General features: G+C 43.0%; 1 protein-coding gene across 1 annotated transcript; it reads right to left on the bottom strand.

Annotated features, from left to right (window-relative positions):
- Positions 1–27,787: 27,787 nt before the first annotated feature.
- Positions 27,788–71,204, bottom strand: RPIA (ribose 5-phosphate isomerase A). The gene is made up of 9 exons (XM_004612044.2): positions 70,879–71,204; positions 60,220–60,280; positions 59,097–59,152; positions 37,594–37,653; positions 35,050–35,114; positions 33,823–33,891; positions 33,001–33,142; positions 32,008–32,107; positions 27,788–28,699 (listed from the first exon to the last, which is right to left on the bottom strand). Exons 1-9 carry the CDS (start codon positions 71,161–71,163, stop codon positions 28,602–28,604), a joined length of 936 nt encoding a protein of 311 aa, XP_004612101.1. The 5' UTR covers positions 71,164–71,204; the 3' UTR covers positions 27,788–28,601.
- Between the last annotated feature and the right edge of the window lie 885 nt (positions 71,205–72,089).

The following is a 72,089-nucleotide window of genomic DNA, read 5'->3' as shown; positions in this document are numbered from 1 at the left end:
AAGGTGCACAGACAAAAAAGAAAGCACAGAGTCTCTTCAGTGACCAAAGAAAAGCTCAAATATGTTCTTGGATCTGAATAAAAAGAAAGAACCTCCTAACATACCTCAAGACAGTAAAGGCCATCAACAACAAACTCACAGCTAATATCATCATCAATGATAAAATCTTGACAAAATTTCCCCTAAAATAGAGCATAAGGCAAGGATACATTCTTTTACCACTCTCACTCAACATAGTTTTGGAAGTCCTAACCAGAGCAATTGGATAGAAAAAGGTATCAAAGGGATCCAAACTGGAAAAGAATAAGCCAAACTATTATTATTTGCAGACAATATGATAATATACATTTAAAACCCTAAAGATGCCACATAAAATACTGTGAGAAATAAATTAATGCATAAAGTATCAGGATACAAAATTAATAATACACAAAATTGTGGCATTTTTGTGTGGAAATAATGAACTAGAAAAAAAGAAATTAAAAAGGCATTCTTTTCAAAATAATGCCCCCAACACCTAGGAATCAATTTAGCAAAGGAGGTGAAAGAGTTGTACAATGGAAATTATACATCACTGCTAAAAGAAATAGAAAAGGACACCGGGAAATGGAAATACATTCCCTGTTCATAGACTGGAAGAACCAGTATTGTCAAAATGACCTTCCTACCCAAAGCAGTATATAGATTAAATGCAATACCCATTAAAATTCCAGTGATGTTCTTCAATGACTTCGAACAAACCATACTAAAATTTGTACAGAACCGCAAAACTACATACATAGCCATAAGAAATTTTAGAGGAAAAAAAACAAGATACAAGGTACTGCATTTTCCAACTTTAAACTGTACAACAAAGCTTTCCCGAGGGTCTGTGCTATGGGTTTCTGAAATGACTTGTTCTATGAGGCATTGATCAGATCAAATAATCTGCCATTCAGTATTCCAGGAGTAGATGACTATGCCATTGTTAGAAGATGAAATTTCAAAGAGCATCCTCTAACTGTATGAGCCAGAGCAGCCCAGATGAAGACAGGAAGATTTTCTCAAATTGTAGCCAAAGGTTGGATGGGTATGAGGCTTCATGCCCTTGTGTAGCTTGTCTTTTCCTCCCTTCCTCCTTCCTCCTACCATGCTTAAGATGGTAAATGCATGAAGATGTAGACAGTGTTCCCTAAGTAGATAATTTTTTTTAAAAAGCCAAGTTCATGTAAAGCAGACAGTATCAAATGATGACAAACAGTCCTGAATTATAAAACATATTACCAAGTAGTAGGGGGAAGGTGGGAATGAAAAGGTGAACTGGAAGTAACAGAGCACATTGATGGAGGCACTTTGACACTGAATGGTAGTGAAGTGTTGGAACTGTAATCAAAACCTTGAAAGTTGACACTATTGTAAACTTGTTGCCTAAGCTAATATAATAATTTTTAAATCAAAGTCTTTGAAACAGAAATCAAATACACATGTGTCAAAATGACACAATAGAACTCTCATGACCTCAACATAACACACACACACACACACACACACACACACACACACACACGCTTCTGTCCTGAGTTTCTGACTTCTCATATGGACTCTCAACCCTCCACTTCAACTTATTTTACTTATTTATTTTTCAATTGGGGGGCCAAACCCTGCAGTGCTCAGTAATTACTCCTGCATTTAGGAATCACCATATGGGATGCAGGGATTGAACTTGGGTCAGCTTTGTGCATGGCAAGCACCTGCTGAAAATCACTCTTATTTCTATGCTTTAGTTTATGACTTGCCAGGCTCTGCTGTGTGGGTGGGATACTCTCGGTAGCTTGCCAGGCTCTCCAAGAGGGACAGAGGAATCAAACCCGGGTCTACTTTGTGCAAGGCTAACGCCCTACCCCCTGTGCTATTGCTCCAGTCCCAAATCAACAATAACAACAATATTATTCACATAGTGAATGTGATGGAATTTATATTCAAGTGCCTTGTTCCTGTACTATTTCACTGGCCAGATGCTATCCTAAAGCTCCCATTTCTAGTTTTTTCAGTGACCCTGACAGGTTGTTATCACACCCTCCCTTTACAGTTATGGAAGATGGGTTACCTGGCCCAAGAGCCTGGCAAGCTACTCGTGGCATATTCGATTTGCCAAAACCAGTAACAACAAGTCTCACAATGGAGATGTTACTGGTGCCTGCTCAAGCAAATCGATGAACAACAGGACAACAGTGCTACAGTGCAGTGCAGTTTATGATTTATCTATCATTTAATGAGGACATGTGCTAGAAATTTTGTACCTTTACCTTTAAAAATGTTAAACTTACTGCAGTGTTTAGCACAAAGCACAATACCAAGTGTATACAAGCACTTGCCAAATAAACAATAAAAAATAATGAATGCATAACAAATTGTTGATGATTGATATGTTTTAGAACTATAATAGGAGTTGTTTTTCTGTGCTTGTGGTTATGCTTGTTATTTGGATACATTAACTCACAGAGTGTGACATTATTAGCCCAGTTTAAAGATGAAAAAAGCAGAACCAGAAAAATCTAGAGACTTGCCCAAGTGGAAACGTCATCTCTTAGATGAATGTCCTCTAATTTCATGTCCCTTTTCTCCTTTTGTCCTACACAATCATATTTCTGAAATGCAACCATTGGATCTGGTGATCCAGTTCTTCCTAAAGAATCATAATGCATCTATAATCTTTTCCAACTGCTATCCTTAGGACTAGTCTTATTCCTTGGCTGTCCTTGTACAGTATGTATGTTCTATGTTCCTCAGATTCCAATATTCCGTGTAAGGATGAGAGACTTTATCTTCTCTTATCCTAACCAGTTATATATGAAATGTCATTTCTCATGACTTCAGAAAACCTAATTCAACTGCATTAACACCATCTTTGCAGGTCCCTGGCCACTTTTCCTACCTCTGGGCACACGTAAAAGGCACTTCTGCCAAGAGTGCAAAGTGAAACTTTGGGTAGAGGTTTAAACCGAGGCATATAGTCATTAACAAGAAAAAAGAGTTTATTTGTAATAAATGACATAATTATTGTCCTCACACAAGCTAAAAAGGTTTTGTGTATGTGTTTCTCTTCATATGTATCAATCTCATTGAGTAGAATAAATCTCTTTAAAAATTTTTTTTGTAAAACTATTTCCAACATTTATTCTAAAAATTTATATTGGGTATTTTTTAAAGTTTCAGGATTTATTTAAAATTTTGAGGGGTCAAAGGAATAGTACAGCTGGTAGGGCACTTAACTTGCATATGGCTGACCCAGGTTTGAACCCCACATGTGGTTCAAACCAGGTTTGAACCCCAGTACCCCATATGATCCCCCAAGCACTTCCAGTAGTGATACCTGAGCACAGAGCCAGGTGTAAGCCCTGAGCACTGACAAGTGTGGCCCCAAACCCAAAAACTAAACAAAAAAAATTTTTACAATCTCTTACTCTTGAGTCATAATCATTTCATAGACCCAAGAAATATGCTTTAAAGATGGTTCTAATCTCAACAATGTTGTTTAGACAATGGTCTTAAGGTCTTAAGAGTTCAGCTCACCTGAGAAGCTATAAGAATATTGATGTCAGAGCCCTCTGTGACATGAGAATGTATATAAAAGGCATGTAATCCTTGACCCCCCTATCAGAACAATTGGTACAAACAAGGGAAATTTAGAGTAGTGCCCAAATGGAAACTAATGTTCTGAGAAGAGTCAAGTAAAAGTAACAGAATAATCAAAATTTTACTTGAATAGATCAAATAGCTTGGATTAGAAGGTGGTTAAGAATGTAGCTCAGGAGCAGAGCACTTGTCTTGCACGTGTGGGGCCCTGGGTTCAATTTCCAGCATGTGGTAGGGAGGAAAGAAGGAAGGAAGGAAGGAAGGAAGGAAGGAAGGAAGGAAGGAAGGAAGGAAGGAAGGAAGGAAGGAAGGAAGGAAGGAAGGAAGGAAGGAAGGAAGGAAGGAAGGAAGGAAGAGAGGGAGGAGGGAGGGAGGGAGGAAGGGGAGGGGGAGGGAGGGGGAGAGGGGAGGGAGAAAGAAAGAAAGAAAGAAAGAAAGAAAGAAAGAAAGAAAGAAAGAAAGAAAGAAAGAAAGAAAGAAAGAAAGAAAGAAAGAAAGAAAGAAAGAAAAGAAAGAAAGAAAGAAAGAAAGAAAGAAAGAAAGAAAGAAAGAAAGAAAGAAAGAAAGAAAGAAAGAAAGAAAGAAAGAAAGAAAGAAAAAAAGAAAGAAAGAAAGAGAAAAAATAATAAATAATATCTGGGCCCTAATCAGAAACATGGACAGACACAATGTCAAACTTGAGAAAGATTCTTGGAGTTACCAAGAAGACCTGGGTTTTACAAGAGGAGAAATTAAAGAGTTAGGTGAAAAATTCATGATCCTCTAGAAGTCAGGAAAATGTCACAATGAGGGAACACATCATCATCTAATTCATCTGAACAACAGGTGTAGAACAGGGGGTTTTCCTCAGTGCCACGTCACATGGAACAGACTTCTATTTTAAGTGTCCATCCTGCACCTGCTCTATCCAGATGGCCTTGGCAAAGGAAGAAATGAGAATTGGCTTTTCTCACTACAAGGCTGACCTAAGGGCCCAGGTCACATGTTGCTTAAGGCACAATGTTGGCTATGTGTTGTGGTTACCTTACCTCCTAAGATCCTAAATTTTCAGTGTTTCAAGTTTTTCTCCATAGTATCAAGGTGGAAATTATGCCAGAACAAGGAAATTTTGGTGGAGTTAGCCACATCAGGGAACTATGCCAGAGATTGAACTGGAGTCAGCCACATACCATGAAGACAGCCTTAACCACTGTACTATCTTTCCAGTCCAGCAAAAGGACTTGAAATCATCTGGGTCATGTCTATGAACATAAACTATGTACCAGTTAAGAAAAACGGAAAGTGAGAGAAGGCCCAGCTCTAAGTTGGAGGAGAGTCTACCCTCCCTGCCGTAAAGGATTGCATTTGATCTTGGAATAAATGGCAAAGAAAAGCAAAAACCCATTCAATTAGTTTCTTTAGAATAATATGAAAGCACAGTGGAAAGATTTGGAATCAAGCAGATCTGATTTTGGAATCTGCCACAATCTGGTTGACTGGCTTTGAACAAGTTACCAATCCTCAGTTTCCTCATCCATGATTTTAAGGTAATATCAAAGCATGTCTTTGAAGACTATTGTAAGGACAGTGGCAGCATAAAAGCACTTCATGTAGGACCTAATAAAGAGCTATTCTTGGTATTTTATTGACCTACAAGCAAACATTGTTTTTAGAGTTCTCAAAGTCTAGATGGTTGCTTCACTGTTCTGGTTCTTCATTTCAGAGATGTGTTAAGTTCTACCCTCAGAGCCCCTCCAGTGAGGCAAAAGCTATTTTTGGGCAGCCAACTCTTTCCAAACACAAACGGTTCTAAAAATTTTAGCTTAAATCACGTCAGTAGGTCTTGCTCTACTAAAACGCAATGACTTGAGGCTGGAGTGATAGTACAACACATAGGGCATTTGCCTTGCCTGTGGTTGACCTGAGTTCAATCCCTGGCATCCCATGTGGTCCCCCAAGCACTGCCAGAAATAATTCCTGAATGCAGAGCCAAGATTAATCCCTAAGCATAGTCAGGTGTGACCCCAAAATCCAAAAACAAAACAAATAAAACCTAATGGTTTAAATCTGTTGTACTGTCATCAAAATGCACAAATATTATTTCTTTATCAAAAAAATGAGCTAAAAACATCTGATGATGTAGCTCTATGGAAATTGTCTAATTTTTTCAGGGTCTGGCTACATCCGGTGATGCTCTGGAGTTACTCCTGGCTCTGCACTCAGGAATCACTCCTAGAGGTGCTCAGGGATGCCAAGAATCAAATCCAGGTCAGTCACATGCAAGATAAGTGACTTACCCAATTTACTCCAGCCTCTGTCTAAGTTTTTTAAAATAAGCTCATAAATTTCCCTGTTAACTACCTTACCTAAGGGATATGTTATACCAGACAAAACAAAAAATAGATTTTAGGGGCCACAGAGATAGTACAATGGGTAGAGCACTTGTTTTGTATACACCTAACACAGATTCAATCCCCAGCACCACATACGTTTCCACCAGCCCAGCCAGGAGTGATCTTTGAGCTCAGAGTAAGCCCTGAGCACTGCTGGGTGTGCCTCCCCCACCATACAAAACTTCCAACCTGAAAAAGAAAAAAAGAATTTGTTTTTAATTGTGATTGAAGTGAAATAAAGGGAATGAAGTGAAGGATCTGTTTTTTTTCTTCAATAATGTTCTTTCTTTCCTGACTAATGTTCTTTGATAATTCAGAAATCACTTCAGAATCTCACAGTAAGTTACTATAGTACTATACAGGAATTAATATATTAGAAAGCTAATCATCTCTTTTATAAAATATACAATATATTCCATCTTATATATTTATACTGGGGAGTCTCCCAAACAGTGCTCAAGAGCCCCAGGAGCCCCTCCCAGAGAGTCAGACAAATAGGTCAACTTTGTAGGGATTGAATTGGGGTTGACTGCATGTAAGAGAGGAGGGGGTGAGGACTCCCAATGGTACTCCAGGGACCTGCAGTGCTGGAGATAGAAGCCCCTGCATGTAAAGCACATGTTCCAGCCTTTAAGCCATCTCCCCATCCCAGACTATGAAGAATTTTCAAGTTCCTTATTTGAACATGACTTGCTATTTACAACGTAGGATAATAGCTTACAGAGTGAATAAGGTTTGGCAGCATCCCTTTTAGCTTTGTTGTTTTTTGTGGCATTTTAAAAAGCAAAGTAGCTTTATTTAGGAAACAAGAGAGGGGAACATCTATAAAGTAAAAGAAAGGGGATCATACATCCCAACTTTGGGTGAGGGTAATCCCCCAAATGGATTGCACCTTGGTAGTATTTCTTTTAGAAGTAATTCCTTTCATTTCATCAAGAAAGAAAAAGGTTGAGCCAGAGCAATAGTACAGGTGGGGAGAGTGTTTGCCTTGTATGTGGCCAACACAGGTTTGATCCCCAGCACCCCCAGCATATGGCCTCCTGTGCACAGTCAGAAAGTAATTCCTGAGTGTAAAGTCAGGAGTAACCCCTGAGTACCACTGGTGTGGCCCAAAAACCAAAAGTAAAAGGCTTATGAAGAGGTACTGCTCTAAGGGAAACAGCTGCTATGCTAGAGAACAACAGAACCCACCCTGCAGATTAATCAGTGACGTCCCTAATATGGGCTTTGTACCAGGACCCTGCAGGTCAGTGGGACCACCTATGCATGTGCCACACAGATGCTAAGAATGTTATCTGCAAGAAAGAGAGAGACAGACATAGAAAGATTGCACTCATCTGTGGAATATAGAATAATAGACTATAAGACTAACGCCCAAGAATAGTAGAAATAAGTACCAGGAGATTGTTTCCATGGCTTGGAGGCTGGTCTCTCATTCTGGGTAACTCAGGGAAGGGACCACCAAGTAAAATGTGGTTGGAGGTCATGTGGGGGAAGGGTGAGGCAGGTGGAATACAGACTAGAGACTGAACACAATGGCCACTCAACACCTCTATTGCAAACCACAACACCTAATCAGAGAGAGAGAACAAAAGGGAATTCCCTGCCATAGTGGCAGGGTGGGGTTGGGGGAGACGGGTCTGGGGAGGGGGGGAGGGATGTTGGGTTTACGGGTGGTGGAGAATGGGCACTGGTGAAGGGATGGGTTATTGAACTTTGTATGGGGGAAGCATGAGCACAAAGATGTATGGATCTGTAACTGTACCCTCACGATGACTCTCTAATTAAAAATAAACTAATTAAAAAAATAAAAAAATAAAAAAAAGAATGTTATCTGCAAGGTTTTAAAGTGAGAGTGTGAGACAAAACAGATCATTTAAACAATCTAGTCAGACAGAAACAAATTAAATCTAGAAATCCCCAAATTTCTTGATTTGAGTGTCAACAATGAATAAAATTACCATGGCAACTAATCTAGTTTTTTTCTTCTTCTCTGCTAAAAATGTTAATCAAAATTTTTTTACCCATTGGTGCCAGAGCATTAGCACAGTGGGAAAGATGCTTATCATGTGAGTGGCTGTCCCTGGGTTTAATTCCAAGCATCCCATAGGGTCCCCTGAGTCCCACCAAGAGTGATCCCTGAATGAAGAGCCAAGGCCTGAGTAAATCCTGAGTATTGTTGGGTGTGTCCCCCAAAAAGAAAAGAAATAAATATATGTATATATATATACACACTAATGGTATGTTTTTAAATAATTCAGTGATCTCAGGTGTAAATAAAATCTAGTAAAACAATATTGGATTTGAAATCAGACTTTAAATTCTGGTTCTGTTCCTCTATGAGGTTAAGTCACTCAGTTCATTTAAAATAAACCACATTTTGATACCACTTCTTGGTATCTATCCCCCAAACACAAAACATTAATTTGAAAGGATATATGCACACCTATGTTCATCACTGCTCTTGATATGATAGCCAAGATATGGAAACATCTCAAATACCCAACTATGGATGAATGGATCAAGAAATTGTGATATGTGTACACAATGGAATACTATGCAGATCTAAGAAAGAACAAAATCATTCAATTTTCAGAAACATGTATGGAACTAGAGGTTATCATCTGAGTGAAGTTGGCTAGAAAGAGACAGATACAGAATGATCTCTCTCAGATGTGGTATGTTAAGACACATAGCAAGGTAGCAACAAAGGGTCAAAGGCAACACAATGGGTGAACTGACCCACACAATTGAGTTGGTGTTGGATATGGGGGAAGTTGAAAGGGCCTTTGAGGGAGGGAAAGTGGTGGGTAGACTGGTGATGGATGTAGTGCTGGAATTATGTCCATGAAAAACCATCATTAACAGTATTGTAAATCACAAAATCTCAACTGATTAAAAAAAGTTTATTAATACTAAGAGCTTAAAAAATAATAATGAAATAGAATAAAATAAGTTGCATTTCAACACTGAGGATATACCTGCTTATGTTCTATACACAGTTGGGTAACAGTCACACAGAGTCAGAAAACTGTTATCTGCCCATTATCTGCCACCATCTGAAGGGCAGCGCCTGGGAGTGGGAGCAGATTCATTTCGTGCAAGGCAGCATGGTGCTCTGTCCTGTATCACCATAGGGTAAAGCCAAGCTGTTCTCTACCCTATACCCGGTTCACAGACCTGCTGTCCTCACTGACTCCATGTGTAGTATTTGCTCTAGCCTGTGTAATTGGACCAGTGGCACAATTTCCTTCAACTCCTTCTTTCTGGAGGGACTTTCGCAATCATAGCAGAAACCAAAAGTCAGAGCTTCCGATTTCTGTTCAGGGCTTGTGACAAAAAACTTACAGAAGTAGTTATCAAAAAGGAACTAATACCAGACCTGAGGCCTGGAACTTACTAACTGGGTTATTTCTGTACTTCTCAGTGTGAAAAACACCTGTAGAATTTAGTGTCTGAAACTCAGACTTTACAGTAAGCAAACGTGTGTATGTCAACATCTCACTTCACCCTCAGACTTTTTTGCTAATTTTTGTCACTAAAGAAAAGAAATAAAGCAATATGGAAATAAAGCAATTATTTATTGCTTTATTTATATAAAACAATACTCATAGGATTAAAAAGATAACATATGTGAAACTCTTGTCATCAATAAATCATTATAACCTTTTGAAAAGGAATCTACTAGTTTATCAAGTCACTAAAATTAGCATTCCCTTTAATTCAATTATTTCATGATGTCTGAAACCCAAATATTAGAAAAATTCTGAATGCCCACGAGCATTAGGGGAATGAACTAGAAAATAATGGAAGTCAACTCAATGGATTAATGTATATTCTGAAGTTTATGCAGCAACATGGAATATTTTCCACTAATGGGGCATTTGAAAAGTGTGGCATTTATGTTTTCCTATTAGGTCTATGTCAAAATATATGCGTCAGGAGCAGAGAGACAGCACATGGTTGGAGCATATGCTTTGTATGCCGAAGGCTCAGATTCAATCCCTGGCACCTAATACTGCCAAAAGTGACCGCCAAGCACAGGGAATCCCTTAGCACCACAAGGTATGACTCAAACAGCGAAATAAAAATATATATGTGCCCATGAAAAAAAGATTGGGAAAAAAAAGATCAAAGTTACTACTACAACTAATACAAAAAAATTGTGAATTTTCCTTCTTCAAAACTTTAGTTGCTAACAGTAGTATTTTTACAAAGAGTAATATTTTTAGGTGGATCAACATGGAAAGTATCATGCTAAGTGAAATGAGCCAGAAAGAGAGGGACAGACATAGAAAGATTGCACTCATCTATGGAGTATAAAACAACAGAGTAGGAGACTAATACCCAAGAATAGTAGTATATAATACCAGAAGGTTGGTTCCATAACTTCAAGACTGGCCTCACACGCTGGGGGAAAGTCATCCCAGATAGAGAAGGGAACACCAAGTAAAATGTATTGGGAAATCCCACTCGGGGAGGGAGATGTGTGCTGATAGTAGACTAGAGACTGAACATGATGGCCACTCAATACCCCTATTGCAAACCACCACACCCAAAAGGAGAGAGAGAGAACAAACTGGAATGCCCCGCCACAGAGGTCGGGTGGGGTGGGAAAGGATGGGATTGGGGGGTGGGAGGGATACTGGGTTCACTGGTAGTGGAGAATGGACACTGGTGGAGGGATGGGCTCTAGAACATTGCATGAGGGAAAAACAAGCACGAAAATGTGTGAATCTGTAACTGTACCCTCACTGTGACTCACTAATTAAAAAATAAATTGATTAAAATTTTTAAAAAATCAAAGAGTAATATTTTGAACAGGAAAAATGTTGCCAACACCACACAGTGCAGGTCAGAAATCAATACTAATCCTATTTTCAAATTCAGGTAGCACAAATCTCCCCTAAGCACCAACTCTGAGCATGGTCCTAGATGAACTTTCCCCAGTGATGGAGCCTCTGCCATTGGGCGACGGGCACCGTGATTGTGATTAACGGACTAGCATGAAAGCAATCGCTCCCTGACAGCTTGATCTCAACAGTAAAACCTCACCAGTAACAGAAAATGCTTCCCAGAATCCTAATTTATCTTTCATAGTAGTAAGTTAACTCATTCTGATTGAGAACTGAAAAGACTTTAGAGTGAAACAATTATCTAAAATAAATTAACGAGGGTATGTGTGGAGGTAGAAGTCTTGTAACTTCTAATTTCTTGCATTTACTTGCCTATCCCTCTTGAAACTATTAAAAATCAGCATTAAAGAAAGCATAAAAGTATATTAAAGACTTTATTAGCTTGATTACTGAAAAAAATTTTCATTTAAAGTTTGGAAAAATTATTCTGAAGAGATTTTTCCATTTAAATTTTCAGGGAAAAAAGAGGTAAGTAGGAACACATTTCTCTACATGCGTGAGGTCCTGGGCTTGCACTGCAAAAAAAAAATTTTTTTTAATTTTTGGAAAGGTAATAAATGCAGTCAGTTAAATATTCAAACAGGATAAAAGAATCATCATGGGATATAATTTTCTCTACCGCTCCTTATTCCTGATTTAAAAATTTTCAACTAGACATTTTAACTCTAAATATGTTTCTTAATAAAATTAGAGTGGTGTCAAAAAATTAGAATGTAAGAAAAGACACCAACAGAAGCTAAGTTTAGCATATACACTGTATAGACTATAAATAGAGCAAAACTTTCTTAAACAAAACTTTTGGAAAATAATTATAACTTTTGGAATTCGGTTAGAATTAGTCATATTATATGTCTCTTATTATTAAAAAGTTATATTTCCTTATAAAAAATTTCTTAGAAAAAATCCTAGAATTCATTCTCTTATTTATTCATTGCCTTGATATCTGATATACACTCAGACTAGGAAGTGATCTCTTGGCACTCTGTTGAAATGGCTTGCAGAAAAAACACCGAGCCTCTTAAAATGAAGTTATAATTAATAAATACATGCCACCACATGTCTGCAATTAAAAACTAAATCCATGGGACTGGAAAGATTGAACAATAAGTAAAGCATTTGACTTGCACACATCCAACCTGGGTTTAATTCCTGGCACCCTATATACACCCCATATACTGCCTGGAGTGACCCCTGAGCACTAAGCCAGGAGTAAACCCTGAGCAATGCTGTGTGTGGCCCAATTCTCCACCCAAAATTCACCAGGTTCTTAGAAAAAGGATTCCTCTCATCTCCCAAAATTTTTTAACATAAATATAAAACTCCTAAGCACATATATCATAAAATTATAGTCTTTCTTTCAAGATTATACTTCAAAGAAAGTCGATGATCTGATCCCCAGAGAACCCAATAATCTGGGTTGCTGAGACAGTTCACAGGACTGAGCACAATTTGCAGGTGAGAAGCCCAGGTTTGATTCCCAGCACAGCTGGTCTTGCAAGCTCACAAGTTAGGAATAGTATCTAAGACCCACTGGCTATGGCCCCGAGCCCAACCCCACCCTCAAATATATATGGATCTATTTTAAGACTAAAAATGCACTGTGAAATTTATTAGATGCGAATTATATCTCAATTTTTAAAAAAAGAATGCAAGGGGGTCAGAGATAAGGTGCTTTCCTTGTATGCAGCTGACCAGGATTTGATCCCTGACATCCCATACGGTTTTCTGAGCACCACCAGAAGTTATTCCTGAGTGCAGAGTCAAGAGAAACCCTTGAGCATCACCAGGTGTGGCTCTAAAACAACAATCCATTAAATAAAATCCAGGAAGACTGTACTTCAAAGAAAAGTAGCTGATCTGAGACCAGAGATCTCAGCTTAGCCCTGCAAAGCATCTGAGAATTTCCCAGACCAGCAACTACAAACACTATCAGCCTAAGATAATACTCTGTGGCTTAACTTTTGATGACTAAAGTAGTCTCCTTTGGTGATGCCATGCCAATTTTTGTAATTAATATTGCACCCACTATTCTAAAAAAAATTGCACTTTGTTTATACATCCCTCTTTTTTAATTGAATCAGAGTGAGATACACACTTACAAAGTTGGTCATGACTGGGTTTCTTTCATATAATGGAACATTTTCCAAATTATATGATAGCAATAGTATAGCGGGTAGGGTGTTTGCCTTGCACGATCGGGATTGGATTCCTCCTCACTCTCGGAGAGCCTAGCAAGCTACGGAGAGTATCCTGCCTGCACGGCAGAGCCTGGCAACTACCCGTATGACAAAAGCAGTAACAAGTCTCACAATAGAGCAAATCCATGAACAAGGGAAGACAGTGTTACAGTGCTACAATGTTCCAACACCTGTCCTCTCACAGAGCTCTTTATTTACATGTCAACCAGGCAACTTTTCCTTGATGAGGCTTTGATTTATTTCTCCAAACAGAAAAGCATAGAGTTGTCTTGCACTACATTTTTTTACTGGGGAAAGAAAGACACACAAGTCAAAACAAACTCTCAGTTATGGATAAGTGAGGGAGAAGTCCGAAAAAAGAAAACTCTGGAAAACATGGAATGATCCTTTCGCTGGACTGTTGAATTTCCCAGCACAGCAGCAGGTAGTCTCACCCCAGGTTTCTGTACGAGCTTTGGGTTGATCATGCTCACTGTGGGGACCCTAGTGGCAGCTCAGGACAGTTGCTCCTCGGGATGCAGCTGCCTTCACTAGCAGAGATCAGTTCTCATTAACAATGTCCACTACTATTGGGACTGGAGTGCAACAGTATCCACTAATAAGAGTTTGACTATTTTTCCCTGGAAAGCTCTCCATCCCCAGAACAATCTCCTGGGACTCCTGGGGGGCACGTGCCTGGATATCCAGGAAATCTTTCCACCTGAAATGGCCTGGAAGAGCAGAAGGCAGGGAGGCATTCCAGCCCAGTCCATACTCTAAACAGTGGGAAAGTGTAGTTAGAAGGACAGAGGTCCAGCCAAGAAAGAACTCTTGCAAAAATGAGCTCTCCCTGACCACTTCTTGCAGCTCTAGCTGGTACTGCTAGCTATTGTGCGCTGGAAAGCAGGTCTCTTTGAGATGGCTGGAAGAATTAGCAGAAACCCACAATGCAGAGACTCCCAGTCATCCTGCTAGGTGCTTATTGAGGAAAGTCAAGACGGTTTCGTGGAGCATTTAGATAACTACAGGGCAGTTGAGCCTGTGAGCTCTAGTCAGGGGCATTTATTCAGTGCAAAGCCCCGTAGGCCAAACCTGATTAGCACATTAATCATATAAATCCCGTAAGGTCCTGTAAGCCCCAAAGAACATACTCCCAAGGGACAAGGAAGGAAATTCAAGATTTTCTCAGGAATTCTGGAAATATCTTGCCTAAAAAGGAAGGGGGAGATGGAAGTGAGATAGCAGAGATGAATCTCTGGCGGGTAGGCGGCCTCGGGAGCATCTTACTCTCTGGCCTCCTATGGATTCCACCTGCTTGTTAGGCTCACAGAGGTCTTGTTGTAAGGGGTTGGAGTGCCACCTGCTGGCCATTATGAAAGAACACAGCACAAAACAGCACCTAAAATTCATTTGACATTTTATCCTTACAAAGATTTTTTTCCATAAAAATGTTATCTTCTCCACACACTCAAAGCTGAGGATTTCAATAATACCTAAGTTCTTTATAAAAGACAAAGGATCATATGAGAATAAAATTCATCTGCAATCCCATCACCAAAAGAAACGACATTTAACATTTACTGTGCACATTTTGTCTCTAGTCAAAGCTATGTAATGTAGTGGTAATTTCCATTTACTCTCAGATCCATTTGCAACCCTTGGTTCCATTGCCCATTGCATAATGGAAGACCCTGGCTCAAAGTTGGAAAGGCAAGAAGGTAGGATAGGGTAAGATTTCTCTCTCTCTCCCTCCCTCCCTCCATCCCTCTTCCTCCCTTCCTCCCTCCCTCCCTCTCTCTCTCTCTTTCTCTCTCTCTCTCTCTCTCTCTCTCTCTCCCGGGTCTCTGTCTCTCTGTCTCTCCCTCCCTCCCTCCCTTCCTCCCTTCCTTCCTTCCTTCCTTCCTTCCTTCCTTCCTTCCTTCCTTCCTTCCTTCCTTCCTTCCTTCCTTCCTTCCTTCCTTCCTTCCATCATTCTTTCCCTTTCTCTTTCTCTTCTTTCTTTCCCTTTCTTTCTTTATCTCCTCTCTCTCTCTCTGTTTTGGGCAGGAATTTACCAGAACTGGTCACATCTCTGGTTCAATCTGACATCAATGTCCACCTTCTGGGTTCTCATGACACTGCCTTCTCCAGTCCCAGGACAAGATTGGATGGATGCATAATGATAGGTTTCACTGCCTCTGTCCCCTGTGAAGCATTTCCAACACTGAATTTCCTCTTTTGAAATACCAAGAATGGCTCATCTTCCTAACAAGATCATGACTAAACTATGTCACATCAATACTTTTCAGCAAATTTATTACTTAATTTTCCTTCAACTTTATGATACTGCCCTGTGTCTTTAGTTCTTTACAAGTTTTGCTTCATGGATGCTCTATCTTACTACATCTTGCCTCAATTGACTCAAATCATTCTATTTCCTAGTACTCACAAAAGTTGAACATTGGAATGAACATATTTGCATCTAAACTTCTATCTACATTCCTAAGTGTTTGAACTAGATTTCTAGAAATGACTAAAAAAAAATCAGAAAATTAAAATACCCATGGTAGGGCCCAAGATATAGTGCAAGAGATAATACACATTTCCAACCCTGGTTTCATCTCCAACACTACATATGGTTCCTTGAATACCACCAGGAAAAGCTCCTGAACACCACTGGGTGTGGCCCCCAAACCAAAATAAAATTAAAAGTCTTGGTAAATATTACTCTGAAAATTCTCAGGAAGAAAGGTTAGACCAGTTTATAATGTCTCAAGAGTTCTGAGTTTGTCTCACCAGATCGTCTACAACTCTAATCTCAACATTGACTTATTTGTTCATTTTATAGGTGGAAAAACATCTTGTTGTACCTATTAAAATTTAGACCCATTTTGGCTTTGTTGTTAGTGAGGTAGAACAATTTTCAGGTGATTATTAGTCATGTGCATCTCCTCTTTGGTAAATTATCTGTCCTTTTTACTCTATTACCACGTGGTCATATGACTCTCTCACTGCTTGGGATATTAGGGTTCTTAGATACAAACAACAGGTGTTGGTTCTGGTTAAATTAAACAAATGAAATTTATCTAAAGGATATCAAGAAGCTCCAAAATGGGTGGAAAAACTAGGAAATTAAATTCAGAAAATATACAGTACCAAGAAGACTTCAGTAAGATAATTTATTGATTCTGCTACCTGAATATTGTTCCTAGCATATATGTGTGTGATATATGTATGTATACATATATATGTGTGCATTTTTATGTGTATATATAATCAAAAGAAAGTAATGAAAGGGGTACAAAAGTATGAGACAATAAAAGCAATGTCCACATGAAAGTTTGTACATGTTCATAGTAGTTTTATTCATAAAAAAATGGAAAAATACAAATGTTATCAATAGATAAATGAACAAATAAAATATGGTGTGCCCACATAACACTATTATTCAGCAATAAAGAGTAAGTCTTTATTGCATGCTGTTCAAAAGTCCTTGAAACTTGAACTTCAGTGAAACAGTGAAAGTAGATTCCTGATTAACATTTTGTTCAAAGTCAGCTGGGATTATCTTTTTCTCATAAAAGTTTTTTTTCTCTCATGAAAGTTCTAACAACATAGAGGACACCCACTACAAAGTGAATAAATCTTTTTTTAAAAGTCTTAAATAAAAGTAAAAAGATGAGATTTTATATTGCATGACACCATTTATTTGAAATGTCTGGAAGATGTGAATCTAAGGCACAAAAAGTGAGATCATGTTGCTTAGGACTAGGGAAGGCACTGGGGAGAAATAGGAAGCAACTTTTAATGAACAGGAATTTCTCTTTGGGTTTATGAAAATGATCTGGACTTGACTGTAGCAATGATTAAATGCAAATATACTAAAAATCACTGTATTGACACTTTAATGGCTGAATTTTGTACTATATGAATTACATCTCAATAAAGCTAAAAAAGATTAATAGCAATATTTTTAATTTTTTATTTAATCAGTGAGATACACATTTACATAGTTTTTCATGATTGGGTTTCAGTCATTTAACATTCCATTACCCATCCCTTCACAGTATACATTTCCCACCACGAATGTCCCCAGTGTCCCTTCCCCCAAACCCACCTGCCTCTATGGCAGGAATTTCCCCCACACACACACCTCCCTCTTTCTCTCCCTCACCCTCTCTCTCTCCTTCTCCTTCTCTCTCTCTCTTTCTCTCTCTCTCTCTCTCTCTCTCTCTCTCTTTCTTCTTTTGGGCATTATGGTTTGCAATACAAATACTGAAAGGTTTTCATTATATATCCCTTTACCTGTTTTCAACACTCAGTTCTTGTCCAGAGTGATCATTTCTATCTATTATTGTCATATTGCCTCCTTCTCTATCCTAACTTCCCTTCACCCCACACACACTTGTGGCAGCTTCCAACCATCGACCAGTCCTCCTGGCCCCTGATTTTCCTTTCCTTGGATATTAGTCTCATACTATTATTTTTAGATCTCACAAACGAGTACAGTCATTCTATATCTGTCTCTCTCCTTCTGAATCAAGTCGCTCAGCATGATACTCTGCATATCCATCCATTTATAATCAAATTTCACTCTTCATAACAACTGTGTAGTATTCCATTGTGTACATGTGCCATAGTTTCTTTATCTAGTCATCTGTTCTCAGGCACTGTGGTTCTTTCCAGATTCTGGAAATTGTGAATAGTGCCACAATGAACATGAAGTGCAAATGGTGTTTCTGTTTCTGCTGTATTTTACAGGACCCCAGGCTATATTTCTAGAAGTGGTATTGCTAGGTCAAATAGGAGTTCAATTTCTAGTTTTTTTGAGGAATGTCCATATTGTTTTCCAAAAAGACTGGACCAATCAACATTCTCACCAATAAAGAATGAGAGGTCCTTTCTCCCTGCATCCGCACCAGCACTGGTTGTTCTTTCGGATGGTGCCAATCTCTGTGGTATAAAATATTTTTTTAATATTTTTTATACTCAGCTAAGTAGTCACTATCTTTGAGACTTTTCTCGAATTCCCCAAGAAAACACACACATACACCACACACACACACACACACACACACACACACACACACACACACACACACACACACATAAAACCACTATGGAAAGACATAAATTTATTCTAAAAATGTTTTCTTCCAGTGAAATCCAGAGTTAAAATTGGCAAGTCACTTTAAGGAAAAAAAAATGTTTGGGGGTAAGGGAGTAGCCGACAATGCTTAGGAATTGTATTCAAGGCTCTGTATTCAAGGATCACTCCTTGTGCTGCTTAGGAAACCATATATGGTTTCGGGGATCAAACCCCTGTTGGCTATGTGCAGGGCACGTGCCTTAACCCCTGTATTACCTCTCTGACCCATTTTAAGAAAATTTTGTTATGTAAAATAACACACATATAAAAACTGTTTACCTTCATATTCCTGTGACTCTGATCATGATGTTCTATACATTGTACCTCTTGAATTATTTTTGGCAAACATTACACTTATAGATGTGCTCTTAATTAAAAGGTGAGGCCTTGGAGAAAATAAAGTCATTAGCAACCTAACTCTAACTTAATTTTTTTTTCATTTTGGGTCACACCCAGGGATGTTCAAGGGTTACTCCTGCCTTTGCACTCAGGAATTACTCCTTGCAGTGCTCGGGAGGAGATGGGGGGCACCATATGAAATGTCTGTGATCAAACCCGGGTCAGTCACGTGCAAGACAAATGCCCTACATACAGTACTGTCACTTCAGCCCCATAACTTAATATTTTTAAGTGCTTTGTCTATAGTTGTTCTGATCACATGGAATGCATTAGCTAATTTAGTCCTTTTTATAACTCTAAAAGTAATATTACTATACCCATTTATACCAAGGAAATCAAGGCCCAGGGTGAAATGACTTGTAAAAAATTAGTAAGTGGGGAAATGGCAAGCTGGGGTTACGTTCACCCCCAACCAACACCTCCCCCCCCACACACGCTAACATGGCTTACACTGGTGTCACTATCCTTTAGAGACACAGCATTAATGCACCACACCCACGACGACCTGGATCTCTGCTCTCTGGTCCCATCTCCTCCCATTCCCTGCTTGTTAAATTCAGTTCTGTTGTGATGTTACTATCTTACTCATGTTTACCATTCTCAGAAAACAAGTGGATCCTAGCAAAAATCAGTTAACTTAGAAGCTGAAAGAATGGTGCTTTTGAATAGTAGAGATAAGGACCATGAGGTCTACTCCATGGCTTGGAAGTCGGCCTCAAATGCTAGGGTAAAAGGCAGCTCAGATAGAGAAGGGAACACCAAGTAAAGGGTATTTGGAGGACCAACTCAGGTTGAGAGATGTGAGCCAAACGTAGACTATAAGATCGAACACAATGGCCACTCAATGCCTCTCATGCAAACTACAACACTGAAAAGGAAAGAACAGAGGAAGGGTGGGGTGGGGAGGAAGGGGTGGGGGTGGTGGGAGGGATACTGGGATCACTGGTGGAGAAGAATAGGTACTGGTAGAGGGATGGGTACTTGATCACTGTATGACTGAAACATAAGCACGAAAGTTTGTAAGTATGTAACTGTACCCCACGGTGATTCATTAATAAAATTTTTTTTTAAAAAAGAATGGTGCTTTCTTTTCTTGCATCACTTATTAGATCAAGAAAGCCATTTTTTGAAGCATAGCAAAGTCTCAGTTTAAACTACGCTATTGAGATACTCCCATAATGGCATTAGATACAATTTTCTTCGGGGTCTAGGTAACACCAAAGGCAAGAGGAGAATCTCAGGCTTAAATCAGGAATTCAAAGGAGCTTCGAGTAAGACAGAACAAGGACTCTTGAACTTTAAATGCCTTCCAATGCTGTGGTCATTCGCCATGTCTTGTTATGGAGCACTTGAAATGTGCTAGTCCAAAATGAGATGTACTAAAGTCAGGTGTATATAAAAAAAAATGCAATACATTGGTTGCATGCTAAAAGTTATAGATTTGAAAGAGAGGGACAGACATAGAAAAACTGCACTCATTAATGGAATATAAGGTAACAGAATGGAAGACTAACACCCAAGAATAGCAGAGATAAGTACCAGAAGGTTTGCTCCACAGCTGCAGGCCTCACATGCTGGGGGAAAAGGCAGCTCAGATAGAGAAGGGACCACCAAGTAAAGGTGTCTGGAGGGCCCGCTCGGGATAGAAGATGCCTGCCGAAAGTAGACTATAGATCAAACATGATGGCCATTCAGTACCTGCGTTGCAGACCACAATACCCTAAAGGAGAGAGAGACTAAAAGGGAATGCAACTGCCAGAGAGGAGGACAGTGGGAGGGTGGGGTGTGGGGGGATGGGAGAGATACTGGGAACATTGGAGGTGAAGAATGGGCACTGGTGGAGGGATGGGTACTTGATTATTGTATGACTGAAACGTAAGCACCAAAGTTTATAAGTCTGTAACTGTACCTCACAGTGATTCATTAAAAAATAAAAGTTTAAAAAATAAAAATTAAAAAAATAAAAGTTATAGATTTGCTGGGGTAAGTAAAATACAGTATTAAGTTCACCTGTTTTCTTTTATTTTTTAAATGTGATCACCAGAATATTTAAAATTACGTGTTTGTGGTCCCTCACAGACCTCCAGTAGTAATTCCAGAGTTAAAAGCAGCCCCTGAGCTCTGCCAGGTGTGTTCCCCAAACCAAAAAAAAAGATAAAAAAGTTTGATTGATCAATTGGTTGATTGATTTACATATCGGGGCTCAGGGATGTGGCTCAGTGGCAGAGCACCAGCCTGACAGGTGAGGCTGCCAGTTCAACTCCTCACATCACCTCACATAACCAGAAAAGTTCGGGAACCTTTAGAACCAGTCAGTGACTAAAGTCTGGTCCAACTTTCACTCAAAACAGCTTCTGAGATAAAACTGTTACTCGCAACTCTCCTATTCGAAATGCAGGTTGAGATGCAGAACACAGTCAATACATACAGTTCTCCCTGTTACCAGGGAGATTTTCTGAGATCTCTGCAGCCAGGGAGTCAGAGCGGGCAGAGATGCAGACCACCAGAATTTCAGCTCCAGCTGCTGCTCCTCAACCTGACTGCTGAGCTGAGATGGTTCCGAGGGAGCCAACGTAAAGAAAAGTGGGTTCCAACATGGAATCCATTTCATCAATGTGTCTGCGCAACACATCACCCATGGAGAGAGTCTTTCCAAGGAAGATCTTTCCCTTGATCTCCAAATCCCGCTCCACCTAACTGCCACGTGAACCACTACACATCTATGTCTCTCAAAGCACTGTTAACAGATGTTTATCGGCAGAGGTCAGCTTGGGCACATTTGAATGCTAGGCTATATTGGAGTGTTTTGCTGTCCTGTAAGACAGCTTAGATACTAAAAAAGCAAAGGCACTGAACCTGTGTCAAAAACATCCTCCTTGGGTATGATTACCGAGTTAGTGGAGAGTGAAGGCTCAGATGAAACTAAATCTGGCTGCATCAGCTGCAAGGTGTGAGCAAACAGGAAGTGAGCAAATGCCAGTATTGGTGAAGATCAGGAGATGCTGTTGTCTTGCCACCAAGAAAGCCTTCCCTGAAGGCCAAAGTCACCTCACACAGTATCCATGGCCTGACTCCTCTGCTTTAGTGCAGAACACAGCAAGTTCTGCAGAGGGAAAAAGAGTTGATTACAGAATGAATGTTCAGATTCTCCTGATTCCATAAGGGATATAAGAGGAGGAGAGAAAAGATGCTAAGAAAGAAAAGCACCCAACAAGTGGAAGCTGGCTCTTCAACTAGGCCTTAGAGTTGCCCAAGCTGGCACAGCACCCACACTGAGACTGTGGTGCTCGCCAGTAGAACACAATGACATAGAACATAATCAGACAAGGAAACCGTGATAGACAAAAACCAGATGACCTGGTAATTCCATCTTCAACAAAGGCAGCCAAAGAACTAGACACTCCCAATCAGGGCTAATGAGTGGCTGCTGCTTCTTTCCTAACCCCAGCTTTAACCCCACTCTGCCGTTTTTAGCTTCTCAGTAAAAATCAAGATACCAGGTCACAGAATTCTTACTTCTTGATACTATCCAACCCCACCTCCCTAAGCACACCCTGTCTGTGTCCCAGGTCGGAGTCCAAATCCTCTAAGCCCTATACCCTCTGGTTAGGGTCCAGCAGCTCCATGGTATATCACTATTCACTGTCATCCCGTTGCTCATCGATTTGTTCAAGCAGGCACCAGTAACGTCTCTCATTGGGAGACTTATTGTTACTGTTTTTGGCATATCCAATACACACGGGTAGCTTGCCAGGCTCTGCCACGCGGGCTCGATACTCTCGGTAGCTTGCCAGGCTCTCCGAGAGGGGCGGAGGAATCGAACTCGGGTCGGCCGCTTGAAAGGCGAAAGCCCAACCGCTGTGCTATTGCTCCAGCCCCCATGGTATGTAACAGTCCTTATTCAGTGGTTCAATAAAACAAACTTTGGATACCTAAAGAACCTTCAGCTAAAGGGAACTGGAAATCCATAGTCGTCAACATCTCTTCCCAGGCCAGCATGTCAATATCTCTGAACCTTGAGACACAGAAAGCACAGTAAGAGAAAATTCATTGATGACCTATAAGTATAATTTCATTTTGCAGCCAATCCTAGGATGTGCAGTTCTACTCCTCTATCCCACTAAAGAAACTTGTTGCAAAAAAGAAAAAGAACAGTTAGGAGAGATGAAGTCATGAAATTTGCTTATAAATGGATAGACATGGAGAGTATCATGCTAAGTGAAATGAGTCAGAAAGAGAGGGACTGACATAGAAGGACTGCACTCATTTAATAACATCACATGAGGCTGACACCCAAGGACAGTGGATACAAGGGCCAGGAGGATTGTTCCATAGCTGGAAGCCTGCTTCATGAGTGGAGGGGAGAAGACAGATGGACTAGAGAAGGGATTGTTAAGAAAATGATGGCTGGAGGAAACAGTTGGGATGGGAGATGTGTCCCAAAGTAGATAATGGACCAAACATGATGATCTCTCATTGTCTGTGTTGCAAGCCATAATGCCCAAAAGTAGAGAGTATGGGGAATATTGTCTGCCATGGAGACAGGGAGAGGGGGGAAGGGGGGGTTGTATACTAGGGATATTGGTGATAGGGAATGTGCACTGGTGGAAGGATGGGTGTTTGATCATTTTGCGTAATTGTAACCCAAACATGAAAGCTTGTAACTATCTCACAATGATTCAATAAAATTTTAAAAATATAAAAAAATAAATAAAAAGAACAAAGCACCTGCCATAGAGGCAGGCTGGCATACAGAAGGGAAACTGTGGACAGTGGTGGAAAGAAGAGAACACTAGTGAAGGAACTGATGTTGAAACACTGTTAAATCCGAAACTAAATCATGAATAACTAATTCACAGCTATTAAAATAATAACTTCTATAAGCACTGTAGCACTGTCATCCCATTGTTCATCAATTTTCTCAAGCGGGTGCCAGTAACATCTTTATTGTGGGACTTGTAGTTTCTGTTTTTGGCATATTGAGTATGCCACGGTAGCTTGCCAGGCTCTGCTGTATAGGCAGGATACTCTCGGCAGGATACTTGCCGGGCTCTCCAAGAGGGATGGAGGAATCAAACCCAGAATTCATGGGAAATCCAGAAGTTTCTGTTTTGCAATGATCTTATAAAAATTGTCAGAAGTGGAAAAATTGTCAGAAATTATCCCACTTCTGACAATTTTTATAAGATCACTGCAAAACAGAAGCTTCTGGATTTCCCATGAATCCATACACAAATACGTATATAAACCATTTCTGACTTTAGATCTTTAACCAATAACTTGTGATTTGAGTTACAGATTTAACAATTAAGGAATGTGAACTATTCGGAGTACAGCAAACAAACACCTGGAATTAGAAACAAGGCCCAGAGCCAGAGAATTCTGGCTTTCCAGTCTATCTATTGAGTCAACTTCTTTTGAGTTTGAAGCCACACTCAAACCAGTGCTAGGTGGCTATACTTGGTGCTGGGGGTTGGAGCTGCATGCAAAGCACGCGCCTTACCTGCTGGATTATCTATTTCTTCAGCCCCACAGTGAGTTTGTTACCTGCCACAAAGCCAAGTATGATGACCAGAGTCACCTCATGCCCCAATTCTTCCCCGCTACACCGGTAATTCTTGATACCGTCCACTGTGATGGCATTTCTGTGTCAAAAGGCCCTTCTCACCCAGTAGGCAGGCGGCAGGTTTCTAAAGCAGAAGAGTAGCTAGAGCCTAGATGTCCGACTCATCTCTGCCACCTGCTGTCCCTGACAGGAATTTAACTATAAGTCCGATGAAGTCTCAAAACTTTGTGAGCTCAAAAGGTACATGAAAAAATGCTCTGCATCACTAATCATCAGGGAGATGCAGATCAAAACAACTATGAGATACCACCTCACACCACAGAGAATGGCACACATCCAAAAGAACAAAAGCAACCGCTGTTGGAGAGGATGTGGAGAGAAAGGGACCCTTCTACACTGCTGGTGGGAATGCCAACTGGTCCAGCCCCTTTGGAAAACAATATGGACACTTCTCAAAAAATTAGAAATTGAGCTTCCATTTGATCAAGCAATGCCACTTCTGGGAATATATCCTGGAGAGGCAAAAAAGTACAGTCGAAATGACGTCTGCACTTATATGTTCATCGCGGCACTGTTTACAATAGCCAGAATCTGGAAAAAACCCTAGTGCCCAAGAACAGATGACTGGTTAAAGAAACTTTGGTACATCTATACAATGGAATACTATGCAGCTGTCAGAAAAAGTGAAGTCATGAACTTTGCATATAAATGGATCAGCATGGAAATTATCATGCTAAGTGAAATGAGCCAGAAAGAGAGGGACATAGAAAGACTGCACTCATCTGTGGAATATAAAATGGCAGAGTAGGAGACTAATATCCAAGAATAGTAGTTTATAATACCAGGAGGTTGTCTCCATGGCTTGTAAGCTAGACTCACACGCTGGGAGAAAGTCATCCCAGATAGATGGGAACAGCAAGTAAAATGTGATTGGAAATCCCAAGCGGGGAGGGAAATGCACACTGAAAGTAGACTAGAGACTGTACATGATGGCCACTCAATACCCCTATTGCAAACCACGACACCCAAAAGGAGAGAGAGAGGACAAATTGGAATGCTCTGCCACAGAGGCAGAGTGGGGTGGGGGGGATGGGATGGGGGGGTGGTAGGGATACTGGGTTCATAAGTGGTGGAGAATGGACACTGGTGGAGGGATGGGCTCTCAACATTGCATGAGGGTAAAACAAGCACGAAAATGTGTGAATCTGTAACTGTGCCCTCACTGTGACTCACTAATTAAAAAATAAATTAAAAAAAACAAACAACTTTGTGAGCTCTAGGGTTCAGAGATCCTGAGTGCATGCTGGGCCTGTGGGCGCCATGGGCATTGATCCCTGCACTGCATGGCCCCAAGTACCAGCAGGAGCGCCCCTCCCACACACCAAAAATAATAAACTCTAACTAAAACCAACACTGAATATCCTAGTGCATTCCCTTTTTAATGCCTCCTCCCAGACATGTCAGCTTAACTCAGTCATTTGCAAACTCCCAACTTCCAGCCTCCGATAACCACAAGCCTGTCAATATTTCCCATCCATCTTAGCACCCTCAAAATCACACTGATGGGGTGGTGGGGGTTGGAGTGGGGGTGGTGGGAGGGATGCTGGGAACGTTGATGGAGGAGAATGGGCACTGGTGGAGGGATGTAAACGATCACTCTATGACTGAAATGCAAACATGAAAGTTCATAAGTTTGTAACTGTACCTCACGGTGATTCACTGATAAAAAATTATATAAAAAAAAAATCACACTGAATGTGGGCTGGTGCAACAGTACAGCAGATAGGACACCTGCCTTGCACATGGCCAAACCAGGACCAATCTCTGGACACCTTTTATGATTCCTTGTAACATCACCAGGACAGATCCCTGAGCAGAGCCAGGAGTAAACCCTGACCACTGTCCAGTGTGACCCTGAAACCAAACAAGTCACATTGAATAAATAAGTTTATTGAAGAAGCTTTCAAAATTTATCTTTCAAACTGTACATGCGCCTAAGCAGAGGTGTTTTTCTTCTTCCGAGAGGAAACAAACACATGCCCACCAACAGAGATTGAAGCTGGCAGAGGTGCCAATACCTGTGAAGACCACGAAAGATTCACTTGTGATGCACACAGGTGATTTCCAAACAGACTACATTATCTTTAACCTTGAAATTAATTTAGGCTACAAGAGCTATAAAGGATCCTCTCAGAAATTGGTTCTATCAAGTTATCTCCGCTAAGATTTAGTGCCCATCTTGTGCTAAAATTACTTATCTTCTGAGTCTAAAATTGTTCTGGATGACACACCAAAGACAAAAAAAAAAAAAAGCCAACATGTAGCTTCCCTAATGGTGTGTGAAGTGCTAGTTTTATGTTAATCATTAGTGAGGTGACATGGGTTACAATAGTGTTTGTGCTTTTTGGTACTCGAGATGTCTATTTATTTTGGAATTAATTTTGGCAGTGTTGGGTACACCTGGTGGTGCTCAGGGATCCCTCCTGGAGGTGCCTGGGGAGACCATATGCCGTATTAGCGAACAAACTGGGATCATCTGCATATAAGGCCAGCACTGTAAGCTCTAGATGCTCTCTCTGGCCCAATATGCCATTTGGGGCGGGGGCTGAGGGGAGCACACACCTGGTTATGCCCAGGGATCACTCCTAGCATTATCTCAGGGGGTCATATGCAGTGGAATATGGAACCAGTGTCAGCTATGTGCAAGGCAAGTGCCTTACCTACTGTACTAGTCTGAGGCCTCCAAAATGTCTATTTTTAAAGAACACCTTGAGTAAAAGGGAGAAAAATTCAGAAAGGAAAAAAAGAATGTATCTTCAAAGCACAATTCTGAAAAATTTTAACTCTAACTTGATTTAATGGAAATCTAGAAGTCAGTAAGTTTGGCAGCTCTGGTCCATGCTTCAAAGTTTTATTCGGTAAACCGAATAAAACGGTTATGCAAAGTATTGTACAAAGCCCCCAAGGGAGAAATTAAGGCTCTCGGTATGAACACATGCACAACAGGTGGGTAATTGAGTGTATCATTGAGTCTACTGTGGCCTTTCTGGTCCCTGTCTAAGAAGCTCTCTGGATAGGTCACTGTTTCTTAGTGAACATCACCAAGTGGGGAGAACGAAGAGGATATGTTTGTTACTTATCAGTTTCCATGATTAAATGTTTAACATGCAAGGGAATAATTTGTGACTTTGGTTCAGCTAGGTCAGACTCTGCTAAGAAAAATTAGTGCCCTGTACTGCAAAAGTCAGAACAAAGCAAGTATTTCTTTATGGAGCTTTAGTCTATTGATCTGTGGACAGGTGACAGAGCTGGCACTAGTCTCCAACTACTATTGTATTGCTATCAATATCTTTCTTCACTTCTATTAGCAATTGGTTAAAGTATTTTGCTGGTCCCTCATTAGGTGAATATATATTTAGGAGTGTGAGTGCTTCCTGATGTACCTGATCATTAAAGAAATGACACTATATCATAATCTTTATGAGCCTGAAGTCTATGTCATGATATTAGTATGGCACCACAGCCTTTCTGAAGGAGTTGTTTATCAAATATTCTGTAAAAGGAGTGAGCAAAACTGAGTCTTTACCGCAAATTGTACAATAAAGACAGGAGGGTCAAATGGCACCATACTGTTTTATTTCAATCCTCAAACACTTTATAAAGAGGAGACAACTTCTGATGCCAAACCATGCAAGCAACAGTAAAGGGACAAAATACAAACAACAGAAAGACAATCACAGAAAGATATTTCACATTTCACAGCAGCACTTTGGCAGTACTGGCAAGTCTTTATTTTTGGAGCCCTGCTTCCAACAACCGGAGTCTGAATGAACCGCCTGGAGCAATCACATCTCGATGACAGTTTACACTAGGAGTCATACACAACACAGTGCTCCCCTCGCCAGACTTTTGTAAACCTCATCTTAAAATCTGCAACTAGGTATTGTGCGTGATCAGAAAGAGAACCAAACAACAGAACAGAGTGTGGTAGAAAAGTAAACAAATTTTAATGTTTCCAGTAAGGCATCAAGGAATCACTGCTGGCTGGGCTCTTCATTTCACCAGTTCAAAGAAAAGTTTGATTTGACATTTCTCAGCAAACCCCAATATTCAGAAGCTTAACCAGCGAGCTCAAGTTAAAAATCTAAAAGACAGTCCCCTTCTTTTTTTAATTTTTTGGTAAATGTTTCATATAAAACATGAAATCAAGTTCTACTTTATTTTTTTTTTAAAAAAAAGAGTATTTTTTTAATAGTAAAAATATATATGTTTATATTTCTCTTTTTAAAAAGACATTTAATAACAATACTTTGTAAGATTGGGTTTTTTGCCCCCGAGCCCTCGCTGCTCACTGTCCACCTGGCACAGACACATTAAGGCACAGGCTCCTGCAGGCGGGGGCTCCAGGTGGGCACAGCGCACTGCAGGTCAGCAGAAAGGTTTCTCTCTCATGTTCACGGAGCCGTCCTGCATCCCGAAGTAGACTCTCTCGGCCATGTTGATGAAGAGGCCCGTGTCCACCACGCCTGGAGGAAAGGGTGGAAAGAAACACTAAGTTCCAGCTTCTCACAGCACGAAGGGAGACATGGGCCACAGGGTCAGCAGAGCAGTCTGGACGAGTGGAGGGTAAAGCCCTTCCCCGGCAGTTCCTTGGCTGGGGTCTCCTTCTAAACCCAGAGGACCAAGCCTCATCCTGCCTCGGGGCCACTGGACTAGTTCTCTTCAGCACTGGTTCTTCTGACATAGCTATCAGATGACAAGTAGTCTACCAAACTTTTTTTTTTTAAGTTTTCTAAATCACCGTGAATTACAGAGTAACAAAGACATTTTAAATTCAAGTCATACAGTGCTCAAACACCAGTGCCTTCACCAGTGTCCCATTCACCAATGTCCCATTTACCTCCTAGCCTGACTCTAGAGCAAGCGTTTTTTTCCCTCCACCCTTGTCCCAGTGTTGCGGCTGGAGCCAGGAGTAAGCCCTGAGCATATACAGGTGTGGCCCAAAATAGAACAAGTAAAATAAACAACTTTCCTAATCAACAAGACAGACAACGCAGGGCCTGAGAGATAATTCAATAAGCTGAGTGCATGAGTGCACACTTATTCTTTGACCTAGTACTGCCTTCTAGCCAAGGACGGGAAGCAAATGCCCACTAAAGAGAATGTGACTAAATAAAGCAATAGTCTTAAAAGTAAAGCCACACACTTTATTTATTTTGGTTTCTGGGTCACACCTGGCTGTGCTCAGAGTTTACTCTGGCTCTGCGCTCAGGGATCACTGGGTTCAGGTGCCAGGGATCAAATCTGGGTCAGTCACACTCAAGGCACGAGCCCTACCCAAAGTACTATCACTCTGACCCATCACAGAGTTATTTTGAAGAGAAGTCCTCATCCACTGTTGGTGGGAATATCGTCTAGTTCATTCGTGGAAAGCAATATAGAGATCTATCCAAACACATAGGAATAGAATTACCATACATTCTACTTCTTGGCACCTATCCCCAAAACATAAGTGCATTATTAATCCAAAAGGATATATGCACACCTCTGTTCATCGCCACATGTAATACAATAGCCAAGATACAGAAACAACCTAAACACCCAACTACAGATCGAGAAGTTGTGGTATATACATTATGACAATGATAAATAATCACTCTGGACAAGAACTGAGTGCTGAAAGGGGGTAAAGTGATATACATGATAACCTCTCTGTAACAGCATTGCAAAGGACAGTGTTTGGGGGGGAGGGAAAGACAGGGAGAGAGAGGGAGGGAAGGAGAAGGAGAGAGAGGGAGGGAGGGAGAGAGGGAGGGAAGGAGAAGGAGAGAGATAGAGAGAGACAGAGAGAGACAGAGAGACAGAGAGACAAGAAAAGTATCTGCAGAGAGGCAGGCTTGGGGGTAGAGGGCAGAAAGAAACTGAGGACATTGGTGGTGGGAAATGTACACTGGTGAGGATATCATGCTGAGTGAAGTCAGTCAGAAAGAAAGGGGTAGATACAGAATGATCTCTTTTTATGTGGAACTTAAAGATACACAGAAAAGGATCAACAGTTGTCCAAGACATAGAATTCTTTGATCCACATAACTGGGTCAGAGAAAGGTATAGGAGAGATGGAGTTTGGGGTTATTGGGAGAAGGAGGGGGTACACTGACCATGAGTGTTGTGTTGAAATTATGTGCATGAGAAACCATTATTAATAGTACTATAAACCAGAGAATCTCAATTTAAAAATAATAAAAAATTATTTGGTGGGGGGGGAATAGCAAAGCAGGTAAAGTGTTTGCCTTGCACATCGCCGAACCGGGTTCGATTCCCAGCATTCCATATGGTCCTCCAAGCATTGCCAGGAGTAATTCCTGAGTGCAGAGCCAAGAGTAACCTCTATGCATCACCAGGTGTGACCCAAAAAGAAAAAAAAAATTTTAAATCTTACTTTTGTAAGATTATTCAATAATCTCCATAGAAAATAAAAAATGGGTAGGCCAGGGAGTTGAGGCCTTCGGGGTAGATCCTTGGTAAGATATAACAATTTTTTAAAATAAAAAAGTAGGAAACAGAACATGTATTCTATGTGCTGTCATTTATCTGGAAAAGAGTAAGATGAGGATATGGGTTTTATATGCTTTTACTAAAACCCATTTAATGGAGGACATACAATTTCAGGAACACTGGCTGTCTCCAGATGGAAGAAGGTGAAGGGGTGAAAGGAAGAGACTCGTCACTATTTGCTCTTAGACCATTTACTCTGAACTATATAAACACAAAAGGATAAATAAAGTTAAACTTCCAAATATAATCACAAATGCATAAGTAAATAAAATTATCAGCAACAAAAAGCCACTTGGTAGAGCAAAAAGCAGCTAAAACCTGGAAGGTTTCTGAAAACACACCATGCCAGCATGCCCCAAATACTTAAAAGTGGGCACTCAAGACCCACCCTTGGCAGAAATTCTGTAATGCAGCTTTGAACCCAAGAAGCCAATCCAGGTTCCAAAAAGATTTCACAGGGGGGCTGGAGTGATAGCAGAGCGGGTAGGGTGTTTGCCTTGCACGCGGCCGACCCGGGTTCAAATCCCAGCATCCCATATGGTCCCCTGAGCACCGCCAGGGGTGATTCCTGAGTGCATGAGCCAGGAGTGACCCCTGTGCATTGCTGGGTGTGACCCAAAAAGGAAAAAAAAAAAAAGATTTTACAGGGAAAAAAAGGTGAGATTAATGGCAGCAGTCCCCCTTAGAACAACCTCTCTCCTGGTGACTGAGGGGGGAGTGACTTCCCCACCCGGAGCCTGTTCCCCCACACAGTGCAGAGGGAAGAGACGGAGCAACGTGCACACGTGAGCTTTGCTGCTTCCATGGAGGCCCTCTGCTCTGCTGCTCTGGATGCAGCATCATCGTATGGAACATCCAAGAATATGGATCTGCCTTGCATCAAGTCAGCCATCCATCGGTGTGGTGACCTATGTGTGTGCAAGTGTGTGTGTGTGTGTGTGTGTGTGTGTGTACATAGAATGGCACAAACTAACATCTCAATAAAAATAATTACAAAGTGAAAAAAGGAGAGCAAGTCCACAAAAATCAAAGCAGCTAAATCCAGGCTCCTGGAAGAAAAGACTATAAAGAGAGGGTGAAATTCTCTCAGGCAAGACAAGGCATCAGTACCCAGTCTCTCCTAAACAAAACCACTAACTAAACTCCTCGGGTCACCTTGTGTGACATCAGAAACCTGAAATATAGTGAAAAGGAAATTCCTCTTTCTGACCAAATCTTACAAAGCTGCATCCATTGTGCCATGGGCGGCCCATACAAGAGTCCATAATCTTCACATTACCTGGGATCATTTTGATGGTTGTGTTTACTTCACTCCATTTGTGTACCCGGTCAAACTTCCAGTCCAGGATAAAATTCCCATTATCTGTTACCACAGGACCCTAGAAATAATTTTCCAAATTGACCAGGGTGAGAAAATGAGATAAGCAAGAGAAGTATCCTAAGTAACCTGTTCTAACCACAGGTCCCACACCCCGCCTGTGCTTTCCAGAAGCAACGCTGTGACGCAGTGAAGAGCAAGAGCTTTAGGGCAGAATTTGTCACACAGCTGCAGAGCTCAGAGGAATGGCTGGCTGCCCTCCATGAGCAAAAGGAGGATAAATATACATACTTCATGAAAAGCTTATTATAAACCCACATGGGTAAGCATTAACTACAGTAAGGGCTCAACTATTCTAAGTTCTTAATCAAGTGAAAAACTCTAACAACAGAACAGACAACCATCACAGTACAATATTCACACAACTTCACAGTACCAGCAACAGTGTAGAACATCACAATGCTATTTAACCCAGTCCATCCCCTAGTTCAAAAGCAGGGGAAACAAGAGATAGTTTCTGAAGCCTGCACAGAATTCATGAATAATTTTGGGCACAGAAAGCATTTAAGACAACTAATGTTGACTAAGCAATACAAAGGCAAGGATACTAAAACCCTGCAAATGGACAGAGAAGGCACGGAGGATCCCCAAAGCCAGTGTTTAGTAGCTGTGAGGTAGGGTGGTCCAAGTCTCAAGTATAAAAAAGGTCAGATCACCTGGGTAATACCAGACCCCAAAGGACAAAAGAATCATTCTTCAATTTGTCCAGAGAATGTTTACTACAGGATTACCTCACTTGCATAAGTCTAAATACAAAAATAATGAAGTCAATACTCTAAAAATCAATAAGATAATTAAAAATAAATAAAAGCTGATTGTGGAGTGAGACCAAGTGCCAATCTGAAGGAGGAGATGAACCTCTTTGAGAACCTGAACTGCCCTCCCAGAACTTACTGCTTTGTTGACAGCCATTCGAAGTTCAATCACACCCCCAAACTTCTGAGTCACAGCTCGGCTCACTGGGACATAAGCCATGGGGATGACCTCAATGGGAATTCCCTTGTGCCACTGATCCCCAAGGTTCTTTGAATCTTTCCTGGAAAGAAAGGGTCCAGAAGCTCAATGATACAAACTTGCAAATTCAGGCAAGGAGTTGATGACATGTCGTGAGAGGGTGAGGGAAGCAAGCAGGGACAAATCTATAGATTCCAAATGTTTGTGTTTTCACTGCTGAAGAAAAGGAGGACTTGAAGTAACTATGACATAAAATGTTAAAGTGTGTATGACTGGCATGGGGTGTCCTAGAGCTATAGATTTCCTCAGTAAAATTATTTTTATATTAGCAGTTAGCTTAGCACAAGGACCTTCCACCCAATTCCTGTGAGACGCTGAAAAGCCTGCCTGGTCACTGTCCACGGTGCATCATGTGTGGCCTGCCCTGACCCCAGAGGAAGCAGGGCATGCTGAGTCACTGCCGGCAGGCAAGACTGGCCCTGCTTCCTCAGAGGCTCCCTGAGTGGATCAGGTGAGGGCTATATAAAAACATGCTCTGTTGATAGTGTGGCAGGCGTTTCCAATTCCTTCCAAGGGCCGCATGAAACAGCAATATCTGCCTTCAGCATGAGAGCAAAGCTTAAGTCCCTTAAGACCCCACCGTGAGTCCTACAGTCATCAGTCTCTGAGAGCCAGAGTCCCTCCCTCTCTCTACTGTGTCTCTAAAAATGGTCTGGTCAGTCTCTCTCCTTCACGGACCCCAGGGAACATGTGACACTGTACCTGAAGTCAGCAATCACAATGAAGCAACGGGCATAGCCAGCCACAATTTTCTCCTGGGTCAGGCAGCCTCTGGGAGTGAGAAAAAGCGATGAACACAGGAATTAGACAAAACTCGACCTGGGCACTATGGTCAGATATAGGAAACCCAAATCCACTCAATTCTGGCACTTAAAAAGGGAATGTCCCAAAACTATAAAATCGTGCAATGATTCCCTGTTCCATGGAGAGAACTAGAAGGCATCATCCTGAATGAAGTCAGAGGGACAGGGACAAGCCAAATGATCTCTATGTGCAATACAAGTACACACAGCATGGGAATTAAAAGCAGTTCATGCTAACTGCGATCTACTGAAAATCAGCCCTCAACAAAAGGGTTTACAAAGAAGAGGAGAAATTTAAAAAAAAAAAAAAAAGAAACAACAACAAAAGACCAAAAAATAATAATGAATACATAAAAGCAGTTAATGGTAACAGTCCCTGAGGGTAGGACTGCAGTAATGAGTTTGCCAAGTTTGGGGTAGGGATAATGGAAGAGGGCCTAGGCATACTGGTGGGGGCATGGTGTTGGTCCCCTGAAACATAACTAACAGTACTGTAAAATCATGGTGCCCAAATAAACATTGAAACAAAAGATAGAAAATAATAAAATGAACAAATTGAAGAGGAAAAAATTTATTTAAGTGGGGAAAAAACTACATAATGGATTGAATTATGCTCAGCACCCCCTCCTCCAAATTCAGAGGCCAATGCCCAAATTCTCTAAGTGTCTGTATTTGGAGATGCGGTTTGACCCCAAGTTCTTCATATGATCCCCTGAGCCTGCCAGGACTGATCCCTGAGCACAGAGCCAGGAGTAAGTCTGAGCACAATCAGGTATAGCACAAAAACAAGAAGAAAGAAAAAAAGCACCCACATAATAGTCCAGTGTCAGTGATGCTTGGTTTAGCCTGCACAGTTCTATCATTTGAATCATCAAAATAATGCAGGCATGGAGAAGCCACTAAGATGAGTAACTTCAAGAAAGAGGCCCAGGATCCTGGTAACTGGATTGCTACTAATGATCAGAAATGAGAAACTGGTTCTCTGCCATAAGCTCTCGGCTTTCTTAGTAGAAAGACAAACTTGTGCACATGCACAGTGACCATCTGTTTAACCTGTATTCCACTTTGCTTGACTTAGAATAAAATGGCAGAGGCTCTTCTGCAAGAAAGGCCCTGCAACACTCACCCTCCTCCCTTGATGAGATTGAGATCAGCATCCACTTCATCAGCACCATCAATGGCGACGTCAATCTGCATGGGGGAAAGGAAAAGGACAAAAGACTTTTGTGAGGGAAGGTTCTGAACAAAATTTAAACATACAAGAGCTCATCAGGTCCTCGGCAGCCACACTAACTAAGCAGTTATTCTCACTCAACAAATCCACTAGCTGAGGCTCTGAGCGGTCCCACTAGCAAACACAAAGCTAGGAACCATGCCTTGGTGCCTCGCTCCCTCCCCGGGACAAGCCTTTCCCAAAGACCCGTTCTCTGAGGAAGGGCTGGAATTTTGGAGACTGCACAGCATGGGTGGCATCACCCCCGAATTCAAAAACATCAGTGATATTACAATGTCGTTGCAGGGATGGGGAGGGGGTCATTAAAGAAAAAAGATTAACAAACACTGATTCAGCACACCATGGTTCAACCCCCAGCATTCCATATGGTCCCCTGAGCACCACCAGGAGTAATTGTATGCCCCCCTAAAAAAACCAAAAACAAAAAACAAAAAAAGACTAAAAGAAGTCACTGTGCTAAAGTAGTAAAAGGACAAGCAAGTTTTAGTCGCTAGAGAATAACTCAAAAGAAGAGTTAAGGGGTTTGCCTTCACGTGCTGACCCAGGTTATATACCTAACACCATGTATAATCCCCCCAAACACTATTAGGAGTAAGCCCTGGGCACAGCTGGGTATAGCCCAAAAACCAAAAACAATTTTTAAAGAAATGCACTCAAAGATGGCTGTATCTATAGTACAGCGGATAGGGCACTTGCCTTGCATGTGGCAGAACTAGGCTTAATCCCCAGTATCCCATATGGTTCCCTGCGCACTGCCGGGAGTAATTCCTGAGTGCAGAGCCAGGAGTAACCCCAGAACATGGCTGGGTGTAGCTCAAAACCAAAACATAAAGAAAAGAAATGCACTTGCACTTATATAAAGCAGATTAAAAAAACCTCTGGGTACAAATGCAGCTCATGTGGCTTATTCATTGCTCAGCACAACACACATGTAAAGCTGGGAGAGCTTCACTTTCACTTCACTTCATTTCATTTTCTGTTTTTGTGCTATACCCGGCGATGCTCCTGGCTCTACACTCAGGAGTTAGTCATTAGTCCTGGCGGTGGTTGGGGGACCATCTGGGGTGTCGGGGATTGAACTCGGTGGGCCGTGTGCAAGGCAAGCACCCTCCTCACTGTATTATGGTTCGGGCCCTTGCTTTCATCTTTACACAGATTTTCCCACTGCCTGACTTTGCAGCTGGCACTGCTTCCGTGCCCTCCCCCCACCTACTATCCCCAGGGCAGAACTGGCCTTGGCACTGTTCAAGGCCTGGAAGCCTTTGATCTTTTCTGCCAAGAGTTTCAGGCTCACCTTCAGGCCAAACTACTCTGCTCACAGCTCAGAACCAATGACTCAGTTCAGCGTGTGTTCTAGTTATGCCCTCAGAAATCTCCCAATGAGGCCTTCCCCAGGTTCTTCCAAAACCCCCTCAGGCCACAACTATCACAAACACATGGAAGTAATTAAACCACTATCAAGCTCCAATTTCTGGCCTGGTTTTGGAGCTGCTATAATCCTGCCCCACTCCTCACTCCTGCTCTTCCCTTACTGTGCACCACTCAGGCTTTCTATCCAAGTCCGTCTGCCCGGAACCCCGTGTGCCTCCTACCTCCCCATCTCTGAACAGACTTTCCTGCCCCTGACCCTTCACAGTTTTGCTGAAACTTTACTCTTCCCATAAAACTCTCATAAGGCCAGGGCCAGAGAGACAATACAGTGCGTAGGGCGCTTGCTTTGCACACAGCTGACAGAGGTTCAATTCCTGGCATCCCAGATGGTCCCCCTGGCCCATCAGGAGTGATGAGTGATCCCTGAGTACAGAGGCAGGAGTTAGCCTTGAACACTCCTGGGTGTCACCCAAAAACAAAAAAAAAAAAAAAAGAGAGAGAGAGAAAACTCTCATAAGAAGCATCTAGTTTATATTCTGCTTATACCACCTGCAAAAGGTGTGGCCTTAGGCAAATGTTTCACACTCTGTCCCTTTTTCAAATCTGTAAAATGGGATATCATTACTCATCTTCAGACTGTGGGACATTAAAAGTTAACACAGGCACAGCACTTAATATAATCCCAAGTGTAGGGTAGAGCTCAGTGGACACTGTTCCCCCATATCAATTTCAGTGTGTTCTGGGAACTCCATGGACTTAACTGGCTTCACTGTAAAATGGATTTTAATCTGCTTTCAAAGGCCAACAGCTGTCTGATATTCTACTACATGCTTATCTCCACTTGGTGATAAATTCCATGGGCCAGCCTGCACCAGGACAACTCTGTACCAAGACCACAGGAAGACGTAAATAATAATACTCCCTCTCCTCCAATCATTCTTCATTACATTCAGAGCCTCAGAGTTAAACTATAAGGAATATACTAAAAACTAATAACCTCTCTAGGTTTTGTTATTTCAGCCAGGTTTAAAATTCACGGTCCCAGCCCAAGAGCCCGGTTCTTACCTCTGGACATCGGTCCAGGTCACTGAGAGTGAGGCCGTACTGCAGGATGAGCTGCCGGGCCTGCAGAAACAGGAAAGGACACACATGAGTGACATGGAACACTAAGGGTTCTTTGGGATTGAGGCTCAGATGCCGAGGTCTCACTCCATGAATGACACAGAGAGGTTAGTTTATCTGGGAGTGACACAAAATGCAGACTCAGTTTCACTGCCAAGCTAAGAACCTGTCATCCGTGACCTGCTATGTAAGAAAACGGCACAGACGCCAAAGCCTCTAGTGTCACAGTGGTAGTCTGGTGGGTTTTAGTTTTGCTGCTTAGGGTTTTATCTCCTGGCTTCTCTGCCCTTATAGCAATGCTGACCAGGGGGCACACACTCCAACTTGTAGTGTTCGCACACACATCTGGCTGTTGCACACCAGGGATCAAATCGTCTTTGTTGCTACTGTGCAATCACAAAGTGTCATGTGACCAGAAGCATGCTCTGCATGTGAAGCAGGGTGCTAGGAAGAGAGAAGGAGGGAGAGAAAAAGAAGGAAAGATGGGATGAGAGGAGAGAGGAGAAAGGGGGCAAAGAGAAGGTGGCAAGAGATACAGATTTAAAGTATATAGATAGATTATAAAAAGATGCATACACACACATACACACTAGTTAATTCTGTCTCTCTAGCAACATTCAAGGAGAAAAAAAATGGTGCAGAAGCAATATTGAAGAGATTGAATTTAAGAATTGTTCAACGCTGATGAAAGATATCAATGCCCAGATTCAAGATTACTAATGAAGTCATGATACATCAAAGCAAACTGAGAGCACCCAATTGGAAAAGAGTTATGATGCTTGTAGGAAAACTCAGCACCACCAATTTTATAGTCAACCTTACATACAACTTTTCAAACAGACTGACAAGAAGTGAGCACTGACACATGGCCCTGACAAGGATTCATAGCTGTAATAAATGCATCACGAACCTTCACACGGGGGCACCAAATGCCAGCAGTGAGGATTTGTGTTGATGTCACTGCTTACAATATGCAGAAGAACCAAAGATACAAAGCTTATTTCCAATGGCAGATTCTGTTTAAAGTAAAAACACCTGAGATTAAGAGACTAAAGGTAGAGAGAAAGAGAGAGAGACACACACAGAGACAGAGACAGAGACTAAAGGTTTTAGTTCTCATCTTACATGTACCATGCATGTGACCCATTGTATATTTTTTGTCTATAAAAAAAGATGAAACAGGGTCAGAGACATCTCTGTGGGCTGGAGCACATACTTTGCATGCAGGAGGCCAGAGTTCAACCCCCAGCACCACATGGTCTCTCAAGCACCACCTGGAATGACCCAAGAGTACAGACCCAGGACTAATTGGGAGTGGACCCTACAGGCAACTCAAAAAAGACAGAGAGAGAAATGACCAATGCCAGTCTCCACATCCAAAACCCTACAGCTCTAAAAATAAAACACAAAGACCCTGGGACTTGCAATGTACAGGCCTTTATATGAATCCTGTTCACACTATAGAAAATGTATTTAAAGTATAAAACAATAGGTGAGAAATCTGAACCCTAGTCTTAATGATATCAAAGATCTCTAAGCTTTTTATATTAGTGAGATACTTAAGCCTTAACTTTCTTATGTTTAAGAAACATAATAAATAAATACAATGAAATTATACTATATAGTAAAGTACCACATACTACTTGTTTCAAAATAACCAACACAGAAATGGGATACAGATTAAACAAATGTGGTCATAATTTGATAATCATTAAAACTGATTAGTACATGTAAGTTCATTACATTGATATTTATTCCATGTGAATTTCAAATTCCTCCACGAGCTAGAGAGAAAGTACAGGAGGTAAGGCACTAGGCTTGCAGGTGGCCACACCCAATTCCAATCCCTGGAACCACATACGGTCCCCCAAGCACTGCTGGGGTCACTCCTGAGCAAAGAGCCAGAACTAGACTCTAAGTACTGCCAGGTATGGCCCAAAATCCCTCCTGCCCCCACTCCTTTTTTTCTTTTTATTGACGGGGATGGAGGGCCTCACACCCAGCAGTGCTCAGGACTTACTCCTGGCTCTGTGTCCAGGGATCACTCCTGGCAGGGTCAGGAAACCATACATAAGCCAGGGCTGGAATCTGGGTTATAGCTATGCACTTACCCATTGTACGATCCCTCCAGCCCCCGTCCCTGCTCCCCAATTTTTGTGTAATAAAAAGCTAAAATAAAATGTTTGCTAGAAAAATCACATTTCAAAAAATCATAATTTTATTCTATGAATAAAAAAATGAGTAAAATTAAAAATGTTGCCGATTATTTTTCAGTCCTACATTTGTCCAAAAAAAGTATTACAGAAATTATTATAAATTCTGTGGAACTCGGAATGGGAAAGAATATTTACCCAATACCCATCTGATAAAGGGTTAATATTCAGGATATACAAGACACTAGTAGACATGTACAAGAAAAAAATTCCATCCCCATTAAAAAAAAAAAATGGGGAGAAGAAATGAACAGAAGCTTCCTCAAAAAAGAAATACAAATGGCCAAAAGGCACATGAAAAAATGCCCTACATTGCTAATCATCAGGGAGATGCAAATCAAAACAACAATGAGTTATCATTTCATACCACAGAGACTGGCACACATCAAAAAGAACAAAAACAACCAGTGCTGCCGCGGATGTGGGGAGAAAGGGATGCTCTTTCATTGTTGGTGGGAATGGTAACTGGTCCAGCCTTTCTGGAAAACAATATGGGCATCCCTTCAAAAACTAGAAATCGAGCTTCCATATGACCCCACAATACCATTTCTGGGAATATATTCCGAGGTGCAAAAAAGCAGAGTAGAAACGACAACTGCACCTGTATGTTCATTGTAGCACTGTTCACAATAGCCAGAATCTGGGAACAACCCGAGAGCCTGAGAACAGACAACTGGTTAAAGAAACCTTGGCACATAATGGAATACTATGCAGCTGCTAGGAGAGATGAAGTCATGAAATTTGCTTGTAAGTAGATGGACATGGAGAGTATCGTGCTAAGTGAAATGAGTCAGAAAGAGCGGGACAGATATAAGATGACTGCACTCATTTGTGGAATATAAAAAATAACATAATATGAGACTGACACCCAAGGACAGTATAGACAGGGCCAGGAATATTGTTCCATGGTTGGCAGCCTGCCTCATGAGCTGGGGGGAAAAGGCAGCTCGAATAGAGAAGGGATCACTAAGTCAATGATGGTTGGAGGGATGGTTCCAGATGGAAGATGTGTGCTGAAAGTAGATAAATGGCCTCTCAGTATCTGTATTGCAAACCATAATGCCAAAAATAGAGAGAGAGTATGGGGGAAATTGTCTGCCATAGAGGCAGAGGGAGGGGTGGGATGTGTGTGTATGGGGCGGGGGGGGGGAGATACTGGAGACATTGGTGATGGAAAATGTGCACTGGCAGAGGAATGGGTGTTCGATCATTGTATGACTGAATTTAGAACATGAAAGCTTTGTAACTGTATCTCATGGTGATTCAAAAATTTTTAAAAATTTAAAAAATTCTGTGGAACTTCCAGGAAAGTTGTAGATCCTATAGTTATTTGAAGAAAAAAAAATACTGAGAATGTTGGGCCAGAACAATATTATAGCGGATAGGGTGCTAGTCTTGCCTATGTCTGACCCGGGTTCAACCACAGGACCCCACACAGTCTCCTAAATCCAGCAGGAGTTATTCCTGAGCACAAAGCCAGGAATAAGCCCTCAGTACCGCTGGGTATGGCCTAAGTACAAAAACAAAAAAATTGACTGAGCATGTACACAACACAGACTGATGACCCAAGTGGCATAACATAAAACTCATGCCTTTGTGGACTATTCCCATTAATAATACACCAGGACTGGCCTATAACACCAACAGCTGATAAAGCATGGTCCTGGGGTGGGGGTGTGTCAAGCACTGCTAAACCCTCCCTCCCTTGCTCTCCATCTCTCCTCTAACCATGCACTGGGGAAACCAGCTGCCAGGTTCTAAAGATACTAGACGGGCAAGGGATAGGCCTATTGTCCCCATAGTCAGTGAAGAACTGAGGCCAGCAACACAACACTCAGGGCGACTGAGCTCGAAAGTGGACTTCTCAACTACAGTCTTGTGATGGCAAGTGGCAGTCATGGCCAAGAGCTTAACTAAAACCTCAGGAGCTCTTGTAAGCCTGAGGGACCCAACTAACCAGTCCAGATGCCTCAACCTTAGCCATTGTAAGGTCTGCTATTTTAAAAGCAAGCTGCTTAATACAAAATCAAGTGGGGGGGTAGGGGGAAGGAACCTCATTCCACAATAATACATGGAATAAGGAGGGTGTCAGAAAAACAACTATAAAGATTCAGGGTGAAGGATTGTATTGGATTGTATAGGAGTCAAGGGTGACAGTCTAACATGCAATTAAAATGAGATACATAATTTTCTCTTCATTTTATATTTTAGAAACATTTAAATATATTCAGATGCGTTACATGAAAACTATATATCAAGAAGCAGTTCCATCAAGATTCCTAAGGGGAAAATTATATAAATGTATTTTAACCTTTCTTAAGTTCAAACTCTGCTTGCACCACTTCACGGTGGTGCTGTTTCATGAGGGTGGCCTATTCGTTCATTTAAGGGAACGGGAGATGAGAGAGCACATTTCACACCTTATTGCACTCAGCATAACATGTGCCAATGTCAAATAGCTGGTGAATCCTGAGTTCAATCTAGGAATCACCTAGTGAAAATCCCAATGAACGAAGAAATAAAAATCTCAAAAAGGTCACAGTGAAAACTAAAAACAATGTCTCCTGCGATCCTGCCCTATCTGGCACTAGGAAGAGATTAGAAACAAAAAGGAGAAACAGATGTAGGAAGAAGAGGTCAGTCCCTTTATGGATGAGACTACAGTCCCCTAGGAGCTGTAAGCTTGCTTTGCATAAGGAACAACAAACTCCTAGATAAGAATACTAAGTCCCTGGCCTCATCCCCGCTCCACCCAAAAGCCTGAAGATGAAGACAAGTTGCTCCTTATGTGCTGACTCTGCTGAGGGTTGCAATACCTCAGGAGACCAGCACAGGAAGGAATAGTGTTCTGGAGCCCAGCGGCCAGTCCCCAACCCATCACTTCTTCCTTGCTCTTTTTCTACAGGAGCCTCTTTCTTTAATGGTTGCTCTGGGGACAGTGTCACACACCACCTTGCAGAGTGGCAGCATGTTGCCAATAAAGCTCTTCCTCTTGATCCATCATGTCTCCTGTTTGGTCCTCAAGCAGCAGCTGGAATCACACTTACACTGTTCAGTTTGGAGAGCCACGTAGGATAGCAGGCTGCTCCTTAGAGCCAACCCCAAGTCAGAAACGTTCTGTCAAGCCCTTAGGCTGAATGGGCTTCTTGGCCCTGGGGACTGTTCCCTTCTTTCCTGCCAAAGCCCTTGGCCTCTCACGCCACTCCCAATTAACGGGTGTATGTGTGGCCACTTCTGTACCTGTGAATGGGGTAAGTTGCCAAGGCATGCACAGCTTGGGAAACTCTAAAGTGCTCTGCAGGAGTTAGAATAGTGTAGTTGGCGGGGCTAGACCCAGATTCAATCCCCAGCATGCTACATGGTCCTCTGAGCATTGCCAGCATTACTTTGAGTGCAGAGCCAGGAGTTAACACCTGAGCATCACTGGATGTGCCACTCCCCACCACACACACACAACTACAACAAAAAGAATACTGTAGATTCCTGCCCAAATCTGTAAGTCATAAATTATCTATATGTGGCCACTAATTCTGTTATTTCCTATAAAAAAAAAAGAGCACTGAAAATGAAAATTCTTATTTAAAAGATACTTCACCACCTTCTGATAACTCAGGAAGGCTGAAACTTATGTAGGCAGGTAGACAGAGAAAGGCCCTAGGCAATGAAGTTTAGGGCAACAAAAATTATAAGACTGTCCACCCAGTGGATATGGAAAACAGAGACCTGATAAAACCTTCAGCCGTGAACCCTGAGGAGATTGGACCCCTCCCCATGAAGTTCCTCAAACCCTGGGACCTCTCCCTTAATCCGATTAACTTTAGTGATTCAACCCCTAGACGTCTCCAGAAATGTTTCGGACAAAGACAACCCAAGAGGAGCCTATAAAAGCCACCATGAACAAAGGAAGGGCACGCATATGCTGTCTGAGCCCATATGCTGCTTGCGCCCATATGGCCGACCACATGTGGTGCCCGAACACTCTTAACACATTTCCCCTCTTAAGGTACTTTCATGCTTTCATGTCTAATGCTGGGATATTTGTAAGGGCTCTCTCCGCCCTTGGAGAAGCCCACATTCTCTCTTGAGCACGTTACTCTCTCACTCTCTCTTACTCCACACCTAAAACCCTCCAAATAAAATCTATTTTACTTCACTGCTTGTCTACTCCTGAAATTCCTTTCTGCAAGTGAGACAAGAACCCAGTAACCCTGGGTCCCAGGTGGCAGAGGCGGATCAGGAGAAAGTGACCATCTTTCTCCTCCCCACTTCACATAAATCACCCGTGGGGCCCACCGACACCAAAACCAGACAGAAAAGAAACCATAATACTCAGATCTGGCTAAACTAATAAAAAATAGGACAGAATCACTGCTGGAGATCAGAGCACTATGTAATCCAGTAATTTCAGACATAGATGTGTGTCCCTTAGCCTAACTTGGAGTTCTTCCACCCACCCCAAGATCACCCATGCGTTGGGAGAGGACAGTTGGGTGCTTTATTCCATGTGACATGTGTTGTTTATTGTTTAAGTTATACACTACGATTTCTGGGTTTGTCAAGTAAGTATTTCAGGATTGTCAAGTAAACATTGGTAGTTAAAAAAAAAAATGGGGGAGGGGGATCACATTGGCAGAGATATAATCCTGACTCTCTGCTCAGGGGATCAGTCCCCTTGGATTGAGCTGGATTCGATCCATGGCACATGAATATGGGGTGCCAGGGATTGAATCCAGGTCATCGCGTGCAAGGCAAGCACATTCCCATTGTACTATTGCTCTGGCCCAGGTTGAAATATTTTTTAAGATGTCTGAAATTTTTTTTTGATGTCTGAAATTTTAATAAAAACTGGGAGAGTTTCTCTTTGAATTATAAGTGTGTATTTGTCTTCCCTACTTCTGTTTTACTTTTGGGTAGAATTTTTAAGAATAACTGGTTCAAAACTGCTCACGATCTGAGATAATTTTGAGAATGAAAACTGTTTGGGAATGTGGTAAGTTTTATCTAAAACATTCAGGTCTCTAGACTCATAAAACCGAATGTAATTTTTTTATCCTATCTGTGTTCATTAAACAGGAATGTAGTTGACTTGGTTTTGTAAGATTTTTGACCAGTATGGAGACAAAATGGAATTCCTGTGCTAATGCCAACAGAGGCTTCAAGTCAAGTAAACTTACTGGAAATATAAATGAGTGAAGCAAATGAAAGCAATCTCTAGGACCATTTGATATCCAAGCTTTTTAGTGACTGAAATTTTTAGAGCTACTTAGTGAGAGTAAATAATGGATTATTTCATGGGGCTGGAGAGATAGCACAGCGGGTAGGGCGTTTGCCTTGCACGTGGCCGACCCGGGTTCAAATCCCAGCATCCCATATGGTCCCCTGAGCACGGCCAGGGGTAATTCCTGAGTGCAGAGCCAGGAGTAACCCCTGTGCATCGCCAGGTGTGACCCAAAAAGCAAAAAAAAAATAAAAATAAAAAAAAAAATAATGGATTATTTCAGGCAAGACAATGATTCTAGATTTACTGAATTAAGTCTCCATCCTAACACAGCTGTAATCGGCTTTGGGGTCATTACTGTGCTCTGGTGTGACCCCTGGCGGAGCACAGGGGGCAATACGCAGTGCTGGGGGCCAAGTGGAAGGCAAGCACCTTACCTATACTTTAGACTGTAAATTATTTCATTAATTTGCCTGGAAAAATGAAGATCTGTTACTAAAATTATTTCATTTCAGTTTCATTTCAATTTTATCATCAGGGCTTTCTTGTATTGCTCTTTTGGAAACTGTTTTAATTGCAGGTTTGAAATGTATACCACTGAGTTTAAATGGGTAGCTAAATATTGTTACAAAGTCACCTGTGTTTTAAACTATTTTGGTATTTCTGATTTACTTGGATTTGTTTTTTTAAGATCTATGAGATAAAGGGGCTGGAGTAATAGCACAGCGGGTAGGGTGTTTGCCTTGCACGCAGCTGATCCAGGTTCAATTACCAGCATCCCATATGGTCCCCTGAGCACCGCCAGGAGTAATTCCTGAGTGCAAAGCCAGGAGTAACCCCTGTGCATTGCCAGGTGTCACCCAAAAAGCAAAAAAAAAAAAAAAAAAAAAAAAATCTATGAGATAAAATCACACAAAAATTAAAATTCTAAGAAAAACAATTCTTGGTTGATTAAAAGGTGAAATATATGTGGACAATCTTGAAAGAGCTAGGGCATCCCACAATATTTATTATCTCCTCTATTTTTTTTCTTATCAGTACATTTCTTTTCTTTTCTTTTTTTCATTTATTCTTTTATTGAATCACCATGTGGAAAGTTACAAAGCTTTCAGGTTTAAGTCTCAGTTATACAATGCTCGAATACCCATCCCTTCACCAGTGCACATGTTCCACCACCAAGAATCACAGTATACCTCCCCCCTCACCCCTTCACCTCCCCAGCCCCCACCCCACCTGTGTAACCGATAAATTTCACTTTACTTTCACTATACTTTGTATTATCTCCTCTTAATGGAAAGAAAAATATACATCAATCAGATGCATCTGGTATGCTAAATCTTCAAGAAAGCACTGGTAAATAAGACATGTTTAGTCTAAACTGTGAATAATAATGTGAGTATTCTAAAATTATTTGAAAATTCTAAAGAGTAACAATTCTGGTTCTTTCTCAATGGTTAGGAAATTGTATGTCAAAAAAACTGAACGAACTTCCTTGCCAACTGTGTTATAGATCTTTAGTTGTGAGCTTTTTTTTCCCCTTGTTTTTGGGTCACACTGAGCTATTCTCAAGGCTTATTCCTAGCTCTGTGCTCAGGGATCCTTCCTGTGGGAGACAGAGAGAATACTTGCAGTACCAGGGATCAAACCATGGTCAGCTGCAAGCAAGGCACCTCGTTCTGCTGTACTGTCTCTCTGGCCCAAACGTAAGATTTCTGCCATTTAGGAATTGTTCTAATGCCTTTTTCAGAGATGTCTTTTGGGAAAAGGTATTTTACAGAAACGCCAGAGTACAAATTTGCTATAAAACTGAAGGTGAAATTGCACTGCTTTTCAAAAAACTGGATACTTAAAAATTACAGAAGATTAAGGTTTTATACATGGGACTGAATGGATTATTAAGAATGAATTTCAGTCTACAGAAAGCTGGTAAATTTTATCTTATCGTGTAGAACTGAACATTTACCTCTTTCATTAACACCTTTTGAATCTTTAAAAGTACTTTGTGGCAGTAAAATGTGGTTGGAGGTCATGTGGGGGAAGGGTGATGTGGGCCGAATACAGACTAGAGACTGAACACAATGGCCACTCAACACCTTTATTGCAAACCACAACACCTAATCAGAGAGAGAGAACAAAAGGGAATACCCTGCCATAGTGGCAGGGTGGGGTGGGGGGAGACGGGACTGGGGAGGGGGGGAGGGATGTTGGGTTTACTGGTGGTGGAGAATGGGCACTGGTGAAGGGATGGGTTATCGAACTTTGTATGGGGGAAACATGACCACAAAGATGTATGGATCTGTAACTGTACCCTCACGATGACTCTCTAATTAAAAATAAACTAATTTAAAAAAAAAGTACTTTGTGGCAATGTCTTATGTGCATACAGATGATACTTTGCCTTTGCAACAGATAATTTGGGAAATTCTGATATTTCATCTGGAATGTCAAAGGCAAGAAATACTTTGTAATTTAAGATTAACCTCAAGAAGAGAAGGACTCAATATAAATCTCTTGAAAGAGAGCACAAAATACACCATAAACATGCTGCCTGGCCCATGCCAGGCTGTTTTATTCGGGGGACCCAGAGGGGTGAGGGTGAGGCGCCTCCCTACTCCAACAGACTCAGCCCCAGCAGCCGAAAACCTCCAGAACTCAACTGCTACCATGCTCACAGCCGCTCTCTACGTGCTTGGACAAGACTCACCCATGAGTGAATCTATTCCTGGACATCTCATGATTTATGCCACCAATATAGCAACAGTAGCACACCACATCTGATTGGAGTTTAGAGTACAAGGCAACCAATCTTAGGGGGAAATATATTTATACAGATACATATAAGCACACAAGGCCGCATCTTTAATAACATGCTCCTAATCTCTTACAGAACGGCTTAATGGCTCCTGGGTGAAATACAACAATCTTCACACACTTTCCTCTAAGAAACATTTGTCTCATTTTTAGTGGATTATTTGTAACAAGCAATATAAAATAAATCATTTCAGTTCTGCTTTGGGGGCAGGGTTTGGGGTTTGGGATGGAAATATGGAAACATAAAACCCTGGACATTTGCCACTCTGCTTTAACAAGGGGGCCTAGAGGCCCGTAAAGTGACCCAGCTGTAGTTGGTCAAGAGCACTATCATGCAAAGGAAAAAGAAAAACTTAGAAAAGCTCTCAGGGGTAAGTGCAGGGAAACATACTGGCCTGAGTGAGAACTGTGACAAAATGCTCCCTAAGAGAAACTACCTTGCACTAATTGCTTACTCCTGAGCCCCAGAGAGGCCATTTAGACTCAATCTAAGTTTCCAGGTTAAAGGGATATGTATAATTCTTACTGCACTAATGCAAAATGACTGGCCAAATTACTGAAGTAAACAATCTGTTGCCATAATTATTTAGTAGATTGGCAATAAAGCTAAGAGAAAACTGGTTTCAGTGGCATGTCCTTTTTTTGTGGAAATCAGATTCCGCTCTTAATCACACCCCCTCAGTTTGGGAGAAAGTTTTTGCTTGTAAAACCAAATGAATCCTGAATATTTCTTACATGACTGTGACTTTCTGAGCCAGCATTTCCATTTTTTCCTAGTTGACTTGCACTGATTAATAATTCGAACAGGTGTCTCTTTTTTGTGTTGGGGGGTAGGGTGGGAGGGTCACACCCAGTGGCACTCAGAACTTAACTCCTAGCTCTGCACTCAAGGATCACTCCTGTGGGGCTCAGGGGACCGTGCAGGACTCCGGGGATTAGACAAGGCAAGCACCCTTCCCACTGTTCAATGGCTCCGGTCACGGCCAGTTCTCTTCTCAAGATTGCAAGGTGGAGACAGAGAACTCACCAGACAGCAGAGATCACTGCACTGATGGTGCTGTTTTCATGGAAGCCTGAGGACATCAGAGAAACTGAAAATCCAGGAAAACCTGCCACCTGAAGTTGTTCTGACTGAGGTGTAAGCATGCAGTTCTTGGAGTTCTTGCAGAGATTTTCAGTTTATTTCCATTTTAACCTTTTTTCCTCTTTTGTCCAGGATTTAGACTATCCTGAGAACTGAGAGATGAAACAACTTTTCTGAGTTGTGGAACTCCTCCAGAAGTTCCAGTAAAGCAGAACAACTGTCACCCCAAAATAGGTTTCAGGTAAAGTTACTTTCACTGAGGGGTCTGGAAACTAGAACCACGTTCACCTTTGTAGAAATATTTTTCTCACAGGTCCATTTGTTCTTTTCTATCCTCTACTCCCTACTTCCTACACATGTACCCTGACCCTGTTTAGCAAGAAATGACTGAAGCTGAGTCAGCACCCAATTTCTTTTGAACATCTGGCAATGTTCAAATGGGGACCATTAGGCAGTTTTTGTTGTTGTTGTTTTGCTTTTTGGGTAACAGCTGGCAATGCACAGGGGTTACTCCTGGCTCTACATTCAGGAATTACTCCAGGTGGTTCTCAGGGGACCATATAGGATGCTGGGAAACGAACCCAGGTCGGCCACGAGCAAGGCAAACACCCTACCAACTCTGCTATCACTCCAGACCTCCAGGCAGTTTTTATCTGTCCCAACTTCCACAGAAATAGAGGAACTGACAGTGGGGATTCAACTAAGCCAAAGTCAAGAACAGAAACTAGACAAGGACACTGGCCCCTGACTTACTCTCCCACTCTCCCCTCCTCTCACAAGCCTTAAAGATAAAGACAAGTCCTCCCTTTGTCCTATGTCTAGGTTTGTAAATAAGATAAGGTGTGTAACAGAGATAGGCCAAGTAAGGGATATGTTACTTTTCAACTCTTTTTTCCCTATTTTCCACATAAAAATCCTTCCTAGAGACAGTGCAGACAAGATGGATGTTTTGAGGACATGAATCCACCTTCTTCCAACCTGCTGGTGTGTTGCAAACAAAGTTCCTTCTCTTGGACCCATCACTGTGTCTCTCATCTGATTGGTCCTCCAATGGCAGTGGAACTAACCTTCATGGTTACAAAGGGCCCCTACACAGCACCAGGAGCAAAGCCCACTCCCCTCCCTTCAGCAACTAGCAGTAGTTGGCTGGCAGTAGCCAGTGAGCACTGCTGGATGAGGGTCAAAACAAATAACAAAATTAAGTCATCTTACTTAACAATTAGCTACCTAAATGCATTACTAGCAGTAACAATTTTAGGGAATGGAGGGATAGTAGAGGAGACACTTCCTTACATGGAGCTATGATGGCCACAATCCTTGTTCAAATCCCCAGCACCACACATGGCTCCGAGAACAGCCAGGGGTCACTTCTGAGCACAGAGCCCAGAGAGGCCCCAAACACCCAGAAAATAAATAAAAATAATAATTTTAAACACTGTTATTTGAGTGATCTTGGCAGTCCATCCTGTACCTGAAATGCCCTGCCTCCTCCCGAACCCCAGCTTCCCTACCCAACTCCAAATCCATCCTTTCAAGAAGCCCTCAATCCCCAAGGCCAGGAATGGGCTCTCCCTCTCCACAGAGCACTTATTCCTACATCTCTATGTGGGGTTGTGGGGAGTGTACACACATAAGCCTTAATCCAACACTACTGTGTGCCTATTACAAACCTGCTACCACAATGAGCAATGGCGATGAGTCACGCCTCCTGGGCATAAGCAGCCTCAGATTTCTATGGATCACAACCTCACTAATCAATGTCCCATTAAACTCTGCCTCTACCACTACCCCTACCTCACACCCAGCAGCTGTTCTAGACACTGGCACAAAGGAGCCTGACAGATGAATGTTATCTGTTGCCTGGCAGAGAGGCCTGCTGTGACTTTCCCTGACTCACCCTAATTTCTGATTCTCATCCTCCCAAATTATAAGCAATTAACATAGGACAGGATCTATACTCCCTCAAGCAGTGTATCAATTGTTCACAACATGAAGGACCCTCTACAATAGGGTTGAGCTCCCATTTGACCCAGCAATACCACTGCTGGGAATATATCCCAGAGGAGCAAAAAAGTATAGTCGAAATGACATCTGCACTTATATGTTCATTGCAGCACTGTTTACAATAGCCAGAATCTGGAAAAAACCTGAGTGCCCTAGAACAGATGACTGGTTGAAGAAACTTTGGTACATCTATACAATGGAATACTATGCAGCTGTTAGAAAAAATGAAGTCATGAAGTTTGCATATAAGTGGATCAGCATGGAAAGTATCATGCTAAGTGAAATGAGTCAGAGAGAGAGAGACAGACATAGAAAGATTGCACTCATCTGTGGAATATAGAATAATAGACTAGGAGTCTTAATACCCAAGAATATTAGAAATAAGTACTAGGAGGTTGACTCCATGGCTTGGAGGCTGGTCTCTCATTCTGGGCAACTCAGAGAAGGGAACACCAAGCAAAATGTGGTCGGAGGTCATGCGGAAGAGGGGTGACGCGTGCTGAATGTAGACTAGAGACTGAACGCAATGGCCGCTCAACACCCTTATTGCAAACCACAACACCTAATCAGAGAGAGAGAACGAAAGGGAATACACTGCCATAGTGGCAGTTTGGGGTTGGGGGAGACAGGACTGGGGAGGGTGGGAGGGACGCTGGGTTTACTGGTGGTGGAGAATGGGCACTGGTGAAGGGATGGGTTCTCGAACTTTGTATGGGGGAAACATGAGCACAAAAATGTATAAATCTGTAACTGTACCCTCACGGTGACTCACTAATTAAAAATTTTTAAAAATAATAATAATAATAATAATAATAATAAAATAAAATAAAAAAATACAATGACCTCTAGGCCCAGCTGGGGTGCAACCCTTTAAGCTGATGTCTATCAGTGGGTCATAAAACTGACCCTCTCCACACTTTTGACTAGAAACCTGTAAGGGTTCCTGCAAGTGGCCCTGTAGACACAGAGGATTCAGAATCACAAACGGCATGACTGTCGCTCCTCTGGGGTACTATGGGCTTAATTGCATTCCCCTATTAAATGAATTAAGTTGGAATACTAACCCCTATTACTACAGATTATGGACTTATCTTGATACAGGGTGTTTAGGGGTAATGAAGCTCAAATGTAGTCATTCAGTTACACCCTGATCCAAAATTACTAGTGTCTTTAAAGAGGAAATTGGACAAGGTGCGAAGAGGGAGAATAGAAGGCAGAGAGAAGGCTGTTTACCTATAAGTATTGCTTTGCTACAGCAATAGCAAAGATCACCAACAAACCACCAAGAACTAGGCAAAAAGCATAGAATGAATGTTGCTTCACGGCCTTTCCAAAGATGCCACACCTCAATCTGAACAGCCAGCTCTAGAACCAAGAGACATTATACTGGTGATTTTCAAACTTCTCAGTTTATGGTTCCTTGTTAGGGCAATCCCTGGGCATCATCACACTGCATTCCCCAGTAATCCTACTGTGGTACAAACACACACTAGCTCACCCCTCAGCTGTGATGGGCTGAGCTCCTGCTGGATGCCAGGCCTCCATGCACACAAGCCAAGGGGTCTCCTGAGGGCCCTGAGCAGGCTTCCCTGTCCACTCCTCCAGCTCATGAGGTGCAGGAAGCAGGAGAGCTAATGATTAGCTTGTGCTTCTGGAAGGAATGACTTTTCATTGCACCCCACGGCTGGCACACTCAAACACCGCCTGGGACTAAGGACGGAGCACGTGGCAGGTGAGTGGTCCTGTTCCTCATAAATTTCACAATAAAAACCTGAAAACTTTGAATCTTCTTTTCTTTTGCCAGATGGAGGAGACGGACTGAAGGCCTGCATAAACAATGAGCAGTTTTTGGCTTAGACCTTATCCAGCTTTTAAATGTTTGTTTTATTTCTACCTTCCACAATACTTTAAATGGAAAAATCTATAATAGCCCTTGAAATCCCTCTTAGTTTACACACTTAAAAGTTAGAGCATGGAGCAGCAGGTGTCACTCAGCAAGTAGTGCACGTGCTAGGCATGTGTCAAGTCCAGAATGGAAAAATGAGTAAATAAAATACAAAATAGAGCATGAAACAGTTTGGTTTCTTTTCCACCATTTCCAGTGAACTAGACCTGGTTCAACATAAAGTTTGAAAGGGCAAAACCAACTCAGAAGCTTATGATTTTTTTTTCATTTTCTAATTTTATTTTTATAAAGTTGTTCACAATATTTGATTACATTTAATATTTGAACACCAATCCCACCACCATGATACCTTCCCACCACCATATTTCCATCCTGAACCCCAAGCCCTGTCCCCAAAGCAGAACCGAAATAATTAATTTTGTATTGCTTGTTATGAACAATCCACTAAGAATGGATAAAAAATGTTTCTTAGAGGAAAGTGTGTAAAAATTGTCGAAAACTTGTGAACTTTTACAAAACCTGTGAACTGTGAATAACTTTTCTACCTAATCAACTGGAACTAGCCGGCCTTTTTCCAGTCTGGGTACACTGCTATTAATTACCACCACTAAAAAGAAAAAGAAAAAAAAATGGGAAAAGAAAACGAAACAAAGGACTGAGAATGGAATCTTCAAAGCATGGGTTCAAACCTCCAATTAAAGATACCAATGAAGGTGGCACCGGCCCCACCTGCCGCCAAGATGTGATCCCGGGGGCCGCACGTGTGTGCGGCCTCTCCGCAGCTGCATAAATGTGACTCCAGATGCCAGATAAATTTTACGGCATGGGCAGCTCCTCGCAGAATGTCTCCAGACTGAGAACTAAGCAGCGGCCCCATGCCCGCCCAGGCGGGAAAAGGTATTTCTCTCCCTCGCCTCTTCCTTGCCGGGTGAAGGGCGTGGTGACCGCCATATTATGACTACCACTGATGGAGTTTACAAGCTTGCAATGATCCAATATCTGGAAGAAATCTCCCTGGACTTAGTTGCTAAAGTACAGAAATCCAAAACCTCATATTTCTTCACAACAGGTCTGACTCTAGTGGGGTACTCCTAACAATAATAGTGAGGTTTGTGTTGAAATATTGAATGTAACCAAAGTAAATAGAAAGTAAAGTGAAATTTATCAGTTATAAGGTGGTGGAGGGGTGCGGGTGGGCAGTATGGGAGGTGTACTGTGTTTTTTTTCTTTCTTTTGGTTGTGGGATATGGGCACTGGTGAAGGGATAGTTGTTTCGGCATTGTATAACTGAGACTTAAGCCTGAAAGCATTGTAATTTTCCACATGGTGATTCAATAAAATAAAATTCCTTAAAAAATAAATAAATAAAGATACCAATTAAAACATCTGTATTTACTTAGCAATTTCCCAAAACTGCTCTAAGACTACAATAAAGAAATATTTCTAAAAGGTATTAACAAAAAAAAAAAGGAGAAAATAACCAATTTTTAAAAGCTGGGTCACTGACCAAGAACGTTAAATACAAGATTGGGGAAAATGAGAGAAACGTTTAAGCCACTACTAAAGAAATCTAAGAAATAACCAAATAAATAGCATAGACCCTCACTAGAGGGTTAGGACACTGTGGCATCATTAAGTTCAGGAAGGACACATGGCCGTGGGAACTTAAAAGGGGAGAGAGTTGACTGTCCATAACTCCATATCCTCCCCACTGCTCCCAAATCATCTCTTTATTCTCAGGAGAAGGTCAAACTGCAGGTGCCAGAATGGGGCTGCCAGATAGTCAGGAAACAAAGCTACTGAGGTAGCTGGCAATCAGGAAAGGGGATCCCTGGATAAGAATATTTTTAAAAAGAATCTGAAAAGGAGCTGCCCTGCCCAACCCGTCCTAGGCCAGACAGAGATTTGAGATTCAAAAGGATCCTGCAAGACGTAATAACTACCAGAGGCTTCAATTTATGGTAATATAATTATTCAAGATCCACCTAATCAAGATGAACCAGGATCCTGCAAACTCAAAGGCTGGCCACTTCCTCTCACCTCCAGAAGAGAATTCAGCAGAAAGTAAGGCCTGGTAGACTCGGAATGCAGAAGCTAAGACTCAAAATTCTTTTGCCTGTATTCAAGAAACCCTATCAAAAGTATTGTAAATCACAGTGCTTTAACTTTTCTTTAAAAAAGAAAGTTCTTTCTGGCCCAGAGATAGTATAATAGATTAGGCACTTGCCATGCGCTGCAGCTGACCCGGGTTTGATCCCTTGTGCCACAGATGGTCCTCAGAGCCCCACCAGCAGTGATCCTGGAGCACCAAAGGGTTCACCCAAAGCACCTAAATACAATGAAATCCTTTCTCCTTGACAATGCCCTAAGTATAAGCACCTTAAAATCATACAAGTCTCCCCAAAGTAGCACAATCCACTCTGGAGTCTCCGATGTCCTAACTCTTGGTGTATATTTCTCCTCAACCTCCCCATGTCCAGTGGCTCAAATTAAAGTGTATAAATTTTCAGCAAAATAGATGAAAACAAGCCCACACAAAGACACAATATGATGGAGTTGTAGAACACAATGAACAGTGAACAGATAACATACAAATAAAGAAGTTCAGAAAGAATGAAAAACAGGTTTCACACAAAGGATCAAGAATTAGGGGCTGTAGCAACAGGACTGATCCCTGAACACAGGCAGATATGGCCCAAAACACACTCAAACACTCCTCCCCCACCACCACCTCATACCCCCACCAAAAAAAAAAAAAGGAAGAGAACCTGGGTTCAACAGAAATCCCAGCCTGCTCCACCCAGAGGAGCACACTCATAGGAGCAATGGAAAGAAGCCCTCGCTGTGGAACTGTTCCCAATGAATCCATGGCATGACAGTGTTAGAGCAGAACAGGAGCTCTGAGCTCTCGTTCCTGACCTCAAGAAGTCAAGACTAAAAGCAAGGGACTAGATTCAAGTGGCCAATTCAGTCAAGACTTTATTGAGGGGCTGGAGCAATAGCACAGCATGTAGGGCGTTTGCCTTGCACGTGGCCGACCCGGGTTCGATTCCCAGCATCCCATATGGTCCCCTGAGCACTGCCAGGAGTGATTCCGTGATTCCTGAGTGCAGATGTGCATCGCCAGGGGTTACCCAAAAAGAAAAAAAAGAAAAAAAAAAAAAGACTTTATTGAGGGGAAGGAAGGGAAAAGGCAAGGAAGCTCCCGGATTTGGGGAGGGTCTCCTAAAGAAGGATTCCAGGAAAAGACCTTCCTCCTTTTATACCTTTTCCACAAGGAGAGTGGTAGGTGAGGGAGCATTTCTTTATAAAGTTTCAGAGAGTGTGGGTCTTTAAAACAGGGAAAGGACAAAGATAATGAACTTCAGGCATTCTGTCCTCTAGATTATCAGGCAGGGCCTGGGTCATCCAGGTAATCAGGCCCCACCTTGCCACCCTTGTGACATTCCCTATCTATGATTCTAGGATTCCCCGTTTTTTTAGGGCCTCATTACTAAACTTGCCCTGCTTGATCCCTTATTGTCTCTATCAACTGGTGTTTTTTTAAAAAAATTAAAAGACTTCATGCCCTGGGGATGGGATGGGGGAGGAGAGGGTAAGTGAAGGGAGGGAAACTGGGGACATTGGTGGTAATTACACCAATTGGGGGTAATTGGTGGAAATTACATTAGTGAAAGGATAGGTGTTGGAACATTGTACAACTGAAACCAAACCACAAACAGTTGTATAACTCTGTATCTCACCGTGATTCAATTTTTTTAAGAAAGTACAAAAAAGACCTCATGGCCATAAAAATGAGGAGTAGAGAAATAGTACAGGGGGTAAAGCCTTGTACGCTGTTGGCCCCAGTTGGATCCCCAGCACCCATAGAGCACCTGAGATGGTTCCTCACGCACCACCAGGAGTGATTCCTAAACACAAAACTTACTCCTGTAAGTTCTGAGCACCACAGAGTGTGACCCACGGCCCCACCCAAAAAGTATATCCATCTACAAAAAACGGTGGTGATCCAGGTATGTGAGTATTTTTATTAGCATTTTAATTTAAAATAATTGTCACATTACTTAAATTTTAAAAAGATAACAAAAGTCACTTGGAAAAATAGATATTAGTTTGTCAAAATATCAAGAGTCCATCACAATCACCTGATTTTTAAGGCATCTGTTCAGAAAGGAACCCTAAACCACTGTAGGTGAGAATGTCATCTGTTTCAGCCACTATGAAAAGCAATTAAGAAGATCTCTTAAAAAAAAAACAGAAAACAAAAACAACAGAATTTCCATACAACTCCAAGATACCACTTTTGTATCTATCCCCTAAAAACTAAAACATTAATTTGAGAAGGATATGTGCATACCAATGTTCATTGTACTGCTTAGTAAAATACCCAAGATCTAAAAGCAACCCAAAAAAAATTCCAACTATGAATAAATGGATCAAGAAGTCATGGTATGTATACACAGTGGAATACTATGTAGCTCTAGGGGGAAAAAAATTACACAATTTGCCACAACAAGAAAGAAACTAGAGGATATCATGCTGAGTAAGTCAGAAAGGAATAGACACAGAATGCTCTCTCACATATGGGGCCCTAAAGATACACAGCAACGGAGCAACAAAGAGCCGAGGGCAACACCCAGGAGAACTGATCCACACAACTGATTTGGGGTGGTGGTGGTTTGAAAGGGAGAACTGGGGCTTTAGGGTGAAGGAGGTGGGTATACCGGTGATGGGTGTGGTGTTGTAATAATGTACACAGAAAACCAACATTGCAAAGAATGTGTGTGTATGTGTGTGTTTGTGTGTGTGTGTGTGTGTGTGTGTATGTATGTGTGAGAGAGAGAGAGAGAGAGAGAGAGAGAGAGAGAGAGAGAGAGAGAGAGAGAGAGAGAGAAAACCCAATAAAAGCAACCAGGCAAATTGTCTCAGACCCTTTATTTCTCCCCACTATACAAGAGCTAACTAACTGCAGGAACCAGCACTGAGTCTTTTTCTTTTTTTTCTATTTTTCTGGAGGGAGGGGGTTTGGATCACACCCAGAGATACTCAGGGGATATTCCTGGCTCTGGACCCAGGAATCACTCCTGGTGGTGCTCAGGGGACCATATGGGGTTCCAGGAATCGAACCTGGGTCAGCTGCAAGCAAGGCAAATGCCCTCCCCCGATGTAATACTGCTCTGGCCCAAGTCTCTTAAGACTATAAGTTTTTTGGGGGGTGCGGGGTTGTTTGTTTGTGGGCCACAGCCAGTGGTACTCAGGGCTTACTTCTGACTCTGGACTTAAGAGGTCAATTCCTGATGGGCTCAGGGGAACATAAGACATGCCAGGGATCACACCTGGATCAGTGGGCTGCATGTAAGGCAAGCACCCTACCTGCTACACTTTCTTTTTTATTTTTTTTTTTTTTTTGCTTTTTGGGTCACACCCAGCGATGCTCAGGAGTTACTCCTGGCTCTGCCTCTCAGGAATTACTCCTGATGGTGCTCAGGGGACCATATGGGATGCCGGGAATCGAACCCGGGTCTGCCACGAGCAAGGCAAACACCCTACCCACTGTGCTATTGCTCCACCCCCTACACTAGCTTTCTGGTCCCAAGAAAGACCCAACTGTCCAAAACTAAATCAACAAAGTCACAGAACTCCCATCCACCCACACTTCCAACCTATAAGCCCATTAATACTTTGACTATACATATCCTCCTCTCACAACAAAGGGCTGGGGGGGAGGGGGAGGTCTTGTCCCATGCACTCTCTTTCCTCCCTTTACCAGGAAATTCTTATGAAGGATTGACTCAGGCTGCCCATCCCTCACCTCTCTCCACAGCTAACGCTTGATGGCTTTCATCTTATAACGAAACACACTAGACTAGGGCCAAAAATACTGTGCTTGCATCACTTACACATCACTTAATACCCATTAGCCAAGTTTTTTCATGTATAAAGGGAGAAAATACTCCTGAGACCAAGTGGCCATGTAACATACTCCGACATGCCAGATGCAGATGTGGCACCCACACAGGGAGAATAAATGAATGCATCTAAAACCACATTCTGAGGAGCAACTTTGGGTAAATAAAACTCCTCACTTCAGGGTGTTCACTCACCTAGAACAGCCCTGAAGCAAAACTCACAACCCAACCTCCATATCCTCAAAGACCTGTAAGATTCAGCAGCAGCTGCCAAAAACACAGAATGAAAAGTAGGACATACCTGGAAGGAAGTGGGAATACAGACGAGGTTTAGCTTCTCTTGTTGCACCCTTTCAGCTGTGGAGACAAAAATTATACTGGTGATTTTTCTCTCTGTCCACTTTTTCTTATCTGGCACATCTGCTCAAATCCAAAAGAAAAGGAAATCTCTGCACCCTAATGACAGTTACTCCTCATTCCGAGTCCTCAACCTGGTGGAAAAATTAGTGAACATACATAACAAAACAGGGAAACTTTAATGCCCAAAAAAATAAGCACAGAAATCAATGTTTACTATTAGTATATGTCTGGCCATATTCAAAAAGTTTGAATGTACACATATATACATTTAATCCTAACAACACAAGATAAATTAAGAATTATTATACCCATTTTATAGATGAAGAAACTGAGGGAAAGTACCTGGATAGTTATACAGATAACAAGTGGCAGAGCTCTGATATGATCCCAGCCAACCTAGTTCTGTGTCTCAACTGCTTCCCTGTATTTCCTTTTACAAGGAAAAGCTAGAACTTAGAAAGTAAAAGCTCCAAAAGCCATCACACCAGCAGCACAACTCCTCCTTAAAGACAAAAGGCCCCTGGACTCTGTGCGGAGCACTGCCCCTTGGCACCTGGAAGAGATCAGCATGCTGCAAGTCCCTCCCCTGGGCTTTGTTCCACCTCTCAAGAGCAGGGCAGTAAAACCTGTTGAGCTGCCACAGAAGCGGACAATTCCCGAGTCTCTGTGGAGCACAGAGACAGCACAATCAGAATGAGGTCAGCATTATAGGAACCAGCCACAGGCCGCAGGCACCTCTCCCCACTGCAGGGTCAGGGGCAGGGCGAGCCTGGACTGTTTGCCCAAGGTTATCTGCAGAACCCACAGGGTCCAGGCAGCCGCACACGGGACAGCAGAGGAGGAAGCCAAGCCAGGGCACCCCCAGGGGTGGCTGATGAGAACCAAGCCCTCTCAGGGCGCAGCATGAGCACTCAACTGACCTCCACAGACAGGCTGAGATCTTCCTGGCTCCGAGCTGGTGGAATCAAGCTAGACAGGGGCCAAACACCTGCTTCCTCCCCAGTCCCCGACATCCCCACCCTCTACCCCACCCAAGACACCCACAAGGCAGCCCAGGAACTTACCTATTCGCTGCACAGCATGGACAATTGTAGAACCACTTCCAATTCCCAGCACTTGGTTATTCTGAAAAAAAAAAAGGGGGAGGGAGAGGGAAAACCAAAACTTATTAATGTTGTATCTTACTCCTCTTTCAGCCCTTTTCCTAAGGCAATAAAACTACTATAGACAACAATTCACCCACATGTATGTAAAGTGAACACTATGCCCATTTTAGAGAAATGTGATCAGTAAAGCTGTGCATAATCCTAGTGCCCTAGACAATTTACCAGCAGAGGCTCCCCTCCTTCCCTCTCTAACACTGACATCAGCATTTTCCTGCTGCTGGACCCATAGGAGAACAGGTAGGGCACTTGCCCTGCATGCAGCTGATCCACATTGGATCCTCAGTACCACATATGGTCCCCTGAGCTCGGCCAAGAGTCATCCCTGAGCACAGAGCCAGGAGTAAGCCCTGAGCACTGCCAGGAGTGGTCCCAAAACTAAACAGATAAAATGAGGCCTAATAAAAATGTTAAAAGTTCTGTTGTGCTTTTAGGTTTGGTTTATTTTTGGGGGTGATGGGGGGGGCCATTGGTCTCCCAATCGGTATTCAGGGGGTCCAGTGATACTTGCCAATTAGGCTTGGTTCCATGTTGTTCCAGCCCTGTGATGCTGTGGGTGGGGTGGAGCAGGGGGGCGGAAGGAGGCGGGAGAGGCCAGGCACCAGGGCCACAGCTGGAGGCTCAGAGGCCTCCAGGGCTACTAGGCAGTGAGGGGTGGGGGTAACACTTCAGGGTGAGGGTTGGGGATTAAACCAGAGTTCTACACATGCCCCAGACCGTTGCACTATCTCCCCGGGCCAAAAACATATGAGTTTATTTGCACAAAAATCTATTTGGGCCTTGCAGCATCCAATCAAGCAGAACTATTGGTGGATGCAAGAACAAGGAAGTCAGAGAAGGCCAGAGAAGTGGTTGGCTATGGCAAGGTTACTTTTCTTCAGGGCCTGGCAGCACTTTCCCAGGAAAATCACCTCACCAGTGCTCATCAGGGGATTCCTGATGGACTGGTTTACAGTTTCACCTGTGGGAGAGTAGGAAACAATGAATTCTGTTTGGTGACAAGGCTTAGCATAAGCAACCCTACCTTAGGGTTTGTTGTACTATTTTCAATACTCCCTTATCCCATCAGACTAAAGATCTAGCTTACTTACATTGAAAAACAAAACTTAAGTGGATCTCATAAAAACAAGCACCTGAAAATTCCAAAAGATTCCAGGCCAAATCCTGAGGGCAACTGCGAAGGCAAGGCTGTTGGAAGTACAGGGCCTGCTGCCCCCTTATTACAAAGAATAGAATTTTCTGGCTTTTCAGAAGCTTTCCACACAAACTTCACTGTATCACTGCCATATCATTGCTCATAGATTTGCTCGAGCAGGCACCAGTAATGTCTCCATTGTGAGACTTGTTACTGTTTTTGGCATATCAAATATGCCACAGGTAGCTTGCCAGGCTCTGCCATGTGGATGGGATACTCTCGGTGGCTTGCCGGGCTCTCCAAGAGGGACGGAGGAATCAAACCCGCGTCAGCCACGTGTAAGGCAAACACCCTACCTGCTGCACTATTGCTCCAGCCCACACAAACTTAACAACCAGAAATTGATCAAGTTTGTGGACTCATAGAAAAGATCAGAGAAGCATGGCACCCATTACCAAGAGTTCCCTGGCTTCCCATTATGGTCTCCAGAGCCCTCCAGGAGTGATTCCTGAGTGCAGAGCCAGGAACTAGTCCTGAGCACCAATGGGCCTGGACCCAAAACAAACAAACAAAAAAACCCAGAAACATAAAATTAAGGACAGCATAAGTGAAGAATGGCCTAAAGTCACAAATCACATCAGCCTCTGTCCGGCAAAGGAGTCCCCCACCAAGCTTCAAAGAGCATGGCAAGAGGGAGAAAGCTTGGTTCGAAACTTGAGGAAGAGTATCCATCTGCCAAAAGGAAAGCTCCTTTTATAATAAATATAGGTCACACTTCTGAGCCCAAAGGTAAGAAGCAGGTATCGCACTAGTGAGCCTGTCCCCTTACCAACTGGTGACAGTACACAGGAGCAGACCAGGCAATAGAGGGGCCAGATTGTTAGCCCAGTGGCACCCCTCATTAAGGCCAGAGTTTCCAGCTGCATCTCTGCCCCTGAGGCTGCGGTCTGCCCAGCTATGATCTTAGGGCTTCCAAAAAGAAACCACTTTCCAGAACCAGCCAGGCACGGTGTTTCTGTTGATGATCCAAGACCCAGATGCAGCACATATAATCCAGGGGAACTGATCTTGCAAGCACTGAATACTCTGTCCTTGGGCAGGAGGAACGTAACTGAGCCTCCATTTTCTGAGCATGGAGTAGCATGGTCTGACCAGCACCAGGCACAGAACAAACACAATGGAGCAGGTGGCCAGGGAACGGGGGCCATTGGCAGTAAATTTCAAAAAGTCAATTTCAAAAATGTCTTAAGACCAAGATGTAATCTGAAAAGGGAGTTTCTGCCCCCAGGAGACTGGTCCAAACTCATAGAGGCCGGTCCCTTCAGGAGATAACTGCCCAAGAACAAAGGTCTGTTAAGGGTCTGAAATGACAACAGTCCAAACTCCAGTCCAATAGGACAGTGCTGGACCCACTCAGGAGAGATGCTTCAGCAGGAACAAAGATCTCTGATAAAACTGAAAGCAGTCTACCTGCACTCAGAAACCCTTCATTCTTGGCAGAGCCCTCTTAATGGGCTCAGAGGCACAGTAAGCCTCAAGCTGCAAAGAGCAGCTTGGAAAAGGCAGGAAAAAAAAAACCAAAACTCTAAATCCACTGCATTTAGGGTTGGCACCCCCTACCCTGGGTGAGCAGCTCCCCCCTTTACATTATGGCACACTTAATTCTGAGGCTGCTCACACCCCAACCAGAGGGGTCCAATTCCTTTCTTTCACCTCACGGACTACTCACTCCTCCAATTTCCTACACTAAACTATTCTGCTCCTCTTGTCTTCTGAAATTATTTTCTGTGAAAACAATGAGCCTAGGAACCTGGGGGAGTTCAGGACTTGACTGCCCTGCTGTGCTCATGCAGACTTCTATAAACCCTAACCTTGCCAGGCACTTAGCCGGCCAAGGCGAGGTGGGCCTAGCGGAGAGGAGCCCTCTCTATCAAGGCTGCACCCTCCAGCAACGTGCTCCCACTCACCCCCCAGACAACACAGCCAGCGGCAGCAAACTACCCTTACATGCCACGCACATGAAACCCCTGAAACCTAGCAAATCGTCCTCATCAAGCTCAGAGAGACAGCGATCTAAAATGCTAGCCTCAGACAAAGTACCTTGCATGCACCTGACCTAGGTTTAACCCCCTATATCACAGGTCCCGAAAACCCCACCAGGAATAATCCCTGAGCAGAAGTAAACCCTGAGCACCACCAGAGCTAGGAGTAAACCCTGAGCACCTCCAGATGTGACCCCCAAGCCCAAAAGGGCAGGAGAGCTAGCACAGTAGGTAAGGGACTTACCTCGTTTATGGCTGACCCAGCTTTAATCCCCAGCACCCCACACGGTCCCCAGAGCACTACTGCCAGGAGTGAAACCTAAGTGCAGAGCCAAGTGTAAGCCCTGAGCACCACTAGGTGAGGCCCAAAACAGAAAAAGAAAAAACTAAAAAAGTATTTTTCATGCTACCTCATTAGTTGGTGTAATAAACGTCTCTCTGACCTATTCAGGCACTCAACAAGTGAGGAACCCAGTGAGTTCAGCAACAGGAGCTGGTCAGTTTGACCACAAACAGCCACGCAAGATCAAGATATGAACAGTCGGAAATTAAGAGTGGAGCCACTCCATATTAGGAATTCCATCATTTTTAATTAATTCCTAGGCCACTTCCTGGGCGCAGTCACCTGCCTGTCTCAGGCAAAAGTGCCATAAAACAAAGCACCGGCTACTATTAAACACCTGGCAAAGAGATTTATAAATGTTAATGCACGTCAAATCTCTCACCGTCACCCACATGAACTCCGAGACCCCTCTTTAGAGATTAATTTCAGCAGTGTAAGGAAAAACCTAAGATTCAGAAATGAGCAAGCTAGAAACTGTAAGTCCTTTCAGTGGACTGCTGTAGTCTGCCACTCTTATCTGAGCCTAGAGAACTGGGTGCCTCCACCCAGGTTAGGCTGCTGGAATCTCTCATTTGGAAAATCTATTAACAGGGGCTCAGGGACTGCAGGGGGTGAAAAACAGCACTGGTCTTCCAATGCTGAGGCCAAAAGTTCAATTCCCAGCTCAGTTCCAACCCAGCAGCTCTGCAGTTACCACAAGAGTGTATGATCTCTGGCACAGAGCAACCAAGCTAGAGTGTGTGAGCACCACAACCAAGCACAGAGCCCCCAGCAAGTACTGCAACCAAGTATCCCCAAAGCTCACAACCAAGAGTGGGAAGACCCCACCCTGACACCACTCAGCAAGAAAGTGTGCGTGTACCACACCCAAGTATGTGTGACCGTACAGGTCATCACAACAAATAGGAAGAGAATAAAGAAATGATAAAAATTTGAAACAATGCAAGTAATTCTTGTCCACAGAAAGGCAAAGTAATTAAGTTTGTTGAGATCCAATTATTACCTTATTGGTTACCTATATATTTATTTATTTTGGTTTTTCCTGTAACAGGTTATAACATCATTTCCCTTGCTAATGTGAGGCATTAAACACCATAGACATTCCCTACGCATATTTTTTATCTATAAGTAAAAAAGTGTAATTTATCTCTTTTTTATTTTTCATTTTTGGGTCACACCCAGCGATGCACAGGGGTTTCTCCTGACTCATGTACTTAGGAATCATTCCTGGTGGTGCTCGGAGAACCATATGGGATGCTGGGAATCAAACCCGGGTTGGCCGCGTGCAAGGCAAACGCCCTACCCACTGTGCTATCTCTCCAGCCCCTTACCTCTTAAACAGGGCAGAGCAATAGTCCAGTGGAGAGGGAATTTGCCTTGCACACAGCCAGTCTGGGTTCAATCCCCAGCAGGCATTCCTATAGGTCCCCCGAACACTATCAGAAGTAATTCTTCAGTTACTCCTACAGAGCCAGAAGTAACCCCTGAGCATTGCCAAGTGTGACCCAAAGAGCGAAAAATTTTTTTCAAATCAATTCCCCACTCTCCACACAATCTTATTTTAAAAAGGCAACTTAAGAAAGTTCAATTTGCAAACATTTCATTGCAAATGTCTTAAAGACTTCCAGCAACTGATTAATAATTAACTGATTAGCAATTAACAATTAACAAAGTCCATACTGAAATTGCTTTTGGTAAGGGTAAGAAAGAGACCTATAGGTCCCTCAGACAACTAATAAAATCCTTCTCAAACTTAAAAATACTGCAAAGAGGGGCCAGGAAGAAGTACACACAAAGCACTTGCCTTACAAGCACATCAGCCCACCTAGTGCTGTAAGCAATGCCAGGAATGTGCCCCCTGCCACCCCCAAGAAAAACAACTAAAACCCATAAATATTGGAAAGAATAACCAACAAGTGGAAGGAGTTACAAGAAAAAAGAGGAAATGGAAAGTTAATATCCCCACTCCCATGGGGGGGGTCTCTCCACCCCACAAAAAGCCTTATCCCCCAAGTTCTGTGTGCCTGACTAGATAAAAAAACACATTTAATAGTTCCTGGATGCAGTCTCAAATACATCAAGAGCTCTGCTACACCTGTACCTGTGACCATGCCCTCAAAAACAGCAATACAACCAAGAGTCATTGAGCTACCTGCACAAACTTAAAAGCAAGGTTAAAAAAAAATAAAAGAGTAAGAGTCAATAGCACAGAGTACCAAAAAATAAAAATAAACCCATTTAAAATCAGCTGAGATGTCAAAAATGATAAGCAGCTGAGTCTTTCCAGGTGGACCATATACCAGCGGAAAACTTGGGGGCATTCTCAGAACGGGGGCAAAGTGAATCTCCCCCACCTCTTCCCACCCCCACCTGCACCCCCCACTACCCTCCACAGAAAAAAGAAAAAAACAGCAGCAGCCCTCCCCCATAACAGCTCCAAGAGAACATGAACTGCTGACTCTTCCCAGGGAGATTGTTCGGGGCTGAGAACTCTGGGGCCTTCTCGGAATGCGGGTGGGCAGAAGATTCCCCTTTCTGCCTGAAGGCAAGGCAGCCTGAAGTCATACCCGACAGCCTCCCCCAGACACAGAAATGGCCCAGCTTCACAACTAAACCTTATCACACTACCAAGCCACCAAATTGTTACCTATTTATAGCCTATGGGCCACGCAGTCGCACGTACAGCCAACAAAACTCAAATTTTCATAGCGCTGTCAGCCCCGTAGGACCACAGCAAATCTGACTGGAAAGTTGCATAAAAGACAAAGCTCAATGAGCCTAAACACAGCAGGCTCAACTAGCACTAGCCAGCACAGTAGATCCTTGAGGGTTTTAAAACACCATTGTGATCTATAACAATGATCGCAAATGGACTCTTATGGATCTAAGATTTGATCATTCTATTTGCTTTTGTGTTGTAACAAACAATATGAAGCGATTTTGATTGTGCCTGCTAGGTGGCAGCTGGGATGGAGGGTGGTGAACTAGGGTCAGTGGTGGAGGGAAGGGCACACTGGTGGTAGGACTGGTGTTGGAACATTTCATGCCAGAAACAACTGTATTATGAACAATTTGGTAAACCACGGGGTACAATAAAAATAATATTAAATTTTAAAATAGCTGAAATGTAAAAATCTTCACATGATGAAAATTTTCTTGATTTATTAATGCCCAGGTAAGCTCAACCTGACTTAAGCTCTACCTTGACAGTAATTTTACTGCCAGATTCCTCATTCCCAAGCCGAGCCATACACTCATGTCACCCTGCAGACTGGTGGCACGCAGATGAACCTGGGTGAGTCAGATCAGCTCAGTGTTAAGGCTCCTCCCTTCCTTTTGGAGGAGACCAGGAACTGCAACGGTCTGTGAGGCCCTGGGCTGCTCAACCGACTGATCCTGCTACTTAGGAATAAAAATGACTGGAATTAGTCAAAGCAGCAAGGCCAGTCAAACCCAACAAGAGGTGAGCCCAAAGATGAGCCTACAACAAAGGGCTGCCAGGGAGGCTCTGCTGGACAAGCAGGCCCCTCTGATGGACAGTAGTATGTGCAACATGAGACAGTCACTCGGCTTGAACAGTGGTTAATCTAGAAATACTTCTACTGACCAAATGGAGCCACGGCCCACCAACTTCACTCCGAGGAATGAGACAAGAACTCCAAGTCCTCCACCTATCCAGATATGCAAAGGGTCACCACAAGGAAGACCAGGGGTCTCAAGTACTAGAAACCCTACATCCGGAGATTCTAAGCAAAGAAAGACCAATCACCCCGCAACCTCCATATGTTTATCCATACTCACAGGATGGCCCAATATCAACCAACACTGAATGAAGATAAAGTCAGCTATCTGCCATGAGCTGCCAGCCCTGGGGTGTGGGGCCGAGGCACAAACACACAGATGACTAGAACTAAGACACCATCATAAGGTTTCCACGAGTTATAAAGTGCTACAGGACTTAAAAGAAATCTCTCTCCCCTTAGAAAAGGAAAAACTGAAAAGGAGAAAATGACCTTTGAACCAGGCCCTAAGAGATAGAAATCATTTTAACAGGCAAAGCAGAGGACCAGAAAGAGTTATCAGGTGAAGTTAAGATGTATTAAGGGGCTGGGGAAATAGCTCCAAGGGGTAGAGCACAGGCATTACATGCCAGAACCCCAGATTCAATCCCTGGCACTGTATGGGCCTCCAGAAGAGTAGAGAGCACTACCAGATATGGCTCCAAAACTTCACGAAAGAAAAAAAAAAAGAGCCTGACTTGTCCAGTGTTCTAGTGATGTGGGAGAAACAACCATAAAGAAAACAAAATTGTGGGTTTAAAGACAGGAGCAATCTCTTCTCTTTGCATCGCACCCACCTGCCTCAGGATCTCTCAGTAGATGCTCTAAAGGTCGCATACAGAAGTTAGGATGGGGTCGCCACAGGAAGAGGAACAGATGAGCATTCAGAAGATAATCAATGGGGCAGTGAGAGAGCTTGGTGGGCTAAGTGCTTTCTTTGCATGAAGGAGGCTGTGCTCACCCTCCTCCCCTAAGAGACTAACAGAGGATGATCTATTACTTAAGGGTGCAACACGGCGGGCAGGGTGGCATGATAAGGGCAAACGCAGTCCTCCACAGTCAGAACAGCCTAAACCAGGAAAGATGGAAGGTCAAGGGGAAAGATCAACTCCTGGAACATTCCAAAGGTGGAATCAGCAGGATTTAGCACAAAATCTACCTCAATAAACTGACACAAGTGAGTCAACAATTTCAAGACACAAAGTGCTAGAGGTAAACAAGGTGGGGCAAAGGAGAGGGCAGGACTTCTTGATAACCGGACACACGTGGCTGTGCTCCGTAATACATGTATTCGGATTTGTTAATCTACTTGTAAAGTATCCAGGCCTACTTCCTCCGCCCTTTAACCACATTTCTGGCCACCCCAATTGTGTAACACATATTAGGCACTCAAGTATCTGGCAAACAGATCAAATAAATGAGCATCAAAGAATAGAAAATACAAAATTAAAATACTACTGATGTTACAAGAAGTTTGGAAGAGAAAGTGAGTGGACGCAACTGAGATTAGGGGACAAGTCTCCAAAGGTCAATGGAGAACTCCCCAAGAAATGAGGGGAGCGGCTGGCAGATTTTTGCATAAAACAAAGATCAGAGAAGGAAACACAAGTATCACAAATATACATGGAAACGAGAATACAGAACAGATCTAATGATTTAAATTTTATTTACTCACCCACAGACTGGAGTGATAGCACCGAGGGTAGGGTATTTGCCTTGCAAGTGCGGCCGACCCGGGTTCGATTCCTCCGCCCCTCTGGGAGAAACCCAGCAGCTACTCTCTTGGAGTAGCCCGCAAGGCAGAGCCTGGCAAGCTACCTATGGCAAATTCTATATGCCAAAAACAGTAACAAGTCTCACAAGGGAGACATTACTAGTGCCTGCTCCAACAAATAGATGAACAATGGGATGACAGTGATACAGTGTTACATTACTCACCCATGAATTAGCAACTTACTTTATCCAGGAATTTTGAAATTTCAGATTGCTCCAATTTTTTAGCCAAAGGCACTGAATGTCAATAGCTCTTAGATTATCCATTTTAATTTATCTCTAGGACCTAGGTTGGGAGATAATCTCTAAAACCTTAAAATTACCTCTGTGAATTCTCATAGAAAAGCTTATAGGGAGGGGCTGGAGCGATAGCCCAGCGGGCAGGGCGTCTGCCTTGCATGCGGCCAACCCGGGTTCCATTCCCACCATCCCATATGGTCCCCTGAGCACGGCCAGGAGTGATTCCTGAGTAACCAGGAATAACCCTTGTGGTGCATCACTGGGTGTGACATAAAGAGGAAAAACAAAAAAGCACTTATGGGGAGCCAGAGGGTTAGTAGAGCGGGTAGGGCAGTTGCCTCACGCAGCCAACCAGGGAATTGATTCCAGGCACTACAAATGGTCCCCAGAGCACAACCAGGAGTGACCCCTGAGCAGAGCCAGGACTAATCATCGAGCACACCTATTGATCTGGATTATCCTAGTTACACCAAACATGCATGACAATGGAACTGTTGGAAGGTAAGTGGAACCAGAGTCACGGTTTCCATTCCACAAAACATAGTTTACCACAGGTCATGACCTGGCCCGTCCCCATTTAATCAAGCAGTTTGAGGGTCAAACACCATCTCCGAAAAATAAGCCTACCCTGCTATCATATGTAAAAAGCCATCGTTAGAGAAGAAAGGGGAACTTTCAGGTAGAAAAGGCAAGTCTATAGGGAAGGAAACTCCACCTAAGGGCAAGGATACAGGAGTACCATAATTAGGATAATTAACTTGATGGGTCACAGGAAATCCACACAAGCGAAGAAAAGACTCCACAAACAGCACCGTATCTCCTAACAAAGCCGGCAAGGCACCTGTTAACCTGTCAAACATCCTCCCGCATCCCTCAACCTCAAAGAGCATCCTCCAGACTTCAAGCGACCATCGAACCCGGCGGGAGACAAGAGGCTCAAACGCTTGCAGGCTCTTCCCCTTGGGCTGTCTCCCTTTCCCACTGGAGAGCGCGCCGGCACCAAACTGTCGTGCATTTCCTCGGCGTGAAATTTCAAAGCCTCTTTGAAACCGGCTTTCCAGGCTCCCCAGTACGAACGAAGGGAAGAGAAACTCCCTCTCGGGCGGCCCTAGAACGCACCATTCTCCAATCGCCGGTTACGAACGAAGGAGGCCCGTCGAGTTCCTTCCTGCCCCGCTCCAGTATCTCACACCACCACCCATCCACTTTTGCAGACTGTCACGCCACTGAACACCGAGTCCCAAGAAAGCACAACTTTTAGGGCTCTCCCCCAAAGGGCGCCGCCGCTCAAGGGGCCTCAACGGGGCGGGGAAGACGGGGCGCTAAACCCGGGTGAAAGTGCTGCATCTCCTCCCCTCTCGCGCACACCAGTCCAGAGCGGTGCGAGGCGCACCTGGGCAGTGCCCAGAGCGCGCGACACGAGCCCATCACTCCGAGCACAGATACCCCACGTTCCGAGCTGCTCACTTTCACGTGGTTCTCCACGGCGGCGCGGCCCGCCAGCTTCTTGGCCTCCTCCGCCTTGGACATCGTGGAGGGAGCCGGGTAGGCGATGGTGGCGTCCCTGCCGCAGGTGCTGGCGCCGCCCGGGCCTCCGCAGGTGCCAGACTGAGCACACCCAGGAGGCTGCACGTGCGAACCCGGGACGCCCCAGCGGTTCCCGCCTCCACCAGAGGCCGCGCCCCCGGCCCGCCCGGGAAGCGGGGCCAGGACCCGCCCGTAGAGGGTGCTGAAGGGCCCGGGGCGCTGCATCCCTACGCCTCGCACCAGACACCGCCACCGCCCCGCCCCCAGCTCGCCCGGAAGTCCCCTCTGTTACGCACGCCGCTGCTGCGGCGCGAGCTCTGTCGGGAGTTATAGTTCTGAAGCCTCCGTGGTCCGGACTCGCCCCTCCGAACAGAACTACAAGCCCCACAATGCTCCGCGATCGGACGCGTCTGTTGTTTGCAACAGCTTCCGCCCTTTAGTCTGTCGGGTTCGTGTAAGTGGTGGTTGCTTGCTCTCGGCTTGTGCGTTTCTGCCATTTTTTTTTTTGTCTGCCTCTGGATCCAGGAAAGAGTAAAAGATCTGACCCGGTTGTTTTTTCCAGCAGTAAGGACGTGATGAACAAAGCCTCAGTGCAATAGGTCTTCTCGCGGGGTCTCGGCTTTTGGGGGCGTGGCTACTCTAGACTGTTTCCCCGGAGAAAGGCACTTGTAAGGAGGAGAGGTGCTTGGCGTTTATTCATTAATTTACTTATTAATTTAGCCATAGCCGACGGTGCACGGGAGCTTACCCCGGCTTTGTGCTGGAGGAACCGAGCAGCGTCATGGATCTAGCAGGGTAGCTGCGTTTAAGCGATGGGTTCCCCGAGATCCCTGACAGCTGTCCTTAGATCGGGGAAGGCCCATGGCACAAACGTCAACGCCGCTTTAGACAGCTCCGGTGCTTGGTGGGTGTGGATGGCGTGCTCTGGACAGAAGGCGAATGATCTTACATGTATGTGTCCTGCGGAGCCCCCACTGTCCTTCTGGATTAATGAGGATTGTCAAAAACCGCCCTTTGAAAACAAATTCGTTTGGTGGCTTGCTGTACAGAGTAGCACAGTGCAGATACTATGGGGAGGGGAGGGCAGGGAATTAGAGGATATGCTCCTGGCAGTGCTCAGGAGCCGTTGGCTCGGTACCACAAAGGACCAG

Source organism: Sorex araneus, chromosome X, assembly GCF_027595985.1.
Source record: "Sorex araneus isolate mSorAra2 chromosome X, mSorAra2.pri, whole genome shotgun sequence".
NCBI lineage: Eukaryota > Metazoa > Chordata > Mammalia > Eulipotyphla > Soricidae > Sorex > Sorex araneus.
The sequence above is the reverse complement of the archived record's forward strand: the minus strand, read 5'-3'. Positions and strand labels throughout refer to the sequence as shown.

Bases quoted from the DNA above. Each gene is read 5' to 3' on its own strand.
- RPIA (XM_004612044.2), bottom strand. From the start codon at position 71,163: ATGCAGCGCCCCGGGCCCTTCAGCACCCTCTACGGGCGGGTCCTGGCC. The intron at 35,115-37,593 runs GTAAGAACCGGG...TCCCCCATGCAG, and splicing joins ACCTGGACCGATGTCCAGAG to ATTGACGTCGCCATTGATGG. The intron at 33,143-33,822 runs GTACAGTGTCAC...CTTTCTTTCCAG, and splicing joins ATTGTGATTGCTGACTTCAG to GAAAGATTCAAAGAACCTTG.